This window comes from Hemitrygon akajei, unplaced genomic scaffold, assembly GCF_048418815.1.
Source record: "Hemitrygon akajei unplaced genomic scaffold, sHemAka1.3 Scf000143, whole genome shotgun sequence".
NCBI classification, from domain to species: Eukaryota; Metazoa; Chordata; class Chondrichthyes; order Myliobatiformes; family Dasyatidae; genus Hemitrygon; species Hemitrygon akajei.
Genome location: NW_027332029.1, coordinates 1063611 through 1135699, shown reverse-complemented (window position 1 = coordinate 1135699; position 72089 = coordinate 1063611). Strand labels below are relative to the sequence as shown.

The following is a 72089-nucleotide window of genomic DNA, read 5'->3' as shown; positions in this document are numbered from 1 at the left end:
AGTTCTCTTCAACACCCACTGAGGCCTTCACACCTTTCCCGTAATGGGGGACAGAATTGCACCAATACTGCAAGTGCAGCCAAACAGAGGTTTTAAACAGCTGCGATATAAAGATTACTATTCAGGAAGTTATGGACATGGGCATCAAGCTCCCTCCAGACATGAATGATGTCAGAGTCGTGGCCTTTGCTCGATCTTCCTCCATGCATTTGATCTCCTGAATTGCAACAACTCACACATCCCTGGATTAAACTCCATCTGATATTTCCCCATCCACATCTACAACTGATTTATATTCTGATGGAGTCTTTGACACCCCTCCACTCTCCACAACTCAGGGTCATATCATAAACCTTATCTTTCCCTTTTGGACTAAATTTACAACAGGATACATAGGCGCTCCCATCGTTCACTTTAATCACCTTTCATGTCAGTCACAAATTCTGATCAGAGGTTTCTTTCCTGATCTAGGGAATTTTACAGCTGCACACAGAGAGGACAAACTGAGGATACTCTAGAATACTGAGCTCACAGTTTCTCTCTCTCTCTCTCTTCTCTCTCTCTCTCTCTCTCTCTCTCTCTCTCTCTCTCTCTCTCTCTCTCTCTCTCTCTCCTCTCTCTCTCTCTCTCTCTCTCTCTCTCTCTTGTTCTCTCTCTCTCTCTCTATCAATCAAGACTTCATAAAGGCCACAACATTTCGCGTCCATGTGCGGATCCACTCTCAATGTCCAACTACCTCACCCACAACACACTCCCCACTGTCAGGGTGAGTGGGACTCAAGGTGTCATGTCTCATTCAGGGATGTGTGAAGTCTCACAGTGTGTCAGGACCCTGCTAGGGGTGTGTGGGGTCTGAAAGGGTATCAGGTCCGTGACAGGAGTGTGTGGGGTCTCACACTGCGGCAGGACCTGAAAAAAAGTATACAGGAAGAAAGGAAGGAAGCTGAGAAGCAGGACCGCACGGGTAGTATTCTCGAGATTGCTGTCTGTGCCACTCGGCAGTCAGGACAAGAATACAATGAAGTGGCAGACAAACGTGTGGCTGAAGAATTGGAACTGGGATTCGTGATTCAGATTTAGGTTAATTGAAACCTGTACAAAAGGACGGGTTCCACTCCAATCCAAGAGGTGACAATATTCTTGCGGGCAGATTTACTCAAGCTGTTGGGAGTGGTTTAAACCAATACGGCAGGAAGACAGGAACCAGCATGATAGAACTGAGGATGAGCCAACTGGTTTAAAATTAGCCGATGGGTGCAAATTGAATGTAAGTTAGGACAAGCACATGATTGGGTGCTAATGCAGACAGAGGATAGAGTTAAATTGACCCACAGAGGGAAAGTTCAGAAGTGCGAAAAATGCAGGACAGAAAATGCCGGCTTTAAATGTGGGTAACATTTAGAATAAAGTGAACAAACTCGTGGCGCAATTAAAGATTGGTCGGTAAGCGATTGTGGGCATCACTGAATCGTGGCTGAAGGAAGATCATAGTTTGGAGCGTAAAAGTGCTGGATCTTCTTTAAAACATCCAGGGGCCGGATATTATACACCCCAGGTTGCTGTGGGAATTGAGAGAAGAGATTGCCGGAGCATTAGCTATGATCTTTGAATCCTCTTTGGCTACAGGGGAAGTGCCAGAGGAGTGGAGAAAGGCAAATGTAGTTCTCTTGTTTAAAAAGGTAATAGGGAGAAACCTGGGAACTATAGACCGGTGAGTCTTACGTTGGTGGTCTGCAAACTACTGGAAAGGATTCTTAAAGATAGGATCTACAAGCATTTGGAGAGGTACAGTCCTCTCAAGGATAGTCAACATGGCTTTGTGAAGGGAAGTTCGTGCCTCACGAGCCTGATTGAGTTTTTTGAAGAGATAACAAAAGAAATTGATGTGGGTAGGGCAGTGGATGTGGTCTACATTGACTTTAGCAAGGCATTTGACAAGTACCCTCACGAGAGACGCACCCAGAAAGTCATAAGACATGGGATAAGTGGAACCTTGGCAGATTGGATAAAAAACATAGGATTAAAGGAAGAAAGCAGAGGATAGTTGTGGAAGAAAAGTATTCTGCCTGGAGGTCGGTGACTAGTGGAGTGCCGCAGGGATCTGTTCTGCTATTTGAGATTTTTATAAATGACCTGGATATAGAGGCAGAAGGATGGGTTGCTGATGACACGAAAATTGTAAGAGTTGTGGATGGAGCTGCAGGTTGTCGAAGGTTACAAGAGCAGAGGCTTCAGAGTTTGGCAGAAAAAAATTGCAGATAGAGTTCAATCCGGATAAGAGTGAGGTGATGCATTTCGGAAGGACAAATAAGAAGACTGAGTACAGGATTAATGGTCAGTTACTTATGAATGTGGATGAACAAAGGGACCTTGGGGGTTCAAATCCATACATCCCTCAAGATCGCTGTGCAGGTTGATAGGGTAGTTCAGAAGGCCTATGGGATGCTAGTCTTCATTAACAGGGGGATTGAGTTTAAGAGTAGAGAGGTCATGTTGCATCTCTACAATTCACTGGTGAGACCGCACTTAGAGTATTGTGTTCAATTCTGGTCATCTCATTATAGGAAGGATGTGGAAGCTATGGAGAGTGTGCAGAGGAGATTTACCAGGATGTTGCCTGGGTTGGAGAACAAGTCATATGAAGCAAGGTTAGCAGAGCTGGGACTTTTGTCTTTGCAGCGTAGAAGAATGACAGGGGACTTGATAGAGGCCTACAAGATTATATGAGGCATAGATAGAGTGGATAGTCCGTAACTGTTTCCCAGTGCACCAATAGAAAACACCAGAGGGCATAGGTACAAAATTAAGGGAGGGAAGTTTAGGGGAGACATCAGGGGTAAGTTTTTTACACAGAGGTTTGTGAGTGCCTGGAATGACTTGCCAGGGATCGTGGTGGAGGCTAAAACATTAAGGGTATTTAAGAGCTTCTTGGACAGGCACATGGCTGATAAAATATAGGGTTATGGGGTAGTGTGACTTTAGTACTTTTTTAAGCATTATTTGGGTTGGTACAACATGGAGGGCTGAAGGGCCTGTACTGTGCTGTAGTGTTCTATGGTTCTATTGTTAACATCAAAATATATACTTAGTCTCAAAAGGGACAGGCAGGAAGACATATGTGGTGATGTGTTTCTGTTAGTAAGAGATGGAATTACATCTTCAGAAAGAGGTGGCATAGGGTAAGTGAATGTTAATATTTTTCTGTGGCTGGAGTTAAGAAATTGCAATGGCTTAACAAAAACACCATTATGGCCATCATATATATACGCCAAATTGTAGACATGATGTGAGGTTCAGATTGCAAAAGGAACTGGATAAAAACATGTTATATGGACACAATTGTAATGCGGACTTCAATCTGCAAGGAGTTTGGGAAAATCAAATTGTTGTCGGATCGCAAAAGAGAAAATTTATTGAATGCTTATGAATGGCGTTTTAGAGCAGCAGGTACTTACCTGGGGAAAGGCTATCTCAGATTGGGTATTGTTTAATAACCCAGATAGTTACTAGGTGGCTTAACGTAAAGGAACCTTTTTGTAGGCAGTGATCAAAATATGATTGAATTCATGTTACAATTTGAGAGGGAGAAGCATATCTCATATGTATCTGTACTGCAATGGAATAAATACTGGGGCATGAGAGAGGAGCTTGCACTGGAGGCTTGGAGGTGGATAATGATGGCAGAACAGAGGTGGCTGGAGTTTCTGGGAATAATTCACAATGCGCAGGATAGATATGCCACATAGAGGAATAAGTTCTCAAATGTCAGGGTTAGGCAACCGTGGCTGACAGAGTAAGTAAGGATCGCATCAAAGCCAAGCCAAGGGCATACAATATCACAAAAGTGAGTAGGAAGTTGGATGACTGGGAAGCTTGTAAAATCCAACAAAATGCAACTTAAAACAAGTCTTGAGAAGGGAGGAATGCAAAAGAAAGGAAATTATAGGCCAGTTAGACTAACCTCAATGGCTGGGAAATCGTTGGAGTCTATTACTAAGGATAACCTATCGAGGTACTTGGACACTAATGATAAAATAAGTCAAAATCAGGGTGGTTTCTGTCAAGGGAAAAATTGCCTGCCAAATCTGCTACAGTTCTTCGATGAAGTAACAAGCAAAAGGTGAGACGTGATGTCATTTACTTGAACTTTTAGAAGGCATCCGATTAGGTGCCACACGGTTGAGAGAGGGAGCGTAGAAAAACGATTCTTTCCCTGATAATAGAAGAACATAATTTCTACCACTGTCACATAGTCTAAAGTAACTACTTCAACAAACAATGATTTCCTGCACTCCCTATCTCACCCGAAATAAAACTGGAAGAATGGGCAAAAATAGCAGATGGAATACAGTATTGGGAAATTTATGGCAATGCATTTTTGGTAAAAAGAAAAATAGTGCAGACTATTATCAAATGGGGAGAAGGTTCAAACTTCAAAGGTGCAGAAGGACTTTGGAGTTCCCATCCAAGACTCACAGAAGGTGAATTAAGAGGTTGAGTGTGTGGTAAAGAAGGCAAATGGAAACACAGTCTGTCAGGACCTTGCCCGGGGGATGTGGGGTTTCAAAGTGTTTCAGGACTCTGCCACTGGTAGGGAAAGAATCTGTTTTGTATTCAGAAATAGGAGCGGGAATTTCACTGCCGTTTCTGTTCCCTCGGCAAACAACATGAAGAATAGTGATGAACAAGTTTGCACAAAATTTGTGGAGATATATTGCAGAAATTGTAGAGACATTTGCGGTAGGCCAATTGATTTGAAGAGAGAGAGCGAGAGAGAGAGAGAGAGAGAGAGAGAGAGAGAGAGAGAGAGTGAGAGAGAGAGAGAGAGAGAGAGAGAGCTTCGCAAAAGTTGGAGAGAAGAGTTTCAAAAAGGTTCACCTCGTGAGACTCGGCTCATTAGTGTAGTGGGTATGTCAGCAAGGCCAGTTTTCTGTTCTGGTTGTCGGATGTGGGATGTCCGGGAGACTTCCAGCCTCCCTGCTGGCCACATCTGCGTCAGTTGCATCGAGCTCCTTAGAGACCAAATGAGGGAACTGGAGCTGCAGCTCGATAACCTTCGGCTTGTTAGGGGGAGTGAGGAGGCGAGAGAGAGGAACTACAGGTCACTCAACCCAGGGCCACAGAAGACATGTGGGTGACGGTCAGCAGAGGGAAGGGAAGGCATCGGGTAGTGAAGAGCACCACTGTGGTTGTCCCTCTGAACAATAAGTAGTACATTTTGAGTGCTGTGGGAGGGGGAGGGAAGCCCTACCTGGGGGAAGCAACAGTGGCCCTGTCTCTGGCACTGAGTCTGGCCCCGTGGCTCAGAAGGGTATGCAATCAACGAGAAGGGCAGTGGTAATCGGACAATCTATAGTTAGGCAGACAGATAGGCGATTCCGTGGACACAGGAAAGAAGCAAGGGTGATAGTTTGCCTCCCAGGTGCCTTCCAGGATGTTGCCTGGATTGGAGGGTGTAACCTACGAGAATAGTTTGAGTGTACTTGGCCCATTCTCCTTGGAGCAATGGAAGATGAGCGGTGCCTGGATACAGGTGAATAAAATGACGAGATGCATTAATCGTATGGCTAGCCAGAGGCTTTTCTCCCAGGGCTGGAGCGGCTTACACGAACAGACCTAGCTTTAAGGTGCTTGGAAATAGATACCGAGGGGATCTCGGGGTAGGTATTCCACACAGAGTGTGGTGGATGTGTGGAATGCTCTGCAAGTATCGGTGGTGGAATCGGATACAATATGGTCTTTTAAGAACTGAGCAGGTCGGGCATCATCCGTGGACCTTTGTCAGGACTGGAGGGCGGGGGCAGGGTCCCTATAAAGGAGGTGTGTGGCGGGGGTGGGTTCAGCCTTCTTCAGTCCTGACGAAGGGTCTCGGCCCGAAACGTTGACTGCTCGTTTCCACGAATGCTGTCCGACCTGTCGGGTTCCTCCAGCTTGTTGTACGTGTTGCTTTGACACACAACATCTGCAGTGTACTTTGTGTTTATGGTCATTTAAGAGACTCTTAGGGAGCCACATGGAGATTAGTGAAATAGCGGGCTATGTGCGCCCGAAACCTCAGGCAGCTTCTAAAGTAGTTTACACGGTCGGCAAAACATTGTTGACCGAAGCGCCTGTAATGTGCTGTAAATTTCGAGATTCTATGTTCTAGGTACCAAATCCATGGTGCAGGGAATGTGGACTGGAAAAGCATTAACAGAGCTGGGAGATATGTGACCTCTTTCTCAACTTCCTGATTCATCTATCTTTGGAAATTGTCCTTGGAAATAAGAGAGGCTGAACCACTGTTCTGGCCGAGATTCTGTACGTTTCTGTTCAAGACGTTTGAATAATCAAATAAAACATGGGCTAGAATAAGATTAATAACTTTTATGACATCTGACTGTCCTTCAATCTCCCGTCAGTTAAACGTGCATTTGAGAGATTCAACAGTCTGTGAATATGAAAAGTTTGAGCCGATGCACTGCCTGGGGCTCCATTTTCACACAGACGATGCGCTGACGGATGTCGTGAACTTCGCATCTAGTAGGTCACAATTTAACTATTTGCGACATTGTTTAGATATCTGCAGTCCTTTCCACCTTCCTTGCCACAATCCTCTCGGTTTCTGAGCCCATCTCTTACCCTTCCACAATGTCCGTCACAAAACACCGGCAGACATGAATTTCACCTTCTGTGTACTGAGCTGACGATTTTGTCCCTCCAGCTCACCGTCACTAACACTGTCTCCTGATGGACTTCCCAGGATTAGAAGCAGAGGAACATAGAAAACATACAGCACAATACAGGCCCTTCGGCCCAGAAGCTGTGACGAACATGACTCTACCTTAGAACTACCTAGGCTTTACTCATTGCCCTCTATTATTCTAAACTCAATGCAGCCATCCATGAGTCCATTAAAAGACCTTATCGTTTCCGCCACCACCGCCGCCGGCAGCCCATTCCACGCAGTCACCACTCTCTGTGAAAAAAGACTTAAACCCTGACATCTCCTCTGTACCTGCTTCCAAGCACCATCAACTATGCCCTCTCGTGCTAGCCATTTCAGCCCTGGGGATAAAGCCTCTGACTATTCACAGGACCAATGCCTCTCATCGCTTTATACACATCTATCTGGTCACCTCTCATCCTCTGTCACTCCAAGGAGAAAAGGCCGAATTCACTCAAGCTATTATCATAAGACATGCTCCCCATTACAGGCAACATCCTTGTAAATCTCCTCTGCACCCCTTCAAAGTTTTACACAATATTGAGTTGGAAATTAAACTGTACCAATGTTTGCACTAAGGGAGTGCAGATCTGAACAGAGTGGAGTTCATATGCTGCTTTGGGGTTGGACAGACCAGTTGGGGTGTTACCTAATTTTCTCATTAAATGGATATTGTTATTTGGTGATGGACTCCCAATTTTATAAATGATGACTGTAGGATATTAGGGAATTTAGAAAGGTCATCCAGGATGAAGTCTTTTCTGGGGTTGTGTGGTTGTAGCGGAATAATGTCACCTCTCGAAGTGAAGAAATTTCCGAGAATTTCATTCCTCCAGATTGCCCTCTTCTCCGTTCTGACCCCGTTAGAGACATCTGTAGCTGCATGATCCAGAGAGGTGTGAACTTTTTCAGCAAACCCTCTCCGCAAAAACGTTCTGTGGTGTTCCTCTCAATGTCCTGTGAACACCCTCCCTCCAGTAAACATTTTCCGTTTTCTATCTGCATACTGTGTCATGCTGCCGACATTTACCTAGCCAAATCTCCGTGGCTCAACAACTATACGGCCCTACACAATATCAACCTTTGGAGGAAACAGCTGTTTCTTCACTTACCTTTCAACTCACTGGGAATCTTCGGTATAGGTTGAAGGAGCGAAACGCACCCTGTTTGGACTTAAACAATTTAAGGGATTGAAATGTGTAAAATTATAAGGTGCGTAGTGTTTGAATACAAAATTAAATTCATTTCTGATATTATCTCACCCTGTTCCTGTATTTCTTCTAGTATTTTTTCCAGCTTTGGGACACCAATCCTCATTTTCACAAAGGTTTCCCACATCACCCTCCGGGCGCGGGAGCCTTTCTCCATCACCAGGTTCAGGAGGAGTTTAGAACTGTCCGCCCGCTCTCTCTTGTCAGCGAGGTCAGAGATTTTCTGTGAAGAGTAACGGTGAACATATTGGGGACTGACAGATTCACACAGAGAATGAGAAGTAAATGATGTGCTCTGTAACTGGATCACACTGAGCAGTCACCCGGACGGGTGCTGATCCTGTCTGGACATGGACTGTACATTCTGAGTGCAGAGCACACGGAGGGACATTCACCGTGAACCTGGTCCACCAGTCAATGAAATCCTGGCTGGTCTGTGACCAATTCAGAGAACTCGCTGTAAATCCACAAATAATTTGTCGTCGAATTATACGGTGTAAATCAGACATCAGAAAATAACGATCACAGATGAAGAAAAAAGTCCGGAAGGTTTTCTAACAGAGTGAGCAGTGGCCCAGAAGTTGCAGACAAGATGATGTGAATAACCTCATCAGTTAGCCAGTGTACATCATGAAAGAGGTTTACCGTCTGATACCTGATACCTTTGCTTTGCCTTTTACAGTGGAGGCTTATTCAGTGATTGCACATTACAACGTGGCAGTATTACCCGATCCACACTGTTTGCAGTTACAGATTGTAACACAATCATCTCCACCTAGAACAGAACACACTCGAGCTCCTGTGACATTCACAGATAATACCCCAGTTCTCACGCTGCACGGACTTCCAAAAGCAAAACATCCTGTCATATTTCCATTTAATCTCCTCTGTCCTAATCCCATACAACGGTTACTCACTCTTAACATTGAGCAGCTACCCACCAGTCTGCCGGGTGTTTTCACCTCTTTCTATCACTGGTTCAGATTCACGTTTGTGTGTAATTGTATATACAGTATTTATTTCCCAATTGTTCCTTTATATAATTTAATATGCGATGACTCAGAGTTCCGACACCCTTCAGTCTTGTGATGTGTGAAAATTCAAACCCGTTCTCCGTCCCACTCACCTGATGTTCCTCTCTACTGAACTGATTCTCGGCCGTTAGCGCCAGGCTCATTCCACGCACCCCTACTTCCATCGCCTGCTCCAGCCTGTCCCGGTAGAACTCCGTCAGCTGCAGTAGTTGGAAATCATTACAGCTTGCCAGGAGCCCGGTGATCCCTGAGCTCGGACCTGTGAAGGAAAAAAGAGGACCTGGGAAGAGCGGAAGGAAATGAGTGCCGGCCGGGGGTGAAGAAGCATAGTTCCATCTGTTGAAGGTTTCCCTTTTTTTGTCCCTGGGAATATACCTCTCTGTTTCGAAAGGAGTTTGCTTATTCCTAAGGATATAATAATCCGTCAGCATCAGGCTCTTGGTACTTTGCACTGGGTTACTGTCTGCCTGCCTGGCCAATTCCTTCCTCAGAAAATCTCTAGAATATCTCACAAAATTCTCAGGGCAAATCAGCAGGTCAGACAACATCTATGGAGAAGAATCAACAATCGACGATTCAGGCCAAGGCCCTTAATCGGGAATGGAAATGAAGGGAACAGAAATTCTAGATATTGACACATTTCTACCTTGTGAGACCTTGTGGTCTCGGTACGTCAACTGTTTATTCCTCTCCCTGGATGCTGCCTGACCTAATGAATTCCGCCAATATTTTGTGTGTCTTTGTGGTACTTAAAACTTTCAGCATCTGTAGAATTTCCCGTGTTCTGGAATACCTCACTCTTTTAATGTGCATCGCAATCTACAACAGGAGCAGGAAGAAAACAGTAATTCTATCCCGTCCGCATGTGACTGTGCTTCCCCCAGAAATGTTAACTCCCTCTCTCAACTCTCTGCTCAGTCCCCTCACAAATAATTTGGGAATTGACGATATTGAATTAAACCCAGACACAGAGTCAAGGAAATATTTATAAATTAATATAATTTGCCAACATAGCCGTGACCTTTCCTGATATTAACCTCACTGGAACTCTTCTGCTGCTTGCTCCTTGAGACATTTTGAAGACAGTTGTGATCCGATTTTGATGCTCAGTTCAATCAAAATTAACAGGAGGTTCAGACATTAATTGAGGTGTAAAGGAGAACACTGTTTTGTTTTTTATTTAACTGAGGCAACACTACCAAATATCTTGGACCTATCCACTGAAAACTTGACACTGCAGGATCCACCTGCGCCCATCCAACTGCAGTAACACAATGCCCATTTCCCCCTATCACGGATTGTACAGCGTACAGGGATTCCTCCGGGGTATTTACTCGCTATATTGTAGGCAGTTCCCTTTTAGGTAACCAATCTTGTGTCCTGGACCGAGAGTGATATGTCAATGGAATGGTAAGGCAGATTGAGCAGACAGCAGCCACTGATTTGGTCCTCCTACCATTGGTGGCGCTAAGGTGAGTGATGGACAACTGTTACAGAAGTGTGGGTTGAAACATTTCTGTTGACCAATGGGACATCTATTCCTCTCATCACAGAATTATATAGATTTTCTCAGTCACACCTGATTCTCAACCGTCTCCTTTCAGTTTAACATCGCTTCTGACAATATGTGGTTTGATTCTATGTAGAATCACTCTGACACCCTGTACAATGCAATAAACAGCTCCCTCCCCCCAAAAAAACACACACACTGCATCGCGACACCTTGCCACTATATTTTTCCTCCTGCAGGACTTCAAGAGAATCATTAGCACTTAAACTCTAGTCAAGCGTTCATGTCACCTGGCTATTATCAGATAGTTACATGGCACCTTTGTTAAACACAATGTCGACCGCCGTACATCCAAAACAATTTGTGGGTGAGTATTTTTTATCATAAATTAATCTTGAGTTATTCTACAAGACAGATAGTATGTTAACATTTCAGATAGAAGACGCTGTATGAGTGCTGAGCCAGTGTGTAGGAAGATCATCGGGGTCCTCTCTTCATTTACACTACACGCTGCATCCGCACAAGCAAACAGCATTACGAAGGACCAACAGTCACCCCTCAAACAAGCTATTCTGACACCTGCCATCTGGGAAACGGCACCGGAGCATTCGGGCTCTCACGACCGGACAATGTAACAGTTTCTTCCCCCAATCTATCAGAATCCTGAATACCCCAGACTGGAATGATGCCAACTTATTGTCCTCTATTGTGCCTATTGTATTCTCTATTATTTATTGTAATGTCTGTCCTGTTTTGTGCACTTTGTACAGTCCGGAGTAGGTCTGTCGTACAGTGTCGATTTTTTCTGTGTTGTTTTTTTCATGTAGTTCAGTGTAGTTTTAGTACTGTTTAATGTAGCACCATGCTCCTGTAAAACGATGTCTCGGTTTTTCTATGTACTGTACCAGCAGTCATTGTCGAAATGACAATAAAAAGTGACTTGACTTGACTTTACTTGTATTTGATCTGTTCTCTATTTGCATTGTATTCAGTGTTGTTTAATTTATGATGCTTTTTATGGCAACTAGTCACATCAATGGGAGTATGGTAAACGCGAAGGTAATCAGTTACATATTCTGCGCTTTGTTCCGTGCAGTGCACAGCTTGGGACTGACGGATGCCATATCCTTTATTATTATCCGCTCAAACTACGCCGCACTCACACTTCGGTACACATCAGTTTCATCGCTTCAAGTTTGAATGTTTGCTGATAGCTAATAAAGTATCGAATACTTAACTGCGACTTTGGTAACAATCATCATTGGAGCTGACATGCAAGTACAACAAATCCGTAGGGGGTCGCCCTCAATGGCGACTTGGCCTTGTTAGAATTCACCGTTATCATTATCAACAGACGTTTCTCAATCTCCCGATCATTTTAAATATTCTGAGGTACTTAATGAATACTTTGCTTCGGTATTCACCAGCGAAAAAGGCCTTGGCAGTTATGGGAATGACTTACAGCGGACTGAAATGTTTGAGTGTATAGACATTAAGAAAGAGGATGTGCTGGAGTTTTTGAATAGTATTAATTAGATAAGGTTGCAGGACCGGATGAGATATGCCACCCGGCTAAAGTGGGAAGATTGCCGAGCAACACTCATAAACACGCTGGAGGAACTCAGCAGGTCGGGCAGCATCCGTGGAAACGATCATTCATCGTTTCGGGCCGGAACCCTTCGTCAGGACTGAACAGGGAAGGGGCAGAGGCCCTATAAAGAAGGTGGGGGAAGGGTGGGAAGGAGAAGTCTGATAGGTGCCCGGTGAAAATCCAGTAAGTGGAAAGATAAATGGGTGGGAGAGGAGAAGCAGGAAGGGATAGGCAGGGAAGGTGAAGAAGGAATAGGGGAAAGCAGAATGGGTAGTAGAAGGAGGCGGAGCCATGAGGGAGGTAATAAGCAGCTGGGGAGGAGGCAGAGTGAAGCTGGGATGGGGGAAGTAAGGAGTGGCGGAAATACCGGAATTTGGAGAATGACTCCAGCATCTGGCAGAGTATTTTTGTTTAAGTTTGCTGAGCCTCCGGCGATGATCTTTCCATTATCAATAATGTGTTGAGAAGGACCAGAGGATTGGAAAGTTTGCAAATGCCGTTCCCCTTGTTCAAGAAAGCGAGTAGAGGTTAACCTAGTAAATTACAGACCGGTGAGTAAGTTGAGTGAGCATGTTGTTGGAGAAGATTCTGAGAGGCAGGATTTATGAGTGTTTGGAGAGACATAATCTGATTAGGGATAGTCAACATGGCTTTGTCAAGGGCAGGGCCGTGCCTTACGAACCTGATTGAACTCTTTAGGGATATACACAACATGTTGATGTAAGTAGAGCAGGGGATGCACTGTATATGGATTTTAGTAAGGCATTTGATAAGGTTTCCATTTCAAGGCTCATTCAGAAAGATAATGAGGTACGTGATCCAAGGAGGAATTGCTTTGTGGATCCAGAAGCTGTAGATGGTTGGAATACTGCATGAAGGATGGTGACTAGTGATCTGTTCTGGGACCCCTCTCCCTTCTGACCTGGATGAGGAAGTAGAAAGGTGGGTTAGTAAGTTTGCCGAGGACATAAAATTTGGTGGTGTTGTGAATAGTCTGAAGGGTTGTCAGAGGTTACAGCAAGACAGCGATAGGATGCAGACTGGGCTGAAAAGTGGAATATGGAGTTCAAACCCAGATAAGTGTGAAGTGTTCTTTTCGGAAGGTCAACTTTGAGAGACAGAATATAATATTAAAGTAAGACTCTTGGCAGTGTGGAGAATAAGGGAGATCTTGGAGTTTGTGTCAGTTTAACAGTGTTGCTAAGAATGGCGTATGGTATGATCGCCTTCATCAAATTTGGGATTGAGTTCGAGACCTGTAAAACAACATCCAAGCTATATGTAACTTTAGTTAGACCCTATTTGAAGTACTGTGTTCAGTTCTGGTCACCTCACTACAGTAAAGATGTGGATACTATAGAGAGATTGCAGAGGAGATTTACAAGGATGTTTCCTAGATTGGAGAGCAGGCCATATGAGCATAGGTTGAGTGCACTTGACCCTTTCTTTTTGCAACCACGAAGGATGAGATGAATAAAAATAATGAGAAGCATTGCGCTTGTGGATAGACAGAGTTTTTTTTTTCCATGGGCTGAAATGGCTAACACGAGAGCTCATATGTTAATGCACTTGGAAGTAGGAGGTACAGGGGATGTCACGCAGATACCGGTGGTTGCATGGAATGCACTGCCAGCAACGGTGGTTACGTCGGACACAATGAGGTCCTTTAAGATAGGTACGTGGAGCTTAAACAAATAGAGGGTTATGCTGTTGGGCAATTCCAGGCAGTTTCCAGAGTAGCTTACATTGTGGGCCGAAGGACGTGTAAGATGCTGTAGGTTTCTATTTTCTATGCTTTCATGTTTTACTGTTTTACAACATTCAATCACCATGTCATTAATGTGGATTGTTTGACACAGATCAACATAAAAATTTCACAACCACGGATTTTGTCGCGCTGTAGATACTTCAATTGCACTGGTGAATATACACGTGTCAGCTATTTATTATTTCATTGTGAAGTATTTAACTCAATACTTGTCATCGTAGTGTTTCTCGAGTCTTGAACACAGCAATGCTTCGCTACCTGCTTGCGTTGGGCCTGCGAAATTGAACTGTCGAGTCAACTGACACTGAAGTCTAGCCGTATTCGTTTCATATTTAGTTTCTTTTTTCAGCTGCCGTGTAGGCTTCGTTTTTCATTTGAGAGTCTTGATTTAATTGTTTTCCTTTCCCAGTAACACTGTCCACATTAAATTCTGTGATCCTTCGACCCTGCGTCCCTGTCTCTTACTTTCGCACTTGGGCCATATCCGAATCGGGAAACAAAATTGAATTGTGTCAAACTGAAAGCATCTCTGTAAAGTGAACTAAATTAATTCTGAATATAAAACACAAAATGATTGATTGTGTAATTATTCCTCCTTTTTTAATATGAAACAACCAATCAACACTGGTGCAATCAGTTGGTTTAGCTAAATTGAGATCTGATTTTGGACACCTGTGTGCAGTCAAGTTGTCTCAATTGATTGTAGTAAAAATACAACCGTATCTGGAAGGTCCAACTGTTGGTGAGTCAGTATCCTGGCCAAAAACTACTCCCTGAAGACAAAAGAACACTACAAGCAACACCGTTAAAGGGTTATTGAAAAGTAACTGTCAGGACATTGATAGAAGAGATGCCCATGTCACTGATTATCCATTGGAGTACAATTAAGTCAATCATCAATAAATGGAAAGAAAATATCACTGCGGGAATCGGCCTAGAAGAGCTGTCCTCGAAAACTGAGTGACCGCACAAGAAGAGGACTGGCGAGGGAGGACACCAAGAAACCTATGACAACTGTGGTGGAGTTTCAAGCTTCAGTGACTGAACAGACAACAACTGTTGTCTGGGTGCTTTACCAGTCCACAGCTTTATGGGAGAGTGGCAAAGAGATGGGGCACTGTATGATAAAAAAAGAAACTTCACATGAAATCTCGGCAGGCATTTGCCAGAAGACATTGGGAGACCTTAATTGTTCTATAGGTCGTTGAAACCAAAATTGAGCTTCCTGCCCATCAGACTAAATGTTATATTTAATGTAAGCTAACACTGCACATCAACAAGATCACACTATCCCTACCACGAAGCATCATGATTTTGGGACGTTGCCCTGGAAGCCTTGTAAAGGTAGAGGGTAAAATGAATGCAGCAAAATGCAGGATATCCTGGACGAAAACCTGATGTAGTCTGCAGGAGAACTGAGACTTGGGAAGATATTTGATTTGCAGCAAAACAATGACCCCAAGCGTAAAGCCAAAGCTATACAGGAGGAGGCTAAAAAGCAACAAATTCATTGTTCATAGGACTGGCCAAGTTAGAGTCAGACCTCACTCCAACTGAGAATTTTTGGCTGGACTTGAAAAGAGCTGTTCACTCACGATTCCCATGCAATCTGACAGAGCTTGAACAGTTTTGTCAAGAAGAATGGGAAACATTGCAATGCTCTGATGTGCAAAGCTGATAGACATCTATCCACATAACTGAAGCCTAATTGCTGCTAAAAGTGTGATCTACTAAATATGGTGGAGAAAGGGGTGAATACATATGTAATAAGTAAATTCTGTTAAATGATTTTTTTCTTCGTCACATGGTGATCTATCTTCTTTGCTTCTTGGTATCCTAAATATACTTATGTTATACTAAATATACAGCTCGGTCATACACTACAAGCTGTACTACACATTTCGTAATGTTTAATGTTCTGTACTGTTCTAGTCTGAAGCTCAAGCTCATATCTTTGGAAATTAGTTCCATTATTTGAATTAATTGCTTTAGCCTTACAGACGCAAGAGCGAATATTTTCAAATAATTCTGTACAGCGGGTGAGTCAAGGTATAATTCATTTGCTTTTTTTTCCTGATTTGATACCTGATTTTTGTCCGATTCAGTAAATTAGAAAGCGGGTTTAAAGCCAGACAAAACCATTGCGGGCTTAGCGTTTCGCGCTGGAAATGCGTACATTTATTTTGCGAACAGTTGTTGCTCCTTTGTGATTGTTAATTGGGTGATTATTTTACGCCAATGCTTCGTCAGATGCTGCAGATATCTCACAAGTATTGAGTATATATCTATTAGGAAATTTTATTAACCACGAGTCAGGGACAGAATCAAATATATCTTTTGATAGGCAATATAAAAACATAAAATATTTCCACTTTCCCTCCGGCTTCATAAAGAATTATATAATCTATTATCAGTTGTTCCTTTAATACCTTCATACCCTAACAATATTCTTTCTGCTCTTCTGTAAGTATATTGTGGTTATCTAAGTGACTGGTTATTAGTTGCGAGATGCATGACGTTATAATTTTATATAGAAATTTGTCTATTATTAAGAGCAAATCGTAACAAAGTTGGTGACCATCTTATTGTCCTATTAAAGCTGTCCTTGAATCTGGTCGTACTTACTTTTATATCTTCTGCCCCATGGGATCATGAAAGAGAATGCTTGAGGTGGGTTAGGGTTTAGCAGCAAGGCTAAATGTGCTCGTTACAGTTGCTGTTACAAAGTTTAGAAGAGTGATTCTGGAATGAAAAGTTTCATGTTCGAGGAACATTTGCTGTCTGCGGACCTGCTCTCAATGGAAATGTGGTGACTCTGAGAACAGGAACCTCAATTAATTCCTGAGGTCTAGATAGAGTGGTTGGGGACAAGATGTTTTCAATAGTAGGAGGGGTCTAGGAAATGAGATCATAATCTCATCCCAGTCGATTGTATGTGGGAACCTTCCGTTCAATCATTCTGTCCGGTAGCAGTATCTGAATTACCCCTGTAGCAATGCCTGGGGTTGATCGTAATTATAATTTATTTGCAAATACGAGAATATGATGGTATTTTAACCCACTTAAATGCACAAAGAAAGAAATTTTATGGTAATCACCACAGTGTATTGTGCGATGTCCTTTGCATATATTCCATAATTTCCATTTGGAACAGACATACCGCATTCAACAATGTTTTTCGACTTTGGACCAGTATTTGCACTGCTACAAATTTTGTAGAGGTAGAACTACCGACAGATTTACTCGATGCGCCTCGGGACTGCAGTTCCTCCTACACCAGGGCAACAGTTCACCAGAAATGCAAGAAGTGTTAGACATTTTTCTCGCTGTCTGGTCACTGTCCCTCAGGGGAGAGGCAGTGACCTCAGGAGCGGATGTGGATGGCCGGAATCCCTGAGCAATTACTGTATGGAGTATATGATGGTTGTGTTGGAATGAAGAGAAAACTAATGACCGTACGGATTGAATGATGGAAATCTGTTTAGGATGTCGCAAACATCTTGCAATCTGTCAATACTTGTGAATCAAAAGGAAAACACAAATGTACTGAGTTTCCAGCGATTTATTTTCAATTTCATATTAAAACATTTTGTTCTTGTTCATTGACGGAAAACGTGGCGGCGAATTTCGCTGGTCCAGATCCCACTCAGCAATAAGATAATGAACAAATGTGCTTTACCTGCCGGAGAGAAGTTAAAATATATTAAAAATATATTCCCAATCGCTGGTGACACATGTCCGGGTCCGCCGCCCAGTTAAATAATCATTAGGTTCCAGTTCCGTTGTGGGATGGGGAGGAATGTTAATTTTAGAACGAGGAATAGCCAAGACACTGCAGCATATTATTGACTGGAGAGAGTCCTAGGAGCGTTGGTGCTTCGGCTATAATCCTGGGATGGGACTCCAGGAATACCGAACTGGCTGTGTTTAGGCTTTGGCCTTGGCCAAGATTTGTGGTTCTACAGGTGGGACTGGATGCTCCTCCTTCTTCAATGAAGCAGAAGTTTCCGGTCGGGTGGGTGGATATTGGTTGTAAGGCATGAGCTACAATGAAAGGTTGGATAAACCCTGTGCTGTAGGAGAATGAATTTGGATTGAGTGTTGTACACGAGTCCATTTCCTAGGAAACAAATCATTTCAGTGTAAACTTGGGTTGTTTCGCTAGACTAGGCAGGTATACTTGAGTGATACCTGAGTGAGGTTTATAAGATTATGAGAGGCATAGGTAGAATAGAGAGAATATATTTTTCTCACAGAGTTGAAATGTCTATGCCGAATGGGATATTTTCAAAGGAGATCTGAGAGGCAGGTTTATTTTTCCACAGAGAGTGTTGTGCCTCAAATGTGCTGCCTAGGGTCGTCGTAGCGGCAAATATATTGGCGACCTGGAAGAGATGTTTACATTGACACGTGAATGTGGGGAAATGGAAGGATCGTGGCCATTGTGTAGACAGAACTAATAAGTTCAGTTGATCATTTGATTACTAATTTAATTGGTTGAGCTCAGCTTTCTTGGCCGAAGTGCCTGTTTCTATTGTGTACTGTTCTACGTTGTCTCTGTGTGTTACTGTGATATTTCGGGGGTAACAGAGACAAGAGATGTGAATGGGAACATCAGCTCACTTAGAGTTCAATGTGGGAAATGTGAGATCACCCACTTCTGAAGGAGGAAACAGAAGCATTGGGTGTATTTTAAATGGTGAGGGACAAAGGTGCAGTAGGTAGCGAGGGAGGTCAAAGCTACATTGAATTTATTGCAAGAGTTACTGAGCATGTTGGTCCATCCATGACACTTTTGTCCCCTTTCTTCATCTCTCTCTCTCTCTCCTCCTCTCTCTCTCTCTCCTCTCTCTCTCTCTCTCTCTCTCTCTCTCTCTCTCTCTCTCTCTCTCTCTCTCTCTCTCTCTCTCTCTCTCTCTCTCTCTCTCTCTCTCTCTCTCTCCATCTCTGTCAGAGACAGATCTCTGATTCCTCGTCGGATGTCTCGATCAATGGTCTGCTTCTGTGCCAAGATGAAACCACCCTCAGGGTTGAGGAGCACAACACCTTATATTCCATCTGTGTACCCTCCAACCGATTGTATGAATACTGAATTCTCCTTCCAGTAAACAAATACTCTCCTACATCTCCATTCCGCACTCTGAACTTCCCATTTCTCCTCTCCCGCCTATTACATTCCGCTGTGCCCTCCTTCCATTTCTCCTATTGATAGCTCTCCGATTCTTTAATCTCCGGCCCTTGAACTGTCCTACACATGACTTCACTTTCAACTTCCAGCTCGTCTGTTTCTCTCCATCCCGACCTTCATTTTTTACTCAGATATCTTCCCTCTTCCTCTTCAGTAACGAAGAAGGTTCTTTTATCCATAAATACTGCTGAGTTCCTCCAACATTTTGTATGTTTTGTTTAGGATTCCCAGCGTTTGCAGGTTTCCTAGTGTTTAAGTGAACTAACTACCCTAATACTTACTTGAGCTTTGTTGAGAATATATCTGGAATATTGTGCAAAATCCCGCTCCGTATATTAATACGAGTTATATAGACAAAAGAACAAACTGCAGAAGAACTCAGTTCGCATCTGTTGAGGGAAATCAACTGTCAACAGTTTGGGCTGAGACCTCCCCCCCCCCCCCCCCGGACTGAGAGTAGATGGAAAATAGCCAGAGAGAAGAGGTGAGGGGTGGGGATGTTGCAGGAGTTGGGGAGTAAAATGTGGATACCGGTGAGGGGGTGGGAGGTGAGGTTGGATAAAGCACCAAGCTGGGGAGGTGAGTGGCGGAGGCACCATGGAGCTGTAGAAAGTGGAATTTAATTCTATAGTGGATTAACAAAGAGGTTAGAGAGTATTTGTCAGAGCAATATACCATCCTGATTCCTGGAGGACGATGAAAACTCAGTGATAGTCCTCACATAAAACAGGGATCGGCAGATGTGTGGAGACCGACGGGATCGAGGAAATAGGGATCGGGTAGAAACATATGTCTGAGATGGGAGAGCAGTCATCATTTGTTTATTGTTTGATGGGCTGAATGGCCACCTCCTGCTGTTTCTTACTTGATGTTTCTGTGTAATTGTCCTGTCAGACAGGAGGAATGTAAATAGACATTATTGTTTATAAACACAGAAGTTAATTGAATGAAACCTGCACAATTCCTGTTTTGTTTCTGAATTATGTGTGGGACCGGGATGGGTATTAAACCTATAGCTCTGAAACCGGGGGATAGGATGTGCAGAACAATGCCGACGGGGAAGATACAGAGGGAATATTAAAAATGTAGCTGGTGTAAATATGAAATAACGTGGAAAATGCGGCAGGAGTGTCGGGCAGCGTGTGAGGGTCGAGTGGCAGAGTCACCGTTACAGTTCGGAGTCTCTCCACAGATCATGCGATCCCGTTTCTCACTCCAATTTTAACGTATAACAACAGCATCTGCGTGTTTTTGCTTCCTAGGCCCCGCCCACGCACTGTCGACGTCGTTATTATTTAGCATATATCCAGAGTTCCCGGATGCGGCTGTTTTCTTTACGTTCTGTGTTGAAGCGGATCCTCGGCGGGAAGACGGGGACGGTTCTCTTGTGTGCCTGGCAAATAAATTAAGTTCCCATCGCTGAATATTGAGGCCGGTCCCGAAGGGGGAACGAGACCGACAATTTCCCGTCGGTAAGAAGTGAGGTCGATCCCGAGTGGCGTGGCCTGATGTTGGGCAGTAAGTCCCGTTTACTTCCCCGAACTGGCGGCCTCGTCGCGCTTCCTGGCTACAACCTGCCGGGATTGGTCAGGGTTGTGGGACCTTTACACCGACTCGCCTGAGATGAGTCGCCGCTCAGTACCTGTTGCTCCGTGCCGGTGGGTGTGGGGGTGGGGGGTGGGGGTTGAAGTCGTGATTCTCGGACGGCTGAATACACAGGTTTCACTGAATACAGTGCGAGGTAGAGTAAGATTTTAGTTCCACTGTTACAAAATGGCTACAGTGTTAATCTTTGTCATAATGTAACTCACGGCATCTGATATTGAGTTTGTTATTTCCTTTTTCGGTTAAATTTGGTGAACCACTTCCTCCGTTTCCAGGGTATCAGTCCGCCAGAGTTGCTAGGGGTGTTGCACATTTTATCGCTCTGTGGTCACCGCCTTTCAGCGTAGAGATAGCGGCCACAGGAGCAAAGGTAACAGAATGACAGTGGGAGCAAAGGATGCTGTGAGCATTGACTGTATAGATTGCGTTACACCAGGGTGGGAATGAACTGAGTGCTTACAAACTGGTGGGAGTGAAGGTGGCATTCAGACACAGTTGTTGAACACTTTGGGGTGTCCCAGACAATTTGCAATCATTTAATATTTGTACAATAAAATAGAGGGAACACAACATTTGAATGAAATTTAAAGTAAGAAGAAGAAAACACTGGAAACGCTTAGCTGATCGGCAGCATCTTGTACAGTTCCAATTCTGAAACTGTGTCTTCCACCATTTCTCCTTTCACAGATGTAACTGAGTTCCCAGCATTTTCTATTTTTTAATTTTACATTGTGTTCCTGTTGCACTGCGGGAAACATGGCAGTTTGTGAGTCGGAAATGGTAGGAACACCACGGCAAATCACCTGCACCAATACATCCAAGGGGTCTCTGTGTGTGAGTTATACTATTGAGAAGGAGGAATATAGAACTGGCAATATACAGGCTGCAGTCCAGGTTGGTAATTCTACAGCTGGGATCGGAATTCCTCAGTCTGCAGTTAAGCTGAAGTTCGAGCGTTTGAACGCTAACTCTGGGGAAATCACCGTCTACACCACTCAGTGGGATGCCATGTCTTTTAAGTATGTTGGAGATTTTTGAAGAGAGCTATGGGAATAAATGAAGTTGGGCCGTGATGTTGTCCATATGGACTTTGGTAAAGTTACAACCTCTAGCAAGATTCTGCATGCCAGCTGATCTGAAAAGTTCGGACACGTGCGATTCACGGGGGCGTGGCGGGGGTACTGGAGAGGTGGATTCAGACCGGGGTCGATGACAGGAACCAGAGACTGATGACTGAAAATAGTCTTAGTGAAAGGGAGCTTGTGACCGATGTCACAAGCTTATGTCGGTATTGAGACCTCTGTAATTTATTAATCATGCCAATTGTTTTGACATGAATGTACATTCGTGGTTAGCAAGTCTGACACAATATTCGGGAGTCTGCTTCGTACTGCAACAAGTTGCAATGAGTTTCAAGGGGACCTTAGGTCAGTTATGGAGATGGGCTGAGAAATTGGAGATGGTGCAAAATGGACAGTCAGATCAAGGTGGGACTGGTATAGTGAATCGGAGGACAGGGAGTGTTGTGGAACGGAGCTACCTGGGTGTACAAATGTACAGTTCACTGAAAGTGGACGTGCAAGTACAAAGGGTGGAAAATAAGGCTTTAATCCTGCTGGCCTCCATCAGGCAGGGCACTGAGTTCTCGATTATGGACGTTATATTGCAGGTATATAAATTGTTGTTGGGACTACACCAAGTATTATGTACAGTTGTGTTCACCCTATGGCAGGAAAGAGATTATCAAGCTCGAGAGGGTACGGAAGGGATTGATGAGGATGCTGCATGGACTAGAGGGCAGAGTATAGGGAGAGGATGGTGGAGCTGGATCTTTATTCCACAGGATAATGAGGGTAACATTGAAGATGTTTATAAAAGCAAGAGAGAAGGTACATTATGTGGTTGGTCGTGGTATTTTCCCCAGCGTTCAAGATTAAAAATTGTTTAATGTCATTCCAGTACACAAGTGAAAAGGAGAACAAAGCAATTGTTATTCTGCATCCAAAGCAGTACAGAACAAAACCGATAGAGACCACATTAATTTAAAAACACACACACACACACACACACACACACACAATATATATGTACAGTGCGATAGCTTAAAAACAATGATTTTATGTCCAGACAGTGATACCAGGCAGAGGAATATCTGGACATGTCAAGAAATTTTAAACAAGTGGTGGTGGGTGTGTAGAGGTACTGATCAAGCTTACTGCCGAGGGAAAATAACTGCTTTGATGCTGATTTTGCTGGCGTGGATATTGTGTAGCCACTTCCCTGATGGATGTGGAACAAACAGTCCCTGGCCAGGGTGTGTGGGGCCCTTTATGATATTAAGGCACTTTTCCAGCATCTTTCTGGAATCTGTGCTTGATGGCGGGTCGACCTCGCTCTGGTCTTTGGACTTGCTATCGCGTGAGCAGTGTGTACAGCAAAGGCCTCAGCACAAGGCGGACGGTCACACAGGTTGAGTATGATGGGAAGGGAGGACCAGTTGTACACCCTGATTGTCTGTAGTTTGTTGATCAGGGAGTCCAACACTCAGTTGCACAGTGGTGTGTTTAGACAGAGGAAAAGGATTGTCGGTGGGACAGTAGCTTGAATGCCGAACTGAAATCTAGAAACAACACTCTGACACAAATGTTTTTGATTTCAAGATGTGTCAGGCCAAGGTGAATGAGGGATGCTATGTCAGCTGCCATAGAGCGATTCGGTGGGAAAACATATTGGTGAATGCCCAGTGAACAAGAAGAGGGCTTTTGATGTGTGCCATTAACAGCCGTTCAAAACACTGAATGCTGATTGGCGTCAGGTCCACCGGGCATTAGACGCTTTGTTCTGATGTGTAGAGTTCTTTGGTACAGGAATGATGGTGGTTGATTTCAAGCATGTTGGATGAGTGAAGTGCTGGCGATGGCCGTGAAGACGTCAATGCGTTGATGTGCACACCACTCAGCTCTGAAGCTGTTAACTTTCCTGGCTGGCTTCTGTTGCATTCCTCGAAACATTGCTTAGAGTGCCATGGAGGGGGGTCATCACTGGTACAGTGAAGCCTATTTTTTCCTTACGTGATCTTTAAATCTTTCATGCCCAGTCATATACACCAGGATTCGTTTCCCAGCATTGGGCACAGACACAAACTGCGGAGATATAGGAGAGACCAGAGAGGTAATCTCAATACACAGAGGTAGTGAGTATACGGAATGAGCTGTTCAATGTTTGCATCGTTGGTTATTTACCCCGGGTTCAGTATTCTCACCGTGTTTGGAAATTCTCTCTCTCTTTCACCTGTCTGTGAGCAGCTGGAAATTAAAGAAACTTTCAAGATGCTGGAGACCTGAAATCAAATCAGAAATTGTTCAAACCCATTCTGCCACAGGGTGTTAAACTTGAAATATTATCTTTCCACATATTATCTTTATCTGTTGAGCGTTCATTTCGTTTGCAGCATTTTAGTACATTGCCTTGGAACGAGTTCAGTCTCTTGTGAAATGAAGGTGTGTGGAACTGGGAAGTTAGGTTGAAAACTATCAGAAGGAATCTCTGTTTACACCACCCAGTGTGAGATGTGAAAACATATGCAAGCCTCTCGGTGTGGGCTGTGACCCTGTGAGGTTGGAACCTGTGATAGCACTCATGTTTTGAAGCAGATAGAACGAATCCGGTGGTCAACTTGCTCTGCTTTATGTGGTGATCTGTTAGTATTTCTGTTTCGTTCACAGATGTTGGATTATATAGTTCCTTTGGAAGCAAAGCAGAGACTGAGTTCTTGTTCCGCCCCTCAGGGGGTGAGGCTGTGATTAAATATGCTGCTTTGTGTTTGCACCAGTAGTAATAGACCAGTGGTTTCAATGTTCAATCCATGTTTGGAAATTACCCCTCCCTGTCGCCTGTCTGTGGGTCAGTGGGAGTCAAATATAAAATCAAGATGCTCGAGATAGAACAGAGCATAGAACACTATCACAGGAACAAGAACAGGCCTCTCAGCCCACAATGTTCTGTTAAACCAGCTGAAAAGTAAATCAAACCCTACCCAAAACTTATCAGTCTTACCTACACAGACAGCAAATACAAGGCATCCATCACTCTCTGAGTAAAACAACTTACCCTCACATGTCCTTTGCATCTGCTCCCTCGCACCTTTAATGCATGTCCTCTGATACTAGACATTTCTAACCAGTGAAAAGTTACTTCCTGTCTGTCAGGATCCTGATTGTGAAGATTTATGAGGACCTAACCTGGTCCCAATATATTGATGTAGTCATAAAGCGGGCAGGACAGCGGCTATACTTTATTAGGAGTTTGAAGCGATTCGGCATGTCAACAAATGCACTCAAAACCGTCTATTGTTCTACCGTGGAAAGCATTCTGATAGGCTGCATCACTGTCTGGTATGGAGCAGCTACTGCACAGGACCGAAAGAAGCTGCACAGCGTTGTAAATCTAGTCAGCTGCATCTTGGATAATAACCTACAAAATGCCCAGGACATATTTAGGGAGTGGTGGCTCTGAAAGGCAGCGTCCATTATTAAAGACCTCCAGTACCCAGGGCATGCCCTTTCCACACTGTTACCATCAAGTAGGAGATACAGAAGCCTGAAGGCACACATTCTGTGATCCAGGAACATCTTCCTCCCCTCTGCCATACGATTCCTAAATGGACTTTGAAGCTTTGGAAACTATCTCACTTTATTTTAAGATATAGTATTTTTCTCTTTGCACATTTTTAATAATCTATTTAATTAATAATTAATTGATTTACTTGTTTATTCATTGTTATGTTTTATTTCAATTATATCTCTCTCTGCTAGATTATGTATTATGTATTGCTTTGGACTGCAGCTGCTAAGTTAGCAAATGTCACGTCACATGCCGGTGATAATAAACTTGATTCGGACTCTGATTCTGATTCTGTCTACTCTACCTATGTCCTTCATAATCTTATAAACCTCCATCAGTTCTCCCGTCAGTCCCCTCCGCTCCCAGGAAAACAATCCAAGAATGTCTACCAAAAACTGGATAATGTTTGAATCCATTCTGACTAAAGGTTAGGAAACCGAATCGTTAACTTTGTCTCTCTCCCCACAGCTGTTCCCAACCTACTGAGCGTTTCTAGTGATTCCATTTCCTCTTTATTACATTTATCCTGGAAAACTTTAATTCTCCTGGAAATGGACCAGTGCAGTAGCACTCGTTTTGTGACAGTTGGTCGAAGTGTAAAGAAACCAGAGCTTTTCCCAGTAAATTATCCTGGTACCAATTGTCCTCCTAATCCTGGAATGTGTTCAGCACAGTTGTTGATAACAAGGTTGACAAGAATAAGGTGAGGAATGATAGGTTTTAGATATGAGGAGCATTTGATGGCCCTGGGGTTCAGTGGAGTTCAGAGGGATTGTGGATTGTTGGGGGTTGTGGGGGGGGGAGTGTGGGCGAGGGTTATTATTTACACCAATTGAATATACCAACCCTGGATACAGTGGGAATGGAGAGGATGTCTTGATTTGACGGAGAGTCTGGAATCTGTGACTGCAGACTCAGAGTAAATAAACTTCACTTTAAAACTGAGATGAGAGAAATTGCTTTAGTCACAGGTTGGGTGACATGTGGAATATATCACCACAGAAGGTGCTGGAGCTATCTTTGTGTATATTCTTATTTTGTATTGCTAAATTGGTTGAGTATTATAGCAGGGAAGCAAGAATGCAGTGTTGGGAACATTTCTTGCACGAATTATTATGGAGCAGACTAGAATGCTTAAGAAAGCTTAAGAAAGAAATTAGAAAAGCTAAAAGAAGATTTGAGGTTACTTTGGCAAGTAAGGTGAGAATAAATACAAAGTGTATCTACAGTTATTTTAATAGCAAAAAGATGGTGAGGGATAAAATTGGTCCCTTAGAGAATCAGAGTGGACAGCTATGTGTGGAGCCAAGAGAGATGGGGGGGATTTTAAACAATTTCATAGCATCGATATTGACTAAGGAGAAGGATATTGAATTCTTTAAGGTAAGGGAAACAAGTAGGGTAGTTATGGAAACTATGATGATTAAAGAAGAGAAAATACTAGAACTTTTAAAGAATATAAAAGTGGATAAGTCTCCGGGTCCTGAGAGGATCTTCCTTAGGACCTCAAGGGAAGTTAGTGTAGAAATAGCAGCGGCTCTGACAGAAACATTTCAAATGTCATTTGAAACGTGGATGGTGGTGGAGAATTGGCGTATTGCTCATGTGGTTCCATTATTTCAAATGGGTTCTAAGAAAAAACTAAGCAATTATCAACCTAGCAAAGTTTGAAGTCAGTGATGGGTAAATTAATAGAAAATATTCTTAGAGATGGTGTATAAATTTATCTGAATAGACAGGGTCTGATTAGGAGCAGTCAACATGGATTTGTGCGTGGAAGGTCATGTTTGACAAACCTTAATGAATTTTTTGAGGAGGTTACTAAGTAAGTTGACGAGGGTAAAGTGGTGGATGTTGTCCATATGGACTTCAGTAAGGCCTTTAACAAGGATCTACATGGAAGGTTAGTTAGAAAAGCTCAATCGTTAGATATTAATATTGAAGTAGTGAAATGGATTCAACAGAGGCTGGATGGGAGATGCCAGAGAGTTGTGGTGGATAATTGTTTTTCAGGTTGGAGGCCGGTGTCTACTGGTGTGCCTTAGGGATCTGTACTGCGCCCAATGTTGTTTGTCATATACGTTAATGATCTGTATGATTGGGTGGTAAATTGGATTAGTAAGATGATACTAAGCTAGGTGGCGTTGTGGATAGTGAAGCAGGTTTTCAAAGCTTGCGGAGAGATTTCGGCCAGTTAGAAGAGTGGGCTGAAAGATGGCAGATGGAGTTTAATGCTGATAAGTGTGAGGTGCTACATTTTGGTAGGAATAATCCAGATAAGACATACATGGTAAAAGTTAGGGCATTGAGGACTTCAGTAGAATGATCTAGGAATAATGGCTCCTGAAGGTGGAATCTCACGTGGATCGGGTGGTGATGAAAGCTTTTGGTATGCTGGCCTTTATAAATCAAAGCATTGAGTACAGGAGTTGGGATGTAATGCTAAAATTCAACAAGGCATTGGTGAGGCCAAATTTGGAGTATTGTGTACAGTTCTGGTCACCGAATTATAGGAAAAATGTCAACAAAATAGAGAGAGTACAGAGGGGATTTACCAGCATGTTACCTGAGATTCAACACCTAAGTTACAGATAAAGGTTGAACAAGTTAGGTCTTTATTCTTTGGAGCATAGATGGTTGAGGGGGAACTTGATAGAGGTATTTAAATTTATGAGAGGGATATATAGAGTTGACGTAGATAGTTTTTTTTTCCATTGAGAGTAGGGGAGATTCAAACAAGAGGACATGAGTTGAGAGTTAGGGGGCAAAAGTTTAGGGGTAACACGAGGGGGAACTTCTTTACTCAGAGAGTGGTAGCTGTATGGAACGAGCTTCCAGTAGAGGTTTTAGAGGCAGGTTCGGTATTGTCATTTAAAGTGAAATTGGACAGGTATATAGACAGGAAAGGATTGGACGGTAATGGGCTGAGTGCAGGTAGGTGGGACTAGGTGAGAATAAGCGTTCGGCATGGACTAGAAGGGCCGAGATGCCCTTTTTCCTTGCTGTAATTGTTATATGGTTATAATGACCGAATCACCTAATCCTACTCCTATATATCATGACTGAATTACATGACTGAACAATGAGTTTGTCGTATCCCATCACAAACATGAGAAACTTTTCTGATGCTGGAAACCCAAGCAACACACACAAAATGCTGCAGGACCTCCGCGGGCCAGGCAACATCGAAGGAAGAGAGTAGAGTCGACATACACATGTTGCCTGGCCTGATGAGTTCCTCCAGCATTTTCTATTTTTTCCTTGGTGTTCCATGTCAAGTTTTGTAAACTGTCAGGGACAGCTGCAGATTACTCCAGTGATAAATATATATGAGTTCAAGATTTAAATTTCTATGAGTTTAATGTTTTTCTATCGTTTGTATTGTTAATATGCTTCATTATCTCTCTGGTTGAAGCTAGACCTGGTCTGGAAAGGAAAGCCCACGCACTGGAAGAAAACCACAACTGAAGACGAGGGAACAGCAACAATGAAACAGCCTGAGGATTGAGAGCATCAACTGGAGAGGACTTTGCTGATTCGGAGAATCCATTTGTTCAGTCAGTAGAAAGTTTGGTGAGTTCCATTTACTCAAACACTGTTCCTTTAGATATTACATACGTCTACAAAGGAAGGTAGGAAATAGTTGAAACCGAATAAGCCTAAAAGTGCCGGTTTCCCGGTTGCAATCATATAACCATATAACCTTATAACAATCAGGCCATCTTGCACTTCTAGTCCGTACCGAACGCTTACTCACACCTAGTCCCTTTACCCGCAGTTAGCCCATAATCCTCCATTCCTTTCCTGTCCATTAACGATCCAATTTTACTTTAAATGACAATACGGAACCTGCCTCTACTACTTCTACTGGAAGCTCCTTCCACGCAGCTACCACTCTCTGAGTAAAGGAATTCCCCTTCGTGTTACCCCTCAACTTTTGCCCCCTAACTCTCAACTTATGTCCTCATGTTTGAATCTCCCCTACTCTCAATTGAAAAAGTCTATCCACGTCACCTCTATCTATCCCCCTCATAATTTTAAATACCTCTGTCGTTCCCCCTCAATCTTCTATGCTCCAAAGAATAAAGACCTAAACTGTTCGACCTTTCTCTGTAACTTGGGTGCTGAAACCCAGGTAACATTCTAGTAAATATTCTCTGTACTCTCTCTATTTTGTTGACATCTTTTCTATAATTCGGTGACCAGAACTGTACACAATACTCCAAATTCGGCCCTACCAATGCCTTGTATAACAATAACATTACATCCCAACTCCTATACTCAATGCTCTGATTTACAAAGGCCAGCATACCAAAAGCTTTCTTCACCACCCTATCCACATGAGATTAAACTTTCAGGGAACTATGCAGCATTATTCTAAGTAACCTCTGTTCTACTGCATTCTTCAATGCCCTACCATTTACCATGTATGTCCTGTTTGGATTATTTCTACCAAAATGTAGCACTTCACATTTATCAGCATTAAACTCCATCTGCTATCCTTCAGCCCTCTCTTCTAACTGGCCTAAATCTCTCTTCAAGCTTTGAAAACCTACCTCATTGTCCACAACGTCGCCTATCTTAGTATCATCTGCATACTTACTAATCCAATTTACCACACCGTTATCCAGATTATTAATGTAAATGACAAACAACATTGGACCCAGTACAGATCCCTGAGGCACACCACTAGTCACCGGACTCCAACCTGACAAACAGTTATCCACCACTACTCTCTGGCATCTCCCATCCAGCCACTGTTGAATCCATTTTACTGCTTCAATATTAATACCTAACGATTGAATCTTCCTAACTAACCTTCCGTGCGGAACCTTGTCAAACGCCTTACTGAAGTCCATATAGAAAACTTCCACTGCTTTACCTCATCAACTTTCCTCGTAACCTCTTCAAAAAATTCATTGATTTGTCAAACATGACCTTCCACGCACAAATCCATGTTGACTGTTCCTAATCACACCCTGTCTATCCGGATAATTATTTATACTATCGCTAAGAATACTTTTGATTGATTTACCCACCACTGACGTCAAAATGACAGGCCTATAATTGCTACGTTTACTCTTAGAACCCTTTTTAAACAATGGAACCACTTGAGCAATACGCCAATCCTCCGGCACCATCCCTGTTTCTATTCACATTTGAAATATTTCTGTCAGAGCCCCTGCTATTTCTACACTAGCTTCCCTCAATGTCCTAGGGAATATTCTGTCAGGACCCAGAGTTTTATCCAATTTTATATTCCTCAAAAGCGCCAGTACTTCCTCCTCTTGAATCGTCATTGTTTCCAGAACTTTCCTACTTGCTTCCCCTACCTTTCACAATTCAATATCCCTCTTCTTATTGAATACAGAAGAAACAAAATTGTTCAAAATCTGCCCCATCTCTTTTGGCTCCAGACATAGCTGTCCGCTCTGATTTTCTAAGGAACCAATTTAATACCTCACTATCCATTTGCTATTAATATAACTGTAGGAACCCTTTGGATTTATTTACACCTTACTTGCTAAAACAAACTCGTATCTTCTTTTAGCTTTTCTAATTTCTTTCTGAAGATTCATTTTACATTGTTTATATTCCTCGAGCACCTCATTTACTCCATGCTGCCTATATTTATTGTCTCTATCTCTCTTTATCCGAACCAAGATTCCAATATTCCTTGAAAACCATGGCTCTCTCAAACTTTTAACCTTTCCTTTCAATTTAACAGGAACATAAAGATCCTGTACCCTCAAAATTTCACCTTTAAATTACCTCCATTGCTCTATTACATCCTTCCCATAAAACAAGTTGTCCCAATCCACTCCTTCTACAGCCTTTCACATCTACTCAAAGTTAGCTTTTCTCCAATCATAAATCTCAACCCTGGGTCCAGTCCTATCCTTCTCTATAACTATATTTAAACTAATGGCATAGAGATCACTGGACGCGAAGTGCTCCCCAACACATACCTCCGCCACCTGACCTATCTCATTCCCTAACAGGAGATCCAACACTGTCCCTTCTTAAGTTGTTATCTCTATATATTGCTGCAAAAAACTGTACTCCATACGTTTTACAAACTCCAAACAATCTATCCCTTTAACAGAATGTGCTTCCCAGTCTATGTGTGGAATATTAAAACCATCTACAATCACAACCCTGTGCTTACTACAAATATCTGCTATCTCCTTGCAAATCTGCTCCTCCATTTCTCGCTCCACATTAAGTGGTCTATAATACACTCCTATAAGTGTTACTACACCTTTCCCATTCCTCAATTCCAACCAAATAGCCTCCCTGGACAAGCCCTCTAATCTATCCTGCCAGAGCACCGCTGTAATATTTTCTCTGACATGCAACGCAACATATCCCCTTTTTGTCCCTCCGATTCTATCACACCTGAAACAATGAAATCCAGGAATATTTAGTTGCCAATCACACAGCTCCTGCAAACCATGTTTCACTAATATCTACAACATCATATTTCAAGGGATCAATCCATGCTCTAGGCTCATCCACATTTCGTACAATGTTCCTAGCATTAAAATAAATGCATTTAAGAAATTATCCACCTCTTCTTCTCTGTTTATCTCTCATGGTCCAAACAACTTTCATATCTTATTTTTCTGCCTTCTCCCATACATCTGTTCCTACACTCTGGTTCCCCTCCCCCCTCGTATCTAGTTTAAATCCACTGGAGCCTCTCTAGCAAACCTACTTGCAAGAATATTTTCCCCCTCAAGTTCAAATGTAAACCGGTTCGCCGGAACAAGTTCTACCTCCTGGAAAACTGCCCAATTATGTATAAGTCTGAAGCCCTCCCTCCTGCACCATGTCTTCAGCCACGTGTTGATCTGTAGTATCTTACTAATTCTAAACCCACCTGCACGTGGCACTGGTAGCAATCCTGAGATTGCTAAGCTGGAGGTCCTGTCCTATAACGTGGCGCCTAGCTCCCTAAATTCACCTTTCAGGACCTCTTCACTCGTCCTACCCACGTCATTAGTCCCTACATAAAGCACGATATCCGGCTGCTCACCCTCCCTCTTGAGAATGCTGAGAACTCGATCCGAGATATCGTGGACACTGGCATGAGGGAGACAACAGACCATCCGGGATTCTCGATCTCTTCCACAGAACCTCCTATCTGTCCCCCTAACTATGGAATCCCCTTTCACTACTGCTCTCCTCTTTTTCCTTCTTCCCTTCTGAGCGGAGGGTCCTGTCTCGGTGCCAGAGACGCAACCAATGCAACTTGTCGCTAATGGGGTGTCCCCACCGAAGCCTGATTGAGCTAAAGCAGACCCACTCTGCCTCAGTCCACTCCGACTATGGCCGCTACGACGACGGCCGCTGTATATGCGGTCTTTCTTTTAAAACTTTGGCGCGCTATGTCACGCGCCTGCACCAGTCTAGCCTCTTTGCACCGATCAGTTAAAAAAAACGGCTTCTCTCCGAGCTACCTTTACTTCTTCCCTCTCCGCCTCTTGCTTTGAGTTAAAAATCACTGCAGATTTGCTAATTGCTGTCAACACCCCAGCCCTGTGCAGCCACGCATATTCCCTCATATTCTTGGCTCATTTGAAACTCTTACCAGTTCTGATATTTGCTTGCTAGGCTGTGTTAGGTCACAGTAATCTCCAAATGCCCTGAGAATTTCCTCCCTTTGTTAGATGCTGCAGCTGTTTCCTGCTGTAGCGATTGCAGAAATGTGGAATTACCATGGACTACAGCAACATGTTACTGATTCCTCCGCCTATTGCAAGCTGCAATGATATATTTCCCCTCGCGTATATGGTCCTGTAAGCGTCTGCTAAGAGCAATCCTTATTGAAGCCAAATGGCCCAGAAGGACATTTCATTCAGTCCTAACTAGCAAATGCCAAACAATAATCTGTATTTACATACCCTGGCGTCATCAAGAATTTTCTCCTAATGAAATATCAAAACATATTAATCTATGATTAAGCAGAAATGGATTTTGCAATGTTCCCATTCGACCCTGTACCAAAAGCAGGGGTCATACCGGTACTTGAGGTGAACGAATATCCCTGACGTCAAGTCTGCTGGAGATGCCGGAGTCGGTTTAAACTCTGTCATTGTGGGATGGGAACCAGAGTGTTAGGTCAGATGATGGAGCAAGTTGATATAAAGGTAGATGCAATGTTCAGATTGACTGTGTAAGGATCGGTTGTGGACAGGGTAACATTTGGTCAGTTGGATGGGCTGCAGTGTGTTTGCTTCAATACAATTAGTATTGATAATTAGAGTAACTCACAACATGGTTCAGTACATGGATGGTACATGTTATCGCCATTAAACAGACTTGACCGTTACAAGTGCAGGATTGGCTGTATGATGCTCCAGGGTTTAGTTGTTTCAGAATAATTATGGAGGGCAGTTAAAGGGGGACAATTGTCAGTGCTAATCAAGAGATGGTATCACAGCTACAGAAATGGAGAACATCATGTAAGGACTATCGACGGACTGCGTGTCGGTGAAAGTCAGAAACGGTACGGGCAATATCATTCTGGGGTTATTCTATAGGCTTCCCCCAAAGCCACTGGAATAATGATGAGCATATCATTTGGCAGATTTTGAAAACGGGAAAATGCAACAGGGTTGTTATCATTGTTGACCTCAAATTTCCTGATTTTTATTCCCACGTCATAATTCCAAAATAGGTCCAAGGGCACAATGTGTTGTGAAGGATTCCTTACATAGCCTGTGAATGGACCAACTTGAGGTGATGCCACACAGTAACTAGTACAAGGCAGATGGCACGACGTGTAACCTTTTTGAGATAGTGACTACAACACTCCAACATTTATCATGAACGTGGTCAAGGATAGTAGCAGGCGATACGGGACAGTATTTGTTTAGTGGATGGATAATGATACTGGTATTCGCAGCAACATGGAAACTAAAATTGGGAAACCACTTTCTGAAGGAAATGCACAATGGAACTCTGGAAATTGTTTCAGGAACACGTATATCAGGTTCTGGATAGGTTTGCACCACAGGCAGGGAAAGAATGCTCATACAGATAAACCATGGTTCACAAGAGATAAGGGGCACTTAGATAAGAGGAAAAATGAAGCATTATTCAGGTTTAGTAAGCAAAATTGAAGCAAGGCGCTAGGGAATTATAAGAGAGCCAGGAAGGAGCTTAAGAGGGGATTTCGAGGTCGAAGGGGACTTGAAAAGTCCTTGGCAAGCAGGACCAAGGAAAGCCCCAATGTATTCTACATGTCGGTGAAGAACATGAGGATAAATAGATTGAGGATAGGACTATTCAAGAGTAAAGATGGATACGTGCCTGGAGGTTGGGATACAAGGTGGTGTGCTGAATGAATGCTTTGCTTCAGAGTTACCAAGATGGACGGTTATTGTGACGTTAGTATTGGAGCATAGCAATGTAAAAAAAGAGGTGTTGTTGAAACTTTCAATATACACCACATTACTACAGGAAGTGAGGGAAAGGTTACGAGGCATCGACATTGATTTTTGTATCGTCTCTGGCCACAGGGATAGTAACACATGATTGGGGTATGGCAAATGTCATAGGTGACGGCAAACGCTTGGAACAAATGCCTGAGACAGGATTTTTGAGCATTATGGAAGCATTACCTTAGTACGGGTAGCCACTTGACCTTTTTGATGGTGAGTGGGGAAAGGTGTAGGGGAGGTGCCAGAGATAATTTTCCACAATATGCGCCAGTCATACACCGACATTTCTATCGACAGAGTCTGATAAGGAGTCTGATTGTACATAGAAAGTTGTGCTCAACAATACTTCTGAAGGTTTTGATGATGAGTATCAATGGGGGTAGGGTAGGGGAGTGGATATTGCACATTGGGCCTCTGCAAAACCTTTGACACGGTGAAAAATGGCAGGTTCAGCAGGCAGATAAGGTCCCATGCAGTCCAGAGAGAGAAAGTTAGATGGATTCAGTATTTTCATGAAGGTAGCAAGCAAAGAGGTGTTTTTGAAAGTTTTTTCTCTGGATTGAGGTGGTGAACTTGTGGTGTGCCACAAGGCTACAAGTTGAGACATTTCATCGTCGTTATTTTATAGCAATGATTTGGATGTGAATGCACAAGGCATGACTAGTGAGTAAGCGAATAACACAAAATTAGTACATGGTGTTCATAGTGAAAATTATAGTAGCTTATAAGGGGTCTAAATGGTCAGGAGAGTGATAAATATATTGCAAAACCGACACGAGCAGCAACGGTTTCACGCTGAGATTGGTGATGTGTGGAGGAACCTGCAAGAGGAAGTGGATGAGGCAGGCACAATTATATAATTCCAGAAGCAGATGGGATGTATAGATGGAGTGAAGAGGCCAGAGGGAAATGGGCCCATCGCAGGAAATTGGGACCATCTCTGTGGACACTGTGGTCGGCAGTGTCTCTTTGGGCTGAACGGTCTGTATTTGTGATCTCTTGTTCTGTGATTCCTTCAGTAGATACGCCGGATATCATTGGACGAATGTGCAGACATGGAATGGAAATCGATGGAAACGAAGAATGTTTAGTCACTAAGCCAACTGCTGCTCTGATGCAGGGGATGGAGATACTATCATATTTACAAAGTAATCGTACTCTCTGTGACTCAATGTCTGCTGGTTGTATGTAATTCAGAGCATCACCGCCACATGGCACTTTCCTTTGCCGGGACCAGAATATAAACAAGAAGAAGATAATCAACAATTCTCAGTCAGAACCAGAATGGCTACAGGTATGTTCACTGGGATCTTTATAATTAAACTTCCGTCGCGCTTGTGCACAATAATTCAGATGAAGAAACTTACATAGGTGCTAACGGGCACTAAAAGTTACATCAAACATGGTCATTGAATCCCTTGGTAAAGAGGCTTTCAGTAATGGATCAATCCAACAGTTTCACTGCAGTCACGTGACCCCGGTAATAGTCGAATCACTCCGCTCACCATGGAAAGATTCAGCTGAGTGAAAGAAGCAGGAGATCCTGAATCAAGTGTTTGTGAGTGAAACACAGACTGGAATGTGACAGCGGTGTTGTTTGTTACGTAAAAATCCATGTTCAATATTTGTTGCACATCAGGGCCTGTTTCGAGGTAAAATACACCTTCAACTATCATTTATAAAATTCAGACAGATGATTGTAGCATTTCCGGGATTTTAGAGATTGTGTGATAACACAGTATTTCAGGTTTTGGAAGGGTAGCTATCAACTCCCGCCTGGGTTTCTTGATTGTTGTGCGAAGGAGATGAAATTCAGGTGTGTTTATGAAATATGCTTTCTGTAGCCGAGCAGAGAACATTGCCAGCGTTGGGAATACCTGAGAATCAGGAGAAAGATAATTGTAAATAATTTTATGGTCTGCTTCAGTGTTTTAATACCCCAGTGAATGCCTGGGCTGTGGACAAATGGTGAACTTGGTTTTCTCAAAATACGGTAAAGGAGCTTCAATGCTGTTCTGGCACTGGAAATACAAAAGAGTAGAAGACAAACATGGAATCAAAGAAGGCGATCTGGACAATGTAATGGCATTGGTGAGGAGGATAAAAGTGAACCACATACGTTTCGAGAGGTGAACTACAGCGGGTAACACGCAAAAAGATGGAGGAACTCTGCAGGTCTGGCATCGTCCATACAGGGAAATGATTTTCGCTGAATCAGAAAATGTTCATATCCGATGCAATGTTTTGTAATTGAAATTTTCAATCTGAAATCTCTCCAGTACTAATATATCTTTCCTGTAGCATTGCTACCAGGACTGCACGCTTTATACCAACTGGCCCAACCAACGGTTTATAAACTTGTCAGAAGATCGCTCTGCGCCTGTATTCTGTGCTGCAGCCAATGACAGCAAATATGCTAACTGTCGACCCCACACATTGTCTACCTGTAATCTTTGGAGTATTAAAATTTCAAAGTTCACTGAATTTATCATCTAAATACATGTATATCTCCGTATATAACACTGAGATTCATGTCCTTGCGGGCAAGACAACCAGTTGTATATGAAACGGGCGAGGTGGAAGGAATCAGACGGTTAATAATTGAGTGCTTTTCAGATTGGAGGCTTGTGCCCAGTGGTGTGGATGGGTGCTATGCCCACTGTTTCCCCTTTATGTTAAAGGTTTGGTAGATAAAATTAAAGCTGGTCATTAGTTTGCAGATGGCTTCAAAATAGTTGGTAATTTGGGGTTATGTGAATTTACAAGGAGACTGAGGCAAACGTGAAAAGTGCTCCAAGGAATGTGTTCACTTTCCAAAGTTAAACCAGCACAGGAGTTGCACAGTAAATTTCAGATCCCTGAAAAGTATTGTAGAATGGGAGGTGGGGATGACCAAGGATACAGATGCACGATTACCTGGAGCTGTTCATGCACGTAGGTAGGGCACAGGATGGATGTCATTATGATGGAAAGGGTATGTCAAGGAAATGGTCAATCTGTGATCTAAGGAACAGGACACTGTATGTCAAAGGATACGGACAGTTTTGCTCTCGGAAGATCTAATATGTCTGTGGTGATTTCAGCGGGTTTGGGGGTACACACGGAAATGGGGCACCCATCAGTGTAATCCGTTGGCTGATCACTGTGCGACCCTGGGACAGGACATTGTGTGTATCTAGGTAATGGGTAGTCTGTGTCCCAGGAGACTGGACAGTGTGTGACTCAAGGCAATGTATCCCGGGCGACCGGACAGTGTGCGGTCCGAGGTGATGGTCAATGTGTGACCTAGGGGACGGGACACTTTGACACAACGGACGGAGAGTATGTGATCCAGGGAATGTGTAATCCAGTGGCTGACTTATGTGCGACACAGGTGACTGAACAGTTTGTGACCCAGGGGATTTTTGCTTGTGGAAAATAATTCCATCGATATTCTCAGTTATCACATGACACCATTCCATTAAAATCCTCTGGTCATCAATGTGTTCAACTACTACATAGCCAGTGATCATTATTACTGTGTCTATTCTGTTCTTTCTCTGGGGGTGGATGTGTATGATCACCAGCCTTTCGGGATGATCACCTGGCAGGAAATGCGTTTTACATTCACCAGCACAGTCCCACTCGCAATATGGTCAGCTAGATTCTTTGCCCCATTGTTTGATGGCTCTGGGTCTGTTCTCGCTCAAATTTAGAAATTTGAGGGTGGTGGGGGGCTCTCAATGAATCCTTTTGAATGTTCAATAGCCTCGACAGAGAAGACGTGGAAAGGATGCTTCCCATGCTGGGGAAGTCTAGGATAAGAGGACGCAGCCTCAGGGTCTCTGCGTCTCTGTGTTTTGCCGGATGGTGGTGAAACTATGGAATTTGTTACCACAGGCCGCTGCGGACGCCAGGTGATTGGATGTATTTAAGGCAGACACCTTTAGGTTCTTGATTAGAAACGGCAGCAAAGGTTACAAGAAAAACATAGAACATAGAATAGTACAGCACATTACAGACCCTTCGGCCCACAATGTTGTGCCGACCCTCAATTTCTGCCTCCCATATAACCCCCCCACCCACCTTACATTCAACCAAAAGCCGGGAAATGGGGTTGAGAAGGGGGGAAAAAGATCAACCATGATTGATTGGTGGAGCAGGATGGATTTCCTAATTCTATTACATGTCTCATGTTCTTATTGTAGCCACCCATTGTGAATCCTCGTTCTGCTCGGCTCTAGATCACTCTAGTATTAATTTATATTAATTCATCACCTATTTCAGATGATAAATTAAATTGGCTACGGAAAGTATTCGGGAGAGTTTTACCAGGCCGCTCATCGAGGGAAGTTGATCGGGACGTGGGAAACAATGTACCAAAGCAGGGTCAGATTGAAAGCAATGTCCCAGTTGAATGCAGTTCGGCCACAGAAGAGGGTGAGCAAAGTCAGCCCAGAGAGAGTGGTGTCAGAGACACCGATCAGGGCCCTGCAACGGGCACATGTGAGGCGACTGCTTGTCAGCTCGCGAGCTCATTAAACACGGAATTGTCAAGTCCTCAGCAAGGAAACGGTGAGTGAAATATGAGGGTTATGTGTTCTCAAAATGCGGGAGGGAGGTGGGAAAATGTGAGGATTGGGCAGAGGGAGGGTAAATGTGTGTGTGTGGTACATGTGGCCACCCCTTTTAGCAATTTTAGCCTTGGGTAAGAGTCTCTGGCTATCCGCATTATCATTGCCTCTCATCATCATATGCGCCTCTCATCCTCGGTGGCTCCAAGTAGAAATTACCAAGTTCACTCAATCAATTCTCATAAGGCTCGTCCTCCAATCCAGGCAACATCTTGTAAATCTGCTCTGCACATTCTCTACAATATCCACATCCTTCCTGTAGTGAGGGGAACAGAACTTAACACAGTACTCCAAGTGGAGTCTAATTAACTTCTAATACAGCTTTAACATTGTCTGACGGCTCTTGATCTCAATCCCACAGCTGATGAAGGCCATCACACGAAGCGTCTTCTTAACAACACTCTTAACCTGCGCAGCAGCTTGGAGGTTCCTATAGACACAGATTTCAAGAGTTCTCTGATCCTCCACACTGCCAAGATTTCTACCATTAATATTAGATTCTGTCTTCAAATTTGACCTTCCGAAATTAACCATTCCACATTTATCTGGGTTGAACTCCATCTGCCAGTTCTCAACCCAGTTCCACATGCAATAGAGATCCCGCTGTAACCTCTGACAACATTCAAGACTATCCACACCATCCATAACTTTTGTGTCATCGGTAAACTTAGTAACCGACTCTTATACTTCCTCATAGAGGTCATTTATAAAAATCACAAAGAGGAGGGTTACCAGAGCAGATCCTTGTAGAACACTAAAAATCACCATCGTCCATGCAGACCATGAACCATCTACAAACACCGTTTGCAATTGCATTATTTGGGCAAGCCATTCAGGATTTTAAAGCCTCATCATTTTGTGAATAAGCCTTGCATAGGGAATCTTATCAAGTGGCTTACTGAAATCTATGCCCACTACATCCACCGCTCTACCTTAATCAATGCGCGTTGTTACATCCTCAGTCATGTTCGTAAGGGATAACGTTCACCTGACAAAGCCATGCTGATTATCCCTAATCAGATTATGTCTCTTCAAATGCCCAGTAATTCTGCCTCTCAGTGTCTTCTCCAAATTCTTGCCCACCCATCAAGTAAGACTAACTGAGTTAGCTACCTGGGTTATCTCTACTCACTTTCTTGAACAAGGGAACAAGATTTGCAACCTTCCAATTCTTTGGTACTTCACCTGTCCTTATTGGTGATGCAACAATTAGCGCCAGAGGCTCAGGAATCTCCAGCCTCCCGGTGACTTATAACTTTATACTTTTCAAAAGCTCCAGCACATCCCCTTTTTTAAGGTCGATACATTCAAGCCTTTCAGTCCGCTGTCAGTCATCCCCACAAATGTCAATGTCCATTTTACTAGTGAATAGTGAAGCGAAGTATTCATTAAGTATCTCTGCTACCTTCTCCGGCTCCATGCACTATCGCACCTCATTGGTCCAATTCTCAGTCGGTTCATCTTTTTGCTCTTCACATACCTGTCAAATGCCTTGGTGTTTTCCTTAATTCTGCTCGGCAAGACCTTCTCATGGCCTCTTCTAGCTCTCTACTTTCATCCTGGCACCCTTGTAATTTTCTGGAGCTCTAACAGTATCTAGTTTCGTAAGCTTTTCTTTTCTTCTTAACTAGATTTCCTACGTCCTTTGTACTTTTGTCACAATTCTGCCGTGCATTTCCCTGAGAACATCTATTCCCAATTTATGACTTGAAATCATTAATCCAAGTTCCTACCTATTAGTTTCATATTTCTGCCTACCCCAGTTAAACGTTTTCCCAAGTTGTCTGCTCCTACCCCTCTCCAACTCTATGGTAAAGGAGATAGATTTGTGATCATGACCTCCAATATGCTCTTCCAATGAGAAATCTGACACCTGATTTTTTTCCCAATACCAGACAAAGTACAGCCTGTCCTCTAGTTAGCTTACCTGTATGTTGCGTCTGGAAACGTTCTTGAACAACCCGAAAAACTCCACCCCATGTAAACCCCTTTGTGTATATTCAGGCAATTTTCACAATTTTCAGGAAAAATGGCAATGCTGTTCACATGAGGGGGGATAAAATATTTTGCATCTACTTCATTACAGTTGCGGTGGGAATGATTATGTTAGTGAAACTAAAGACAGGTTCATGAAACCAATGATGGTAAGGGCAAGTCTGTTCCGTGTAGCTCACAGTACTGGGCTAATGTGAGGAAGGTCTTGTTTTGGCGATGCATGCAACACTGTGCAAAATTGTTAGTGACATATATATATATAGCCAGGGTGCTAAAGATGTTTGCATAATACAGTCGAAAGTTTATGCATAGGACTGTTCTGTCGTCCAAAAAAGAAAAAAAAAATGGGTGACCTATGTAAGTGATAATAAACTTGATTCTGTTTTAGATTGTGGACTATAAGGTGGAAGCATGGTTTGATAAGGGTAAAGGAGGGAGCATCGGAGAGACATTCTGTAGTGATCATTAAGCCAATTGTGTGAAACAAAATGGCCTTGACAGGTATCTCAGTGCAGGATGTATCTGCACCCGCGCTACACGCCACCCCCAGCATTTCTTCTCTGCCACCTGTCCCACAGCCCTTCCGCTTTCTGAAGATCTCTCCTCCTGCAGCGCTCCACACGCAGTATTCCCAATATGCTTTGCTCCCCGCTGGATTTACCAACACGCTCTCCGATCCACGTTGCACAGGACTGCATTTTCCACTTTTCTATTTGCAGATACTAAGCCTATAATTTCAGATGTCCTGGCACAGTTCGAGGATTATCAACTGCTCCTTCTGACAAATTTCTACCAGGAAGGACTGAAACCTGCAATGGAAAATGGAGTAGATGGACTCAGCTTGAAGTTGAGACAGGGGCGACATTTTAGTGAAAGTGAACACAAGGTGAGCAGGAGGAACAGTTTGTGTTCCGTTTAGTTAAAGAGGGATGAGAGACAAAGGTCAGTCTGGCTCATCCTCTCGGTTCAGTTCACTCCAGTGATTATTGAACAATTTGTATCAAATCCTCGGGCACCAGAACTAAAACCACGGTGGTGAGAATTAGGAACTGTAGATTCAGTCTCAGCTCATCCATCCAAATATGCTGCACTCAACAGTAGCAAAAGAAATGTGTTCAGTGAGTTAGAAACAGAATTAATAATCGGATTCAAACCTCCATCAATGTCTTTGGTTATATTCGGATTACATTCATTCCCTACAACCACGGTGCAGATATAACCTTTGCCCACCATGTCGATATCGTCACAACACCTCCATACACAGCCAGATGCTGAATTGTTGTGGCCCTATAATTGGAACCACACAACAGGAAAAGGGGCCATATCGCTCTAAAACATCCCTGTCACGTTCTTATCCAATTATCTTCAACATTTCATAGTTTCAAATAACATTTATTATCAAAGTATGAATACAGTGCACAACCTAGAGATTCGTTTTCTTACAAGTATCAATGAAATTCAATATAACTTATTAATAAAAACTCACAGAACATAGACCGTCAAACACCCAACCTGAGAAAAATAAAAGAGAGCAGGTCGTCCAGGCACTAAAGGTAATCAATTCACACTCACAAAATGAAGCGTAGAGACCGACAGTAGGTCCTCGGCCACGGAGCCACATTCACTGTTGGAGCCACATTCACTGTTCACTCCACATCCTGGAGCCCAGAACACAGCTGCAGTCAACCCCGTGAGCAACGAAATGGACCTCGGCCCGCCTGTCGTTCAGGATGGCGACAGTTTAATCATTTCGTCTGGCCAACTGTTTCAACATGCTTATTCCTCGCTTTCGGGCCCGTGTCTTGTCTCTTTGACGGGCTGATAATTCCGCTGCAGCTATAGGCAATCAACAATTCATTTTCATAATTCAAGCAGAAGTCCTGCCACCTCGATTGGACCCAAAGTCACCACCAGCTGTGCCGTGGCAGACGTGACACCAGCTCGCCGAATTCATCACAGCACCACACACATGCCAGTTCGTGGAGCTGGTTCAACAATAACAATTCGCAGCTGAAAATTACAGGCTGTTGATTGAAGTAATTGCAGTCCAGATGAAGTGTCATTGATAGAGTAGTTCGAGTTTTGCTTGCTGCCAGTAAAGCGTCGCTGTGTCTTAGCAGCTCCATCTTTCCAGGACACTGCGAATGAACTAATGGCATAGAATCTGAGAACTAACTCGAGAATTCACGTTAGATCAAGGCACATCAGCCCGGGTCACCCGGAAAGTTCCTCTGGAACTGTAAATGTCCTGAACAGAAATTTGCGAATTTCACAGACACAATCCAATTTAATCAAACATACTCAACCTTTCACTGTGGTATACATCAACAGAGGTCTTCACCTGAAGTATTTGTAGGTACAGAATGATCATACTGAGCATCTCAATGTCACTTGTCTCTTCCATAAAACTGATAGACACATACCCAACCGGAGAACAGGTCAAAGCTTTTATTCCATGGGCCAATGGGTCGTGCAGCAGCATGGAATTGTAACGAGCCATAATTCACGGGTTAATGGCCCAAGGTCTACCTCATATTGTCATCACCAACACAACCATATAATAAGGCCACTGGAGTTATGAACGAATTTGGCAGCGGAGATAACCTCACTGCGACAATAATGTCAGCATATAATTGTCCTCAGTTTCCAATGTCTGAACCTATAGATTTACAGAATAGATCTGGAGTCCGACCGGTGGTTGTCCGTGTGCATTTAGTCCGTGAAACTAACTGAATGTCCCATCAGTGAGCAGATATTTTCCTAATCATTCTGTGCCTCTCCATCCTCTTTTCACTGTTGTTCTTCACAGGAAGTCGCTGAGCTCGTGGAGATGGGAAAATGGACAGAGAGTTGCAAACTCTTCCTCAGTCTAGTGAAGGAGAAAGGCGCCCAGGCCCGGAGGGTGATGTGGGAATCCTTTGTGGAAATGAGGAAGAAATTACCGAAGGTGGAGAAGATATTGATGGAAATCCAGGAACTCGGTACAATGAAATAACCCACTCTGCCGTAAAACAGACTGAAAATTTCTAGATTTAACAATGCATGGTTTCATGAAAGCTTTTCAATGTCAACAGGTCCTGATCCATATGAACACATGGATATAACCAGAAGCTTTTATGAGTTATCCTCGCATCTGAAGGGTGAGTGATGAAATAAACGATCCTACCTGATTACTTCACAGAAATGATAGTAGACAGCGATTGTTCACAGAAAGTGGGAATCCAGGTGTAAGTTTCGGTGAAGAGGAATGGTCTGTCGATATGTATTTAGAGTTTTTGTTACACTTCAGACCATTTCCACCGACGTTGTGCAAATAATTCAGTTCACTATTTCGACAATCCAGCCATAAGCGTAACTCAGGTATCTACACCCAGCAATCTACAGCTGGCAGCTCGTAATACGCACTGACGACCCTCTGAGTGAAGAGGTTTTCCCAAACATCCCCTTTAAAAATTCACTATAGCCACTGGTTGTAGCCACAGCCATCTCAGTGGAAAAAGCCTGCTTGCATTTTCCCCATTTATACCCATCATAATTTCGTACATCTCTATCCAATCTCCGCTCCATCTTCAAGGTTCCAAGGAATAAAATCCCAGCCTAATCAACCTATCCTTATAGCTCAGGTTCTCCAGACCCGGCAACATCCTTGTGAATTTTCTCTGTATTCTTTCAACCTTAGTTACATCTACCCTGTAGGTTAGATGACTAAAGCTCCAGACAATAATGTAATTGCGACTCACCAATGTCTTATACAACTTCCAAATGACATCCCATCTCAATATTTTGATTTATGAGGTCCAGAAGTTTTCTTTTTGATCCTATCTACCTGTGACACCACGTTCAGTGAATGATGAACCTGTATTCCGGATCCTTTTGCTCCTTAGTGCTCTGCCGTTCACTGTGCAGGATCCTGGCTTGTTCTACCAACGTGAAACACATCGAGCAAGTCTGCATTAATTTCTATCTGCATTTTCAGTCCATTTTCCCATATGTTCCATATCCCTCTGCTAGTCATGACAGGCTTCATCCCTGTTCATCACACCCACAATATTGATTTCATTGCAAGTGTGCTGATTCAGCTAGTTAAAGCATTATCCAAATATTTGACATAGATGACAAAAAACAACGGACCCAACACCGATCCCTGCAGGACTCAAGTCACAGGCCTTCAGTCAGACAGACAACCATCAACTGCCGCACTGTGGCTGATCCCACAAAGTCAACACCAATCCAATTTACTAACTAATCTTGAATACTGAGCGACTGAACCTTCTTGACCAAACTCCCATGCAAGATCTGATCAAATGCCTTCCTAAAGTTAGTGTAGACAGCATCGACTATCTTCCTTTATCAATTCCCCTAGTTACTGCCTAGAATAAAACTCCATCAGATTAATTAAACATGTCCTACACACATGAAGCCATGCAGACTATTCTTAATAAGTCTATATCCAGATGTACAGGTCTGTAGGTCAACTGGGCGCATCAGTGTGATTGGCTTGCGCGGGCGCATGGGCAGGAAGGGACTGTTACTGAGCTGTAGCTCTAAAAATAATGAAGCAGTTCCTTCAGCCCATGCGCCCACACCAGCCAGTCACACTGATGCGGCCAGTTGACCTACAGACCTGTACAACTATACTTCATTTAGTTCACATTTCGACCGCGTAGATTGTTGATGCACCGTAAAACTGCCGAGAGCTTTGTCTGGATCTTAACACACAGGGAAGTGTCCTGATACAATGAATCTCTCTTGCCTTTAATATATTCACAAAACGCTTTTGCATTTTTCTCAAACATCATCATGTCATGTCCCAGACTGCTCTCACAATTCCTTTCGAGCATTCTCCTCTAATCTTTCCAGAATAATTTATTTGCTTTCAATTCTCTATATCTGAGAAAACCTTGTTTTATTAGTAAATCCTTTAATGTTCAAAGTTCCTTACAATTCACCCTTTCCCAGCCCATGGGGACACATTGGCCCCAATTTCCCACTATTCACTTCTACCTGACCCTGGTTTACTGGATGAACAATTACGTTCAATCGTCTCCGCTGTCATATACACTCAAAATCATTCCTCCTCGACTTCAGAATATCTATATCCAATCCACCTTTACTCCTTTCCATGACTGCTATTAAGCTCAGCCTCATTATTTACATATCCAAAAAGCTACATAAAATAACAGGCCAGTTCTGCCCACTTCAGCTATTACTGTCCACATGATTTTGCCAAAGGAACTTCTCCTGAACGCACATTAAATTTTACACCCTCTCCAAACCGATCCAAGTTCCTTGTGGGAAAGTCAGAGACCCCGGCTCCTACTGCACTCTTAACAGCTCTGTGTGATTTATATACTCCAGCATCTCCTGCTGACTGTTCAGAGGTCTGTGGTATAACTGAATCAAAGTGGTCGCAAGTTTTTCAGTAGGGAAGGAACTAAGTTCGTTTATAAGTTGGCTTTCACTTCACAGTTAAATAGATAAACATTCTCTTCAAAAAAGTAAATATTTTGATGGACAAGTCCTCTGTGATTTGCTACGCTTCTTTTTTTATTCAATACGTTTATGGGCAGGAGTTGGGATTCTAACTTGACGCTGGTGAACATATTAAATACTGATAAGGTAATTTTCCGAGAATTTACTTTAGTCAGAGTGTGGTAGATCTGTGGAATTTTCTGCCACGAGCGGCTGTGGAGGTCAAGTCATTGGGTACATTAAGACAGAGATAGAAAAGGTCTTGTTTAGCTAGGGCATCAAAGGGTATGGGAACAAGGCAGGAGAGTGGGGATGACTGGAGGAATTAAATCAACCCATGATTTAAATGGTGGGGCAGACTCGATGGACCGAATGTCCTACTTCTGCTCCTATATCTTATGATCTTATATTGTGGAACCAGGTGCAGTTTCAGAGACGGAAATCGGAAGGGGAATCGAAGAGTGCCATGGTCCAAATAAATCAGCGCGCAAGTAAAGATGTCCAAATCAATATAGACCACTTCTCAGATTCCCAGTGTCCATGGAAATGCATCCACTTCCTAACGACTCCATTTGCTACAACTATTTATTAACCAATGCATGGCAATTGACCACAGTTCTGCTAACCTGATTGATAGGAGAAAATAGATGCTTCTGATCCTTTCGTTCTTCTCCGTTTTAAATGTCGTCAAATTATTTTGCAATCTTTAAGACGGCTTATTTTCTTGTTTATCAGTTTTTTTTTTGTTTATAATATTGCAATACATCCCAATAGTAGACCAGCTTATAGGCCAAAGAGAGAAAGTGAATGCATCCGTCAGCTAAAATTCCTCATAATGTACAAGCTCGTTCCATTCCCTCTGCAGTGTAACCAGGACCTTTGTCAGCGAGCTGGTATCCATAGTTACCTGGAATATTCCATATGATTTTTCTCTAGAAATTCATGTCACATGTATTTTGCACATTCTGTCCCGATTGGCGTTTGCCTTATCCCGGATAATAAATAAAATAATAAAGGATGTTCTGGGAGGGTTTGAGGATTTTCAGGAAATGTATATTATAGTTCAGATCCAGTTTGTCGGTGGAAAGTGTGGAAAATCTGAGTGTCTGAACTAATGGAACAAAGGCGAATGTGGCCGTTTGCGGGGACAGATTACAGAGACCGTGACCAGCAGAAATAGTCTAAGAGTAAAGGAATTGAATTCAAAACATTAGTGAGTGATCTCAGTGCAGAAAGGTGCTGCAGCCTGAAAGGGGCTTGCTGAGGGTTGTGAAACGGGTATTTTCAGACAGGTTGAGGATGGAGAAGAACGAGGAACGTCGGAGTAGTTAGTCAGGAGGGTGTTGGCGGGGTCATTAGCAATGATATTTAACGAATCACTGGGCGTCGGAGAGAAACTCTGGAAAACACACAAGTGTAATAACTTGGACAGGTAGGGTATAACAACAAAAAGAATCAGAGTGAACGTTGACGTTTTCTGATTGCTAACTATCAGATTGTACAAATCTGATATATTGTTGGTTGTTGAATATCATTGTGTCCGCTGCCTATGTACCAGGGTTTATAGTCCACACTGTATTCCATAGAACCTTTCAATTCTTGCAATATTAGTACCGAGATCCGATTGCAGTTTTCAAGTTATGTTTTTGATAAGTGTAATGTGGTGATCATTTTATTTCTTTTCCCATTTAAGATGTTCAACAGAAACACAAGGAGTTTCTGCGGAGACAAACTGAAACACTAAGAGTGAACACGATCCTGATGAGGGAGAAGGTGAAGGTTTTCCAGCTGGTTGATCGATACGCTGAGCTCACGGTCATTTCTATTGTTGGAGATCGGAGACTTGCGGAATATGAGCTGCTGGCAAAAGGCAGAGACCACGAGCATTGGAGAAAAACACATCGCTGCAGAAAGCTGGAAAATCTCCGGACGGATCAGTTGTTCCAGAGCAACTTTTCCCGAAGTAGCTTCAAATCCGGGAGCTCAGCAGTAGTGGCCGGAATCCCGGGGATCGGCAAAACAACAATGGTACAAAAGATTGTTTATGACTGGGCCACAGGGAAAATATACCATCAATTCCATTTTGTCTTTACTTTCAAATTCCGAGAGTTAAACACGATCAATTGTATAATAAACCTCTCGAATCTGGTGCTGCTTTTCTATCCCTACTTGAGGAATATTCTGGAAACACTGTGGAAGAACCCAGAAAGTTTGCTGTTTATATTCGATGGATTGGATGAATTCAATGACGGAATTGATTTTGCTGACAGCCGGAGAAACACAGAATCTCAGTACGCTTGCACAGATCCTGAATTCAGGTGCAAGGTGTCGGACATTGTGTACAGTTTAATCCAGCACAAGCTGCTCCCAGGTTGTTCAGTGCTGGTGACCACCCGCCCCACTGCGTTACATTTATTGGAAAAGGCGGAAATCAGTGTCCGGGCTGAAATCATGGGATTTGTTGGTGAGGAACGAAAGGAATATTTCATCAGATATTTTGAAGATCAGAAGGTGGCAGCAGCTGTTTTCAAACACGTGAAGGAGAATGAGATCCTGTCCACCATGAGCTACAACCCCTCCTACTGCGGGATCCTCGCTCTGGTACTGGGCCCCTTCTTCACACAAAGAGGCAGGGACCCGCAGCGGGTTCCCCAGACCATCACCCAACTGTGCTCCTACTATATTTACAACATCCTGAAAAACCACAGAGGTGAGATAGAGAACCCCTGTGATGTGTTACTCAGGGTTGGTCAGATGGCCTACAGAGGAGTGTCCGAGAAGAAGGTTGTGTTTACAGATGGAGATTTATTAAACTACAATGTGCAGCCTTCGCAGTTCCTGACGGAGCTTTTGGAAAGAGAGGATTCTCCCCGCTGTGTGGTGTACACATTCCCACATCTCACCATCCAAGAGTTTGTAGCTGCACTCGCACAATTTCTGAATCCACATCCTGGGGATATGCAGAAATTCCTCACTGAATCCGGCAATACGACAGATGGGCGATTTGAGGTATTTCTGCGTTTTGTTGCAGGTCTATCCTCCCCAATGACAACTCCCTGCCTGGAGGACTTTCTGGGACCATTTCCTCACGAGACAACCTTACGGGTGATTGAGTGGGTAAAAGAGAAATTTAACCGCCAGATTGAAAGCACATCTAGTGTAGATGGTAAAAGATGCCTTCTGAAAACATTACACTACCTGTTTGAGTCTCAGAATCGTGGGCTGGCTCAGGATACACTGGGATCTGTGGAAACACTTTCATTCAGTGGAATGACACTGACCCCGATTGACTGCGCGGTCCTGTCTCATGTCATTGGACTCTGTGATACAATAAAACACCTGGACCTGTGGAACTGCCGCATTCAGTGTGAAGGAATCCATCGGCTGGAACCCGGGCTACACAAGTGCCTGAAGTTGAGGTAACTTGATTTATCTCTCACTTTGAACTGAGAAGCTGTTCCATTGTGTTTTCTCAATGTTCAGGAATTTGGGTAAAACTGTCGTAAACCAGATAGTAAAGAATTGTGAAAAATGACCGGGGAATCGGTCAGCAATTCTCCAAGAACGGGAAGGTGGTGTGTTTCCTTGTGAAGGGATGTTGGAAACTTAATCAGATCCTTGAACTGTTAAACTGTTCTATTGTTTTGTTTCAATGTAAAGTGATTTGGGTAAAACTGTAGTAAATCAGATTGTAAAGAATTTTGAGAAATTAACCAGGGGGTCGGTCAGTAACTTTCTAAGGGAAGTAAAGGTCTGAATTTCCTTCTGAACATATTTTGGAGTCATTATCAGATCCGTGAACAACGGCCATTGGTTTAAATGTAGTAAATCACAGGAATGGCCGTTTCGCGCTGCCTGTGACATGTCCATTGACAAATTTCCTTCTCCAACTGACACTCAAACAGACACTGACTGTGACAGGTGCACCAAGGCTGCAAACCGCCTTCCCAGTGAGCGACAAGAGAGGGTCAGCGGACTGTCCCAGTGAGGGGAAACGATTTACCTCTGTGAGTTTGCCCTCCTCTGCTCATCCCCGTGTGTGACTATCACCATCACTCCTCCTGTGTGACTTATCTCACCAGTAGATACCGAATCTCCATGCGGGCACCACCTCTCGACCGTGGGACTCCGTTCAGACCCACCCCTCCCAAGCAATCTATTTCGGCATCCTCTAATCTTGAGGGTCATCTTTTCCCGTTGGATTCCTCCTGCGCGACTTCTTCTCCATTTCCCTTCCCTTAGGGATCTCTCTTCCCCATCCTCCTTCCGCCTGTGGGATCTCTCTACCATCCACTTTCCTTCTGTGGGATTGCTCTTCATCATTCCCCCTTCCTCCTGTGGGATCGCACTTCCCCATCCCCTTCATCTGCAGGTTCCGTTTTCCTATCCCTTTTCCATCTCCCATCGACACATTCCCATTAATAAATCTTCCTCATTGTGGGAATTCCTCCCAGACTTCAACCCTGCCCTTATGACCCTCTCACATCAGGAACATGTTGCTCCACTTTGGGGAATGTGACAGAATATGTGGAGTTACCAAGGCCATACCAACAGACCAAATTACCGACATTCGGTGAATACCCTGGAGCTGTGCAGTGAGGGACATTGACAGTGATGGGAATTCCGAGCAGTGATTTACTGAAGGGTTTACTATTTTCTGAAATTGCCAAGTGAGAGAAATTCACACCGATCTATGGTTTGAATCACTTTCTTCATGAATTTGTCTGTGTGTTTAGACTAGGGTGGAATACACTGGGAGATTCGGGAGCGAAACTGGTGTTTCAATCTTTGAAGAACACGGCGTGTAAAATACAGAAACTGTGGTAAGTACCAGACTGTGGGTGATTGTGTTTACAGTCACTGGTTGTCTAACACTGAAGATTAATGAATCAGTAATTCTGTTACTGATGAATACTGTTGATTTGTAGCGTCTCCTGTCTCTCTGTGTTCTTCACCCTCACTCTCTCTCTCATCTCCAGGCTGGAGAGAGTCGGTTTCACAGATTCTGGTGCTAACGATCTCTTCTCCGCTCTCAGTACAAACCGATCACTGACGGAGCTGGATGTGAGCGGAAATAAGCTGGGAGATTCAGGAGTGAAACTGGTGTCTGCGGCTCTGAGGAACCCGGAGTGTAAAATACAGAAACTGGTGTAAGTACCAGACTGTGGAAAATAGAGTTTACAGTCACTGGGTTTCTGACACAGAATAGTTATGTGATCTCCCGTCTACCTGCGCTTTACCCTCTTTCTTATATTTGCAGGCTGATTGAAGTCGGTCTCACAGATTCTGGTACCAGGGATCTCGCCACCACTCTCAGTACAAACCGATCAGTGATGGCGCTGGACCTGAATAAAAATAGACTGGGAGATTCAGGAGTGAAACTGGTGTCTGCGGCTCTGAGGAACCCGGAGTGTAAAATACAGAAACTGGGGTAAGTACCAGACTGTGGGAGATTGTGTTTACAGTCACTGGGTGTCTGACACTGAACATTAATATGATCACTAATTGTGTTAAACACTGGGAATTTGTACCATCTCCTGTCTATCTGTGTCATTCACCCACCCTCTCTCTTAACTCCAGGCTGAACTGTGTCGGTCTCACAGATTCTGGTGCCGACGATATCCTCTCCGCTCTCATTACAAACCAAACACTGACGGGGCTGGATTTGGGATTGAACTCGCTCACAGACAGATCAATTTCCGCTCTCCGCCGCCTCATACTGACTCGTCGGAGTCTGGAGTGGATCTGGTGAGAGTTTGTGTTAAATTTCAATGCGATAAAATATCAGCGGATCCATGGGTTTGCTGGTGATTTTTGTCTATGAGTGTTATTGAAACTTTAACCACAGTCCTCTGCTGTTAACACTGTTGTGTCATTTGTTTATTTCCTCTTTATTCCATCTGTTACAGGCTGGTGAGGAATCAGTTCAGTGAGACCGGGAGGATGAAACTGCAGGAATCCAGACCCACGCTGAGAGTGATCCTGTGAACATCTGAATTTGTGAACATTTCTCCCAAGGGGTGGGAATATTTGGCCGATTTCCTGCCCTTCTCTTTAATCGCCATGCTCCAAGGTTGATATCCAACTATTCCAACTGACTCCAACTGCACTACACATTAGATTCTAATCACAGTCATAAAATTCCAACGGCATTGCTTATACCGGATACCCGGGTCCGAATTTTCCCCCAAAGGAGACCCTGGGAAATTAGGCAATCAGGAGGTGTCCAGGGGCGAAGCTCAGTAATGGACAGCAGTCCTCGGATTGATTATCTGGGGAGAAAAATCACTCTGCTAAGGTTAATACATTCAGCAGTGTGGTCAGTGTAGTGATGTTAGATTGATAAATAACTCTGCAGTAAGCAGGGCTCTGTAGCGATCTCGCACACGGCCCTGAAGCGTGATTTTATAATCGTCTGTTCTCCGACGCAGAGTAACGGTGAGAAACGGGACTGATTATTCAACCTGTCGCTCGTTCTCGCCGGTCAGTTAATTGTGTGTGACTGTGAATTAATCGGAAGCAGTTTATTTTGTCCTGCACTTTAGAAGTTCACACTCTGTTAATTTACACTTGTCATAAGAATCAGTATCAGTTTGAATATCATCAGAATATGTCTTGAGATTAGTTAATATTGTGGTAGGTATGTAATGCAATACATGACAATAAATAAATAAATATATACACTATTTACATATATGTATATTAAATAGTTAAATAAGTTCTGCAAAATAAGAAATAAAAGAAGTAGTGAGGTAGAGTTCATTGGAACACAGCTCAATCAGAAATCATATGATGATGAGGAAGAAGCTGTTCCTGAATCGCAGAGTGTGTGCCTTCCGGGCTGTAACATTGAGAAGAGATCATGTCCTGGGTGGTGGGGATCCTTAATGATGGACGCCGCCTTCCTCAGGCACTGCTGCTTGAAGATGTCCTGGATACTGCGGAGGCTGATATCAAAGGTGGAGCGGTCTAATTGAACAGCTCTCTGCAGCTTGCTTTGATCATGTGCAGTATGATCCTGTGACAGCACTCAACACCGTGATACATCCAGTCAGAATACTCGCCACGGTACATCTGTAGGAATTTTCATGCGTAGCAGGCGACATACCAAATTCCCACAAATTCCTAATGAAAGATATCCGCTGTCTTTCTTTCTTTATATCTGCATCGATATGTTGCGACCAGATTAGGTCCTCAGAGAAGTTAACACAGAGAAACTTGAAATTGCTCCTCCCTGCACTTCTGATTCCTCAATGAGGACTGGTGTGTCCTCCACTTTCTGAAGTTTACGATCAGTTCACTGACGTTCAGTGCAATGTTGTTGTTGACACCACTCATCGACCTGGCATATTGTGCTCCTGCATGCACTTTAGTCACCATCTGAGCATCTGCTAATAATGGTCAGGTCATCCGCAAATTTATAGATCGTATTTGAGCTCAGCCTTGCCACACAGTCAAGAGTGTAGAGAGAATAGAGCCATGGGCTAAGCAGACAATCTTCTGATTGTTAACGAGGTGGATACGTTAGCTGCACAGTTTTTCGTCAACCTTTTAGAAAGTCAAGCATTCAGTTTCAGAGAGAAATGTGGAGACTAACTATGATAATAATAATGGTGTTTTACGCAGAGCTGTAGTCAATAAACAGCACCCTGACATCGGTAATGTATTGTCCAGGAGATGCAAGGTGGCGTGGAGATCCTGTGCGATCGTGCCGTAGGCATTGTGGCGATGGGCAGATTGCAGTGGGTCCAGGTCCTTGCTAAGCCAGGAGTTGATTCTAGCCATGACCAACTTTGAAAGCACGACAACACCTTACATGTGAGTGCGATTGGGCAGTAGTAATCCAGGTAGCTCACACTGCTCTCATCCAGACTCAAGGGTGAATCCCAGAATGCAGACCAGTCCACCGGTTCAAAAAAGTCCTGTTAGATCTCTTGTCTCTTCCTTGTCTATAACTTCTTGGCAATGAAATCAATAAAACGCTATAACTTTGTGTCTTGGTGTCGGACTTGAGGAGTAAAAGTAACCTGGGTTTTCTGTAGCCCCGCAGTACCTTGGACAATGTCCACACATGGATCGGGAAGCTCATTCTGTAAAAGGGCTGGCTGGTTAAGAGTTTGTGAAATGTGTGCAGGATAGTTTTTTGCAACAATACATAGAAGTACCGACTAGAGATGGGGCAGTGTTGGATCTCCTGTTAGGGAATGCGATAGGTCAGCTGACAGATGTATGTTTTGGGGAGCACTTCGGGTCCAGTGATCACAATAGCATTAGCTTCAATATAATTATGGAGAAGGACAGGACTGGACCTAGAGTTGAGATTTTTGATTGGAGAAAGGCTAACTTTGAGGAGATGCAAAGGGATTTAGAGAGAGTGGATTGTGTTAAGTTGTTTTATGGGAAGGATGTAATAGAGAAATTGAGGTCATTTAAGGGTAAAATTATGAGGGTACAGAATCTTTATGTTCCTGTTAGGTTGAAAGGAAAGGTTAAAGGTTTGAAAGCTCCATGGTTTTCAAGGGATATTAGAAACTTGGTTCGGAAAAAGAGGGATGTCTACAATAGATATAGGCAGCATGGAGTAAAGGAATTGCTCGAGGAATATAAAGAATGTAAAAGGAATCTTAAGAAAGAGATTAGAAAAGCTAAAAGAAAATACGAGTTTGGTTTGGCAAATAAGGTGGAAGTAAATCCGATAGGTTTCTACAGTTATATTAAAAGCAAAAGGATAGTGAGGGATAAAATTGGTCCCTTGGAGTATCAGGGTGGTGAGCTATGTGTGGAGCCGTGGGAGATGGGAGAGATTTTGACCGATTTCTTCTCTTTGGTATTCACGAAGGAGAAGGATATTGAATTGTGTAAGGTGTGGGAAACTAGTAAGGAAGTTATGGAACCTATGACAATTAAAGAGGTGGAAGTACTGGCGCTTTTAAGAAATTTAAAAGTGGATAAATCTCCGGGTCCTGACAGGATATTACCCAGGACCTTGAGGGAAGTTTGTGTAGAGATAGCCGGAGCTCTGACGGAGATCTTTCAGATGCCATTAGAAACGGGGATTGTGCCGGAGGATTGGCGTATTGCTCATGTGGTTCCATTGTTTAAAAAGGGTTCTAGAAGTAAGCCTAGCAATTATAGTCCTGTCAGTTTGACATCAGTGGTGGGTAAATTAATGGAAAGTATTCTTAGAGATAGTATTTATAATTATCTGGATAGACAGGATCTGATTAGGAGTAGCCAGCATGGATTTGTGCGTGGAAGTTCATGTTTGACAAACCTTATTGAATTTTTTTGAAGAAGTTACGAGGAATGTTGACGAGGGTAAGGCAGTGGACGTACTCTATATGGACTTCAGCAAGGCCTTTGACAAAGTTCCACATGGAAGGTTAGTTAAGAAGGTTCAGTCGTTAGGTATTAATGCTGGAGTAATAAAATGGATTCAACAGTGGCTAGATGGGAGAGGCCAGAGGGTAGTGGTGGATAATTGTTTATTGGGATGGAGGCCGGTGACTAGCGGGGTGCCTCAGGGATCTGATTTGGGCCCAATGTAGTTTGGAATATACATAAATGATCTGGATGATGGGGTGGTAAATTGGATTAGTAAGTATGCCGATGATACTAAGGTAGGAGGTGTTGTGGATAATGAGGTGAGTTTTCAAAGCTTGCAGGGAGATTTATGCCGGTTAGAAGAATGGGCTGAACGTTGGCAGATGGAGTTTATTGCTGAGAAGCGTGTGGTTCTACATTTTGGCAGGAATAATCCAAATTGAACATACAGGGTGAATGGTAGTGCATTGAGGAATGCAGTGGAAAAGAGAGATCTAGGAATAACAGTGCATAGTTCCCTGAAGGTGGAGTCTCATGTAGATAGTGTGGTAAAGAAGGCTTTTGGAACGCTGGCCTTTATAAATCAGAACATTGAGTACAGAAGTTGGTATGTAATGTTAAAATTGTACAAGGCATTGGTAAGGCCAAATTTGGAATATTGTGTACAGTTCTGGTCACCGAATTATAGGAAAGATATCAATAAATTAGAGAGAGTGCAGAGACGATTTATTAGGATGTTACCTGGGTTTCAGCACTTAAGTTATAGAGAAAGGTTGAACAAGTTAGGTCTCAATTCATTGGAGCCTAGAAGGTAGAGGGGGGATTTGATCGAGGTATTTAAAATTTTGAGAGGGATAGAAAGAGTTGACGTGAATTGGCTGTTTCCATTGAGAGTAGGGGAGATTCAAACGAGAGAACATGATTTGAGTGTTAGGGGGCAAAAGTGTAAGGGAAACACGAGGGGGTATTTCTGTACTCAGAGAGTGATAGCTGTGTGGAATGAGATTCCTGTAGAAGTAGTAGAGGCCAGTTCAGTTGTGTCATTTAAGGTAAAAAAATTGGATAGCTATATGGACAGGAAAGGAGTGGAGGGTTATGGGCTGAGTGCGGGTAGGTGGGACTAGGTGAGATTAAGAGTTCGGCACGGACTAGGAGGGCCGAGATGGCCTGTTTCCGTGCTGTGATTGTTATAGGGTTATATGTTATATGGTAAAAGCGGTCTAGAGCACCTCAGACTAGCATGGCAGTGTCTCATAACTGGTGACGAGGATTTCTCTCCGCCACTAAACACGCACCCACCTCAACATCCAACCGCCCGCTCTCTCCCCACTGCCCTTAACCGTGGTTGCCTCGCTGCATCACCCGTTCCACTCCTCACGCCGCCACACCCCACGATCTCACCACCGTCCCACTCTGCGCTCTCCTCGCTGCCACTGTCTCAGCGATATCGCCTCCACGAGAACTGTTCTTCAACCCACCCCGCTTCTGCTTTCGCCTCTCTGTTCTACAGCGCGTGCTCTCCTCGATACCCCATCTCCCGGGAGCACAACGCTACCCCAATCCCGTGATATATTCGCAGGCCATCCTCGGCGATTTTCCTTCCATCCCACAGCCCGATATCTCCTCGACAGCCCAGCACTACTACCCTGCTCGCTGTTCTACTACAACTCCCCACGCTCTCCAATGCCTATCACTCCCTGTCATATCCCCGCCGTCTCCTCACCGACACACAACCCCATAATCTCGCCGCCCCAAACCGCTGTCCTCTCATCTCTACCCAACACACCACGCGAACTCACACACTCACCGCAATCTCCTCACGGACCCATACCCTGGGATCTCCTGGCGCCTATATTCTCTCGCCACCAGAACCCTCGCGATCTTATTGCCGCCCCAACCCCGAACTTTCTCCACTGCCCCTTACCCTGCTCTCTCCTAGATGCGACAACAATCCCACACTCCGCGTTACCAGCGACACCCCACTCACAAGCTCTCATCCCTGCTCCACCACCCGCGCTGTACTTCTGCCCCACCCCAGCGATTTTGCCTCCACAGCTCCATCCTGCACTCTCCTCTCATACCTAAGGTATGGCAGGTATGGCATGACCCCTGGGCACCACTTGAAGGGGGCGCCACTGAGCAGTTTCTATTAAAGTCAGACAAGCCATTGTCGGACAGTGAAAAAAAATAATTTTCTTCAGCTTATGATCTGTCTTTGATTATCATGGGTGAGAAGCACTAGGATGGCCTTCTTTCAGAGCATTCTGTAAGAAGACCATGAAACGTTTCTTCACGAGGAAGAAGGAAAGCAGAGCTGAAGGACGGAAGAGACGAAAGTTGGAGGCAGAGGAAGCCAAGAAGTCGAGCAAGTTCTTCGTGCCCTTCTTTGAAAATCCCGGAACAAGTAGTTATAAGCGTTCCATGGAGTCGCCTGCACCTGCTACAAGTTTGTTGGAATCCGAAGGTGGATCAAGTACACGTGCGTCACAAGCTGTGGAGCCAGTCAAGTCAGATAAATCCCAGTAATACGAGATTAAGGGTGACATGATAGGAGGAGAAGGCGATTGTGGTGGTGGTGATGTTGAGGTTATTGACGAGATTTTATCTGACGAGACTGAACCTAATGAACGGGATGGTGTCAAAGAGCCTCGGACCAGAAGTGATTGAACAACATGACATTGGACTGCTGAAGTTTGACAAGGATACTGGAAAAACAATTCTGCCTGACGCGTCGAGAGCAGAAATAATAAAGTTTGGTTCGAAATATTTCCAGAACAGTGGAAATACTGTTCTGCCTTTCCTACCAACAAATAACCGCTCAATGAACAAAAGTTGGTTCAAAAGGAAATTCGGAAATGGTCGTGGTGAGGAAGTGACTCGCTCATGGCTGATCTATTCCCCTTCCAAAAAGTCTGCATTTTGTATCTGTTGTCTTCCCTATTCCCGGTCAGGCCATCAATCCTCAGTGGAGCAGGAACGTGGATTCAACCAGTGGAAAGCACCTGAAAGGATTAGTGTTCATGAAAATGCCAAGAATCATTGGGAACGTTTCACACAGTGGAAAAAAATGGAAAGAAATTTAGCTGGAAACAGAGTAGTTATTGACACGGTATTTCAGTCACATATTGAGAAGGAAAAGCAGAAGTGGCGTAATATCTTGACGAGAATCCTTCACTGCATAAAATCCCTTGCGACTCAGAAGCTGATTTTGAGAGGACACAGGGAATCACTTCAGCTAGACGATGACTCCAATGTGGGAAATTTCTTCGGTTTACAGAAACTACTGGCCATCTTTGACCCTGTGATAAAAGAACAAATCACTCATTTGGAAAGTCATCCTGGATCCACGTCTTATCTTTCACCATGTGTCCAGAACGAATTCATCCACGTGATGGCATCCACTGTTCGCCAGAGTTTACTGAGAAGCATTCGTAAAGCCAAGTACTATGGCCTCATGTTCGACTCCTCTCCTGATTCGGCACACCGTGAGCAGATGTCAGAAGTAGTGAGATATGCGGAAGGAGATTTTGAGAGGAAAATAGGAAAACAGTCCGTGAGAGTCCTTCCTTGGTTTTATCCAGATCAGCCAGAAGGATGCTGAGAGCTTGGTTGAAGACATCTTGAAACAGCTAGGTAAGGCGGAAATGTAGCTACATGATTGTCTGTCACAGTGCTATGACAACGCTGCTGTGATGGCTGGACACAGAGGTGGTGTTCATCAAAGAATAAGTGAAAAAAACAATCATGCAGTGTTTGTGAATTGCGACAATCACTCAATCAACTTGGTGGGTGTACATGCAGCCAAGCAGGATACAATGATGGTCATGTTTTATGGAATCATCGAAGCTCTCTACGTGTTTGTCTCTCGTTCAACACAGCGCTGGGAAAAACTCAAAAACGCCGTGCCTGTGGTTGTTAATTCGGAGTCCGCAACCAGGCGGAGTGCAAGAACAGAAGCAGTGAAGCCCGTCAGCAAGTACCTTGAGGAGATACTTCAAATTCTCCAGGACACGATAGACAATGAAAACTACACCAGTGAAACAAGAAGTGACGCAAGGCCGCATGTTGAGTTTCGATTTTCTGATTTTGCTAGGATTTTGTAACTAAGTACTTTTTTGCACTGATTGTATTCAAAAGAGTCTGCAGGATCCTAGCGTGAACTTCCACGATGCTCCCCTGGATTTAAAAGCCCTCCGAGATCATTTTTATGATGAAAGAGAAGCGTTGGTCAGTGCGTCACTCGGAGAAGTTGTCGGTCTTTATCAAGAATGGAATAGTGAAGTTGAAAGATGTCAGAGACTAAAGAAGCGTATGGCTGATGAAAACTCGAGAGCCGCTGGGCTAACTGCTAAGGAGGAAATTGAAAAATTCATGAAGGGAACATTCGACCGTCTTCACAGAGAAATGGACGAAAGGTTCGCTCATTTGCACGACAAGAACGCCAGGTTTGGGTTCCTTCTCGATGTCGCGGAATTGTGTTACGGCTCCGACTGTAACGACATAAAGAAGAAATGCTAAAATGTGGGCGAACTGTCCAGCTCTGAAGTTGGTGGACAGCAGCTATATGATGAAATTTTGGATTACAGAATGTTGCTATCAAGGCGGGTCGACCAGAAGAGGTTCTTGAATTTATTGTTTCAGTTTGTAGATGAGAGCGTCTTCCCCAATTTTTCTATTGCTATTCAGATAATGTTAACCATCGCAGATTTCACCGCCATCTGTGAGATCATTCAGCAAGTTAAAACTAACACTGTGAGCCTCCGTGGGTCAAGGCAGACTCTGTGATCTTGCTCTGCTGAGTGTAGAAGGAGAAGAAGCTGAAAAAAATGTCTTTGATCACATCATAGACGTATTTGCATCAATGAAAGCGAGGAAGATGCAGTTATAATTTTCATGTAGTACTATCATTTGTTAATTATAAGATTAACGATCCTAACTTGCATTTTTGAGCTGATATTATGATAAAGTTAACTAAAAGGTGGGTGTCAGGTGTTTGGAGAGGGACGCAATTTCGGTGCTTGCCATAGGCGATATTTTCTGTAGATACGCCCGTGGTTGGTGTGTGGTGAGGAGGCAATTTTGGTAACTGATGAGCAACTATCTACGGAAGGTTGGCATCTGCCGGCCCTCAAACCATATGGTTGAATCCACACTGTTCCACGTGCGCTTCAATAATGACCATGCTCAGATATCGCAAAAGTACCCGACTCTTTACCTAGCGCTAGTACGAGGAACACGGGAAAACTAATGTGACCCACAGACACCCCTTGTTCCACGCGTCACAATGTATCCTGTGCAAGATGAACCTGAACATCATACTTCATCAATTCTCAATCATCATCACGCTTTTCTCCCCGTCCACAGAGTGAAATACCTTCCATTTTCCACACCTGGAGTGATAGATCACTCTGTGTCGATACCACTCTATGGGAGAAACGCACTTCTCTTGTACCCGATCGTTCATTTCATTCTGTCACCGGCCAGGTGGAAAGCAAACTGACTGCCCAGCGTTTGCCGTTCGCAAAAGTCTACCGGCCTAATTGTGAACCCAATCCTGACGGCTCCCATGGCAAAGCTGACTGGCACTGCATAGTTGCACCTCGTGGTTTATTCACAGTCGGTGGAATATAGACAACACTCTACGAGGTCTGGGTCCACCCGTTTATTTATACAAACATATGCCTTTGTTTAACTTCTACATTAAAACAACGAAGAACAACGGAACTACCAGAACTAATTAACACAATTAGTTTAAAATAATCCAATCCTGGAACAGCTTACAATTATCCTTGGTTTGCCTACTATCCCGGAACAACTTCATAATATCAAAGGTCGTTTAGGACTGTGTGGTCCCGCAGGAAAGAGAGATTCGAGAGTTCGAGCGTCAGTGCAGTGAATCTACTTACTAACATTATTAACAGAAGTGTCAGCGATCGTTGTTGGGATCATAAGTGAAGTCACTGGACGAGGAGCTAGCCGCACCCCACCTGCTGATAATCCCCTGTAAGTGTAGATATCAGGAACAGCTGGGATATAGTTAATCCGACGATGCAGCGTGACCCGGAAGGTCATTCTGCGACTCTCTCAATATTCACATCTGCAGCAACAAGCTCACTGTATCATTAACATCAACCGAACTGATACGGAAAAATAGTTCATACTTTTACACCTGCCCCTTCGACGGATGATCAAAAAGAGTGCGTCCGTTAACTTGCGCAGAAGAGTGAATTTTACTGGGAACTGCTTACGTAATGGTTAAGCTTCGAAACGACGCCGAATAGATTCACAATAATGTAATAGGAACTTGGAGTTTGAAGTAAACGGGAAGTATGGATAATGTGGAACTTTTTTTTTGCTCTGGGGTAGAGGCTGAAGGGTGAATATATAAAGATTTATATAAACAACATGGAGTAGATAGTGTAGACAGTCAGCATTTCTCCAACCGAGTGGATTCTAGAACTAGTGGCTATATTTTTATGAGAGAAGGGAAGTTTTGAAGGGCTTCCTGAGTAACACAATGTTCAGTGTGGTGGGCACATGGAACGAGATGACAGTAGAAATAGTTGAGGCTGATATAATTGGAATGTCTCTTTGGAATTTGGACGAGATCATGTTACGAAAGCTTTGGAATGGTTGTTGTCTAAACACAGCAAATGGGAGTGACTTAGGAAGGCACGCGGTCCGGCACGTTCAATCCTTCATGACAATGAGCTGTAAATAAATCAGGCAGACACTTCGACAGGTTTGAACGACATTGAAGCTTGTGGAAGAGAAATGCAAGATTGCTTTGTTTCAGTAGCCTTTAGACCAGCTGAGAATCATCTCATGTTCCGTGTTAATAACCTGAATAAATGTGTTTTCACGCAATCTCGGCAATATGGGGATGGATGGGATTCCTGGGAGAACTGTGGAGAGTTGGTGATAGTATCGCCTCCCTAAAATATCAACCACATTCAGATTTAATTGAAAAGTGAGTGTGCGTAATCTGTACATGATTTAAGAATATCAATGTGAGGAGTAATGCATCGTGTGCTTATTCATTAGTTTTCACAGAAGATACTCAAATATTTAGGTGTAAATCTCTGACTTCTGTAAGGGCTAATTTCCATAAACTGGCATATTGCGGGTAATCTGGAATATAATGTGTAGAGGATCGAGAATGGAAGATTGTCTTCTACAGGCAATGGGTGGAGTGGTCAATTGAGTAGGTTTTGATACAGCTAAGTGGTACTGCCGATCAAGAAGCAAATACAACAACACAACGTAAGCTAAAATAAAACAGGTAATTTATTTCCTAAATTTGTATTCTTCTACTAATTACTGGGAAAGAATATTTTCTATTCTCAAATCCTGCTGGGGCTTTTGGAGGCGGTTGTGCGGTATTCGAAAAGATTTTGCCCATCTTTTTCGCTGTTTCAGATGATACAGCTTGGCAGTTCGGGAAATATGGAATGAGAATGTTATTAACCGTAGCTCTCTGCTGCTTTACAGTGATCCAATGCAGGGTACAGATAGTTTCGTTACTTTAGTATTGAAGTGACGCTTGTCCTAATTCCTGATTGTGTTCCATCCGGCCCATTCCACGCATTCATACATTTTATTTCTACGTTGAGCTAATTCTTGTCAGGTACAAATGAGACACTTTCAGTTACCAGCATCGGGATGTTTTAAATGAGAATTTTTATCTTATTTTCAAACTAAAAGCGCAGATCTTTTACAAAATGTTGCCTGTTGTAAGACGTGTGCGAGCTGGAACTGAATTCTAATTGGGGGAGAGAACCTTAGCTGATCTTCCATTTGCCTTGCTCAATGCCCGCAAAAACGTCCAAGGAGACAGTATCAACGTCTTCAACTCTGCCCTGAAGTTAGTTTGGGTCGCTGCATAAATACACGTGTTTGTACAGGAACTCATGTTCGTGAGCAGAGTCCCGGTTTGAGCAGCGATATATCGGGCAGAGTAATAGTCGCGATCAGAATACATGGTTAGACTGGCGATAAAATTGGTCACTGAACACGGCAGCCAAAATAGCATGAAGCTGCCCGATACACAGAACAGTAATATGATGCCTTTTCTTCTGTTCTCCATTTCCGTGTCACGTTCAGTCTTACTCTTACAGGTTCGGAAGCCCCTTCGGGATTTGCTGGCCACCAAGATATGCCTGGCCGTCATCCCATTAAATAGAAATACTAAACCAAATGCGCACAACAGGTTTTGAAAGGATTTGAATCTGCTGAGCGCGACAAAGTTTGGAGAGTTGAAGACGTCCAATTTCGGGCGAATACCCCATGAAATATTTCCAATTATATGCTGAGGCTGAAATGCAAATAAAAAGGGTATATTCTCCAAACAAAGCCCCGCCAGTATTACTGCTGCTAGGATTCTGGCTGTCTTCACTCTGCAGAATTTTGTTTTCAACTTCTGACAACACATGGCAACATATCGATCACAGGTGAAGGCCACTGTGTACCACTGTGATAGTTCCAGAGTGACCGCCAGAACGTAGATCGTGGCTTTCAGTACTTCCGTATAATGCAGAAATGAATTTGACAGGCGGAATATTAAAATCTCATAGACAAGGACATTGATGAGAATGACCAGTAAATCTGACACAGCCATCATCGTCATGTAGGCGGATATGCATTTGGAAAGACCGCATTTTCCCCGGGACAGAATAATAATTGTTAACAAATTAGCTGGAAAAGAAAAAAAAAAAGCAGAAAAAGACGTCACCAAAGGAGGAAGACAGGTGAATCTTACAACTTGTGTTTGAAATATGTTCATTAGACGGGACTGCACTGCACTGTGATCTTCCCCAGCTGGAAACGGGCTGGAAAACAGCAGGTGCAATTTACTGGAAGCCTGGATAATGTGTTGCCCTTCAGGAGGACAAACGAGCTTACAATTGCAAGCATGATGGTGGGTTGTGAGGTTTTCCGTACAAAAGAAAAGGAGCTGTAAATACAGATCCATCATTCATTTAAAGTGAAACAATACATACATTGGGTGGCAGAGAGAGATTTTTGCACATCGGCCGTCACTGATCAGGAAATTGAGTTATTGAGTTGAAGTTGCACAATACAGAATTGAAGCCGAATTCGTGGTATCGTTTACATTTCTACTCACCTTAGTACGGGAATTATATCAAAATCCCTGACAGAGTTCAGAATCTTTGCAAGGATACCGACGGGAATGAGAAATCGTTGCATGCGTTAGGGGTATATTTCGTGTAAATGCACTCCAGCCTTTTCCCTTCAGGTTGTGTGAAGCTACTTTAAGCGATCATAGGATTAGCGTGAAAGTTGAAATGTTTCGGGGGTAATCTAAGAGAAGTTATTTACTCAGAGAGTGTTGCGAGAGTGGAAACTGTTGCTTGTGGAGAGAAAGATCAGGGATCTATTGTTACATATAAGATAAGTTTGGATAAGGTCAATAATCAGAGGGATATTTTTTCGGGTGCTTGTAGATAAGACAACAGAAGATCAGGTCGGCAAGGCAGGCCGAATAGCCTCTTTTTGTGCTGCAGTACACTTTGATTCTCTGACGCGAACGATGAAAAATGCATTACTTACTAACGAAACACAATTGCTGATTTCCGAGATGTCATCCCTCCGTTCTCTTTGTAGCGGACATGAGGCGACACCCGCACATGTTCAACAGAATGTCTTCTCACCGGCCATGTAGACAGGTAAGAATACGACGCTTATTGAGCAGCTTGTATAGCGGATAGATTGCGGTGAAACTTCTCAACATACTTTATAAATAAAAGTAATGTCCTGCCAGATGACCAATAGCTGTTTGACATGTATTACTACTACTTACCGGGTAAACCAAACACTGCTAGAACAGGGTAGCAAACGTCTTTCATTTGCAAGATCGCCGGTCGACGCATTTTCGATTGTTTGTACTATCTCAGATTGTGCAGTTCACATCGGCGTATGACCTGGATCGCGATAGCCTGCCAATTTATAGGAAGAACGAATTCTGCGTCAGTGAAAAACGGGTTCTGCAACAAATGACGTTACTGCCAACCAATGAAAAAACAGGGATTGATGTTCCGCTCCAGTGCCACCTGTTCCCCAGTTGACAGACTGAGCAGCTGAATCATGAAGCTCCTTCATTCACATTCCGCAACAGAACACTGCCATCCCCCGAGGGAGTGACGTCAGCGCTCCCCTCCCCTGCGGGAACATCGCATCAGAACGAACCACAGTAATTCAGTGAATAGGTTCTGTTCCGTTTGGTAACTGTATTTGTATACAGCGTACTCTTAATCACCACTGATAAGTTGGCTCTGACATTACTGATTTTGTGTTTGCCTTTAACTTACACATAATAATTCTTCTTTAGCAATTATCATGATTCTTCCAGTCTAACGTCTTTTTTTCACCTTCCAGCTTGTGATTCATTCCTGAACAAAACAACTGAAGCAACATCTCGGGAATGGGGTATTGACCCTACTCGGACATTACTGATGTTGCATTCTGTTATAGCTGGTGGAGATGCATTGTCATATCTAACATGGTTACACTAAACATGCCAGTATAATTCATCTCCAGCAGCACTGAAAATGCAAATATTTAAGTGCATGGAGTTACCTGTGTCTCACATTACTTTGGTGCCGGTACCAAAGCCGCTCGCAGTGATGGATCTTTTCAGATTTCCACGGAGAGATTACAAAGTTGCACCTTTACTGGGCAATCATTATTACCAATCCACTAGATGAGAATGTCACTGAGATTTTATTTCCATTAGCAGAGATTCGTATGACTGGGTCTGGATATGACACTGTATCAAAGATTTAAAGAGACATAAGGAAGATTGTCTTGCACCTTGTCATCGACAAAGTATATGATTGATAAGGAATTTCCTACATCACGCACTGATGGATGTAAGGAGACAAAAATTCTGATTTTTTTGTTATGATGTCATTAAATATTATATACAAATTGACCTGCTCAGTGCTGGGACCATGGGATTAATGTGCTGGAGCGGGGCAACTTCGGCGCCTCAGAAGGTGTTAGACTACAAGGTTGAGTAGTGATGCATAGCAACGTAGAACACCTACAGCACAATACAGGCCCTTAGGCCCACAAAGCTGTGCCGAACATATTCTTACCTTAGAACTACCTAGGCCCACCCATAGCCCTCTATTTCTCTGAGCTCCATGTATCCATCCAGGAGTCTCTTAAAGGACCCTATCATTTCCGCCTCCACTACCGCCGCCGGCAGACCATACCACAAACTCACCACTCTCTGAGTAAAAAACTTACCCATGACATCTCTTCTGTACCTACTTCCAAGCAGCTTAAAACTGTGCCCTCTTGTGCTAGCCATTTCAGCCCTGGGAATAAAGCCTCTGACTATCCACACGATCAATACTTCTCATTGCCGTGCACACCTCTATCAAGCCACCTTTCATCCTCCGTTCCTCAACTTTCGTATTGAACATTATCAGTGAAACCCATTCCTGAAAAGTACATTTTGTAAATTAGATAAATTAACGCAGTGTGGTAATGAACCACAACGTGTACTGTACGTGCCTTCACAGGTACATAATATGAAACGAGAGTACGCCAACAACCATGCAGAACGGCCCCGAATCATAAGATAATATTGATAAATGTGAACATTGAAATTAAGTCGATGATGTTTCCTTCGGAGCTGAGTTAAATTAAACGTCAAGCCCATCTCAGCGCCGGGGTTATTTAAATTATACAATTCCCTACTGCCATATCAGATAGTTTTGTAAATTAGCACTTCGCCAATTTGAGCAATAGCTACTGTTAATGTCGTCGATCATTCGAGTAGAATTAGATTCTGTTACAATTTCAAGTTTCAGGAAATATCGGCGTTACAGGAAAGATGCTAACATGCATTGAGAAATAGCTGACAGGCAGAGGCGAAACTGGCTGGCCGTCAGTTATTTATCGTGTTCCTCAGAGGATAGCATTGATTACGCTATTTTTCAAATTGTTTGTCAATGATTTAGTTAATACAATTGTTGGCTTTGTGTCAAGGTTTGTGATTGATACAAAAATAGCGGGACGGGTAGTTAGTGCCAAAGAAGCAATGCGATTGCAGCAGGATTAGACAATTATATTGTCCCACAATGATATTTATATTTATCTTTTCTCTTTCTATTTATATTTCTATTTATCTTTTCTCTTTCTATTTATCTTTCTCTCTCTCTCCGAGCTGACTAGTCCATCTATCACTCTCCTGTACACCACCTCGTCGCCATTAAACTTCTGCCAACAGCTGTCAATTGGCAAATTTATTGATGATGTTTGAAGCACTCACACTCATTCTGCCCCCTGACACGCTCGAATTTCTGGCATACTGTCACCCAATTCAGCTCACGACCCTATTCCAGGAACTCCTCTCACTTCTGTCTCTGGGTGAATTTGCATCTGTGGCTTTCAACACTTGATACCTGAGAGAGTGAAATGAGTAGCTCTTTGTTCTCAATCTATGTGTTTCCTGTTGCCTATAATTTCTTGTTATTAAATTTCCTCCTTAAAGAGTGAAGTTACATTCGCAATTTTCCGTTCCCTCAAAATTATTCCAGAATCCAGTGATTATTGAAAGATCACCACTAATGCTTCCATAATCATCCCCATTACGTTAAGCTACCCAAGTACCTTCTTCTTAGTAATAGCAACTACACTCACTTTGCCCTCGATACTTGGTATTCTGTCATACTGATGGTGTCTTTCACAGTGAAGGCAAATGCTAATTACTGTATACATGAACGTATTCCAATGACAGTAAACTTGCCTTGACGATCCTTCCTCACTGTCTAAGCCATACACCGTATCCACTTGTGTACCAGCTTCCCATCCTCAGATATATCACTCGAGTTTCCATTCCCCTGCCAAAGTAAATCAAACCTTGCACAACAGTTCTAGCAAGTCTGCTCACAATGATATTGGTCCCCCTCAGGTTCAGGCCGAAATGTCAACTGTTTATTCCTTTCTATAGATGTTGGCTGACCTGTTGAGTTCATCCAGCATTTTGCATGGGTTACTCTGGATTTCCAGCATCTGAAGAATCTCGTGTTTATGATTTGCCAGGTACTGTCTTATTATCGTAAAATTTAAAATTTAAATCCGTATAATTTCAGACCGATGCTCTGATATATCACTTTAGCCACGCGATCACTGACAAATCTTCATATTTCTAATCTCAGAGTACATGGCAGTGAGATTATAAACTTGGAAATCCAGATCTTTAACCATCAACCCAGACACTGCAACATGTCATCCCTTTGTTGTTGATTCCAAGAGAAGCAATAATCGCTGGCTGATCTCTCTCAGTTTTCACAATGCCGAGATGTCGCCAGGAGCCATTCTCAGACCAGAGAGTTATTACCAGAGGGTGCAGTTCTACTGTCAGTAGTCAAAGTTTCACAGTAGATTTCACGACTCTAATTTAACCCAGCGGTTCCTCGGAGTTTGGAATGCAGTTTCTGATAGAATAATTATGGAGGAGCAGCAAGGCGTCGCAGGCGATGAACCAACTGCGTTTAACTGGGATGAATACAGATAGATACTTGATGGTCAGCATGGTCTGGATGGGCCAAAAGGCCTATATATGCTGCACATTTTTATGACTATAGTTGTTTCCGAGTTCAAAGTAAAAGACAAACTGGTGGAGGTAGCATAATTCTATCGGGATGGTTTTCAGGAGCAGGGACTGTAAATCTGGTCAGGAATGTTGACAAGATGAATGCTTCTAAACACAGAGAGATCCTGGATAAACACCTGCTGGCTCTGCCAGAAAGCATAAACTGATGAGGAAGTGCTCCAGCGCAACCGTGAAGTGGCTTCAAAGAAAGGAAACTGATGTCCTTGAGTGGCCTAGTCGGATTTCTGTCCTTATCCAATCTAACATCGCTGACAAGAACTCCCGATTGTTGTCCACCACTGCTCCCCAATAACCTGGCACAGTTTAAGCACTTTTGCGCGGAGTAATGGGCAAATCTTGCTCCATCACATTGTGGAAAATTAAATACCTGATTGGAATATTAATTTATGTGTACTAAAGTTCGGAGAGTGAATATTTTTCGAAGGCAATGTAGTTATATAGATAGATATAAAATACAGAGAACATCAGCTGTCGAGTCCTTGATTGTGAGTCCATAGGTTGTGGAATCAGTTTAATACTGAAGTGGGTGAAATTTTCCATGCCAGTCCAGCAGCCTGATGTTGAAGGACAATAACTGTCCTTGACCTGGTGTGCAAGCCTCAAGCCTCCTGTGGCTCCTGCACAAAGGCAGCAGTGTGAAGAGAGCATGGTCTGGATGGTGGGGGTCCCAGATGATGGATGCTGCTTTCTTGTTTCTGCACTCCTTGCGAATGTGGCCACTGGTGGGAAGAGTGTCTCCTGAGACTGAGTGGGCTGTATTCACTGCTTTTTAAGGACTTCTCAATTCTTGTGTATTGGTGTTGGAATGGGACAGATAGACCAGTGAATGGCAGCCTAGACTAGGGGGCAGGCTAAAGTCATCTTGCTCCTGGTGTGTTGTCCTCTTACATCATGAAATAGCGGGGTCTCAGGAGGTGACACTAGACCAGGATGTCCTGGTTCTTCCACGTAATGCTCAAAAGATTAATTGAACACAGAAAACTGTCACCCGGGAAGTTGGAGACAATGAATTGGGTTTAGGGTAGGATCAATGCCTATGGTGTTCGATGGTCGGCATGCACTTAGTAGGTCAAAGAGACTGTTTCTGTGTTGTATGACTCCGCAACCCTCTCCCTCCTCTCCTCATCTCCAATGTCTTTCACTTTCCCACTCTTCACATCACCCTCTAAACATCTCAAATTATACTAATGCCTTATGTATCACCCTGTGACCTTTCGTCAAATGTTACCTATGTCTATGTTGTGAAACCCATCTGTTCTCAGTCTGTTTGGATTCAGTGTCAAACAGGAGAACAAAACAGAGCAGAATTAACCAGAGGGATATTCCTATTAGATCAGAATTGGCCACAGAAACAAGAGTGAATAATTTGTAATGCTTTGCAGGGAAAAATGATATTCAGCCACATAAACTGCACGGCACCTCTCTGATATTTTCTCTCTCTGTACAACATCACCACCCTATTCCAGGAACCTATGTCACCTCTCACTGTGGGTGAATTTGCATCTCTGGCTTTCAACATGTAATACCTGCACAGTGAAATGAACAGTTGTTTGTTCGCAATCTGTGTGTTTCCTGTTGCGAATGTGGTGTCAAAAAGAGACAGGATTAAAACATGCGGTATTCTTATTTGAAATACAGTAACTGCAGTGTCACATTGAATCATTTAGGAGGAATCTGTAAAGTCACTTGGAAAAAAAAGTTCCTCTTTAAATAGACCAGACTGTCTCCACAACCATCTGTAGCAATGAATTCCCATGAGCGCTCTCTAGCTAAATAAATTCCTTTTCATCTCTATTCTGAACTGACGTCCATCTATTCTGAGGCTATGAATCTCAGTCTTAGACTTCACGATGGGACACATTGTCTCAATGTTCACTCTGTCCAAGGCTTTCAGTATCCTCATTCTGTTAAACTCCAGCAAACACCTACACAGAACCATCAAATGTTCCACATACACTAACCCTATCATTTAGAGGATCATTCCCGTTAGCCTCCTCTGGATATTCTCCAATGCCAGCAAACCCATTCTTCGAAAAGATTCACAAAACTACTCAACACTCCAAAGGCAGTCTTATAACAGCCTTATAAAACTTCACTCATCCTGGTTTTTATATTCTAGTCGTTTGAAAATGAATTCTAAAATCACATTTGCCTACCTTACTACCTACTCGGCCTGCAGGTTAATCTTTGGGAATCCTGCAGGAGGACTCCTAAATCCCTTCGATTTCTGAATTTTCTTCTCTTTTATAAAATAGTCTACACCTTTAATCCTTTTACCAAAGTACATGATCATACACTTCCCAACACCTTATTCTATCTGCTACACTTTTCGCAGTCTCCTGATCTATACAA

At 43.3% G+C, this 72089-nt stretch overlaps 2 protein-coding genes across 3 annotated transcripts in view; one reads left to right on the top strand and one right to left on the bottom strand.

Moving 5' to 3' along the window:
• The window catches only part of LOC140723877 (NACHT, LRR and PYD domains-containing protein 3-like), a 14695-nt gene extending 4894 nt beyond the window's left edge, over positions 1-9801 (bottom strand). The window contains exons 1-3 of the mRNA XM_073038423.1: positions 9044-9801; positions 7969-8140; positions 7819-7878 (exon numbers count right to left, since the gene is read on the bottom strand). Coding sequence (XP_072894524.1) covers positions 7819-7878; positions 7969-8140; positions 9044-9499 — 688 coding nt within the window. The 5' untranslated portion in view covers positions 9500-9801. The remainder of the gene's footprint in view (positions 1-7818; positions 7879-7968; positions 8141-9043) is intronic.
• A 26015-nt stretch (positions 9802-35816) lies between these two features.
• On the top strand, positions 35817-53420 carry LOC140723874 (NACHT, LRR and PYD domains-containing protein 3-like). Of its 2 annotated transcripts, none has more exons than XM_073038420.1 (11): positions 35817-35979; positions 38952-39239; positions 42013-42179; positions 44103-44274; positions 44368-44433; positions 48459-50184; positions 51502-51588; positions 51802-51915; positions 52026-52196; positions 52346-52513; positions 52675-53420. In XM_073038420.1, the coding sequence occupies exons 1-11, from the start codon at positions 35970-35972 to the stop codon at positions 52751-52753; spliced, it is 3048 nt and encodes a 1015-aa protein (XP_072894521.1). In that variant the 5' UTR covers positions 35817-35969; the 3' UTR covers positions 52754-53420. The 2 variants fall into 2 exon arrangements, with proteins under 2 accessions (XP_072894521.1, XP_072894520.1); XM_073038419.1 differs by having other exon boundaries at positions 51745-51915.
• Positions 53421-72089: the final 18669 nt, after the last annotated feature.

Coding starts and splice junctions, on each gene's coding strand:
- LOC140723874 (XM_073038419.1), top strand. Junction 39,240..42,012: donor AAGTCCTCAGCAAGGAAACG/GTGAGTGAAATA, acceptor TTCTATTTGCAG/ATACTAAGCCTATAATTTCA. Junction 44,434..48,458: donor GTTATCCTCGCATCTGAAGG/GTGAGTGATGAA, acceptor TTCCCATTTAAG/ATGTTCAACAGAAACACAAG.